The sequence below is a fragment of the Silurus aristotelis genome (assembly GCF_946808225.1).
Source record: "Silurus aristotelis genome assembly, chromosome: 9".
NCBI lineage: Eukaryota > Metazoa > Chordata > Actinopteri > Siluriformes > Siluridae > Silurus > Silurus aristotelis.
In genome coordinates this window covers 1,502,967-1,575,055 of record NC_139582.1, presented here as the reverse complement: position 1 = coordinate 1,575,055, position 72,089 = coordinate 1,502,967, and the positions used below count along the sequence as shown (strand labels likewise).

The window sequence follows — 72,089 nt, the reverse complement described above, 5'->3', positions numbered from 1 at the left end:
GTGCTAATGGGCCTTTCTGCACCTCAATGAATGCACTGACCTCATTACAAGCCCTGTTTAGACCTCGCTCACAAACGGCGCGCAGGACAACAAGGAAGACGGCGAGGGATGGTGTTTGTCAGGGAGTGATAAAAGCAAGATAGCGAGCCTCGGCAGCACGACTTCATAAATAACAAAGACAACACAATGCATTTCATGTAGTCTCTTGTAGTAACAGTGCAGATACTGTAGTAGACGTCTGTTGGATACACGATATGAACAACAGTTACACCTGACTTCTCCAAACTGCACAAGGTGGAAGATCTTCTGCTATAAAGCTCTAAACCTTTTTGAACACTTTTGGGATCAGTACCTGAATTTAACACTCTTGTGAATGAATAAACACAAATCTTTACAAAATCCAGTGGAACATCTTTCCAGAAGAGCGAAGGTTATTGGGAACTAAATGTGGAATGGGATGTTCAAAAAACAGGAACATTTTCACTCTTCTTCTATTCACATCTGTCCTTATTCGATCTATATATCAAAGACACCATGTCATTGAGCAGTTTGTAGTTTTAAGAGCCATTTTAAGCAATTCATATTTAAATCATTGGCACCTTTTTTCCAGCCGACCTGACCCCTATCGTCTTCCATACATTTGCCTTCTAAATTGTCTGTTATAAATGATGGAAAGTCAAGAGCCTCTTGTTTGGGGAACATGGCTGCCGGAAAAAATGCCAATGTAATCATGAGCTGTACTACATCGCCATGTTGCTCCTGAGACAGAACTTCTTAAGCAGGTACCTCCTGCATCTATTACATCTCCTTCCTTCTGGCAGGCGATTAAAACAAGTGATCAGGTGATTTTAACGAGTGATTAAAACATGAACTGTCAGACTCCAAAGTAGCTTTTTCTCAGCAGCAATTAAGATTCTAAACACCCTCCCATAACCACAAACATGGAGATTGGAGATCACTTCTTTGTGATCCAGTTCATCTCAGAGCAGTTCAGCAGGATTGAGGTGCGGTGACTGGGCAGGTCGTTCCCTGATAGATAAACACTCCAGACGACTGTTTGCTCTCTAAATAACACTTACAGAGTTCGGACGTATTCGTCGCTTCGGCTCATCGTCTTGTACCGTGAAGTCGCTTCCAATGAGCCGAAGTCTAGACGGAACTGCATGGTGATGAAGTCTGGAATGGGAGCCATGTTGGTTCACTTTCACTTTCTGGAATAAGTCTTCAAAACAACCCCAAACCATTAAACCTCCACCTCCATGTGTAACAGTAGGGGTGAGGGAGTCTGATCACATCTTCTCTCCTGTTCTCCAGCTTACACATGTACTGATGTAAGAGGCCAAAACTTTCTTCCACTCATTCACTGTCCAGTTCCTCTGTTTCTGCCTTTGTTTTTTGGGTAGAAACAAAAGGAACATGCTGAAAAAACGCTAAAAGTTTTTACAGCCACACAGAGGACAGAAGAGTGGCTTTAACTTGAAATAAAAAGCCTAACAAGTCGTAAACACCAGAGACAAAAAGCCAATGCTGACTGCTCTTCCCTCAGCCCACCCCATGCTAATTAAAGCACTCTGATGGAATATCTATCAGCTTGTCACCGAGAGAGCTTCTCTTAATCTGCTCCAAAACTTCACGGCTTACAGAGCACAGCTAATTAACCACACGCCAAAACAGGAATACATTTCAATATTGATTCCTCTGCCTCCCCGGTGCATCGAGTATGATTATGAATATTTTAGAGCTTTAGAATAAGAGAGAGAGAGAGAGAGAGAGAGAGAGAGAGAGAGAGAGAGAGAGAGAGAGAGAGAGAGAGAGAGAGAGAGAAGGAGAGAGAGCGTCCTCCACGTCCTAATGACCCCGGCCTCTTTCAGCAAAAAGCGCCTTCATGTTTTGAAGATAGTCGATAAGGCAGGAGCGCAGTCAGCAACATTAAGGCTCACACAGACGCCACGGGACCGTAGCGAGAGAAAAAAAATTAATAACGCGTGCCTAACAATCCATCCTGCGGTTTAGTGGGGCGCTGGGCCACACTACTTGAAATGCGGAGTTGTAATGAACATGTACACGAGACGAATTCTGAACACGAAGCCCTCCGTCCATTTCAGCTACGCAGCATCAACAACAAGTTCATAATTCAAGTGCTGAAGACATGCTAGTGTTCCTTTAGGTCAATTTTTAAAAAAATTTTTAAATCTCGAGATGCCAAAAAATTTTATTTTGTCAGATTTTTTTTTTTAATGGGACATATTTTATTTAATTAAAAAAATATATATTTATTATATTGTTATTTATTTCATTGTTTCAATTTTTTTATTTCATTCATTAGAATCAATAATCAGTCTAGTTTTGTCTTTTCTTAATTGTATAATTTTTTATGTGATTATAATAATTTTTCCATTTCATTTAATGTTGTTTTATTTTATTGTTTTATTTTATTTTACGCAATTTTTTATATTTATTTTATTTTGTTTTGTTAAGAGTGACTTTTTTTAAGTAGACCTTTAATTTTTTCTTTTTTTTTATTACATTTTATTTGATTACATTTAATTATTTTCTTAATATGACCTTTTTCTCTTCTTTCTCTTCTTTTAAGTTTTGTCAAAAGTGACTTTTTTCTAAATCAGACATTTTATTTTCCTCTTCTTTTTTCAATTTCATAAATTGTTTTCTAAAATTCTTTTTTAATTCAGACATTTCATTTTATTATATACATTTTTTTTTTACCCACAAATGCATTTTTTGCCTTATAATTCAGATAAATTTTTTTTATTTTAACTTTATTATCTTCTAGATAAATCGTTTTTTTTTTTTCACCAATGAACACCTTAGACCACAAGGATGAAAAATATTTTTTTCTTTCTCTTTTTCTCACAACCTCTCTATTTGGGTGCTTGTCCTTCCTTTCATAGTGTCTTTTCTGCGCCGTGGCTGAGCCGCCCTCCCTGAGCACCGAGACGGCATATGGTGCTGTCTATCTGTGAATACGCCACCAGAACAGCGTGACAGTCTCACAGAGAGAAAGAGAGAAAGAGAGAGGGGGGGGGGGCATAACCATGTGATAAGCAGGAGTAAGAGATGAAAGCTTGGTGAAAAAGTATGACCGGCAGATGCCAAGCTGAGAATACAGAGAAAGGGATCATGAACAGAAAAGGAGGATAAAGAAGGGATGCAGGGAGGAGGGAAGGTGAGCTGATTTCAGACAGGAAGTGTAACTTTCTCAGACCATGTCACATAACCAGCTCCTAGATCATCATCATCATCATCATCATCATCATCATCATCATCCTCACCACCCAGCATCATCACCCAGTGAACATGGAGGAACTGAATCAGGAGCCTTCTGGACCTAAATTAAATCAGAACCTCTGGCCCGTCAGATTGAAAATAAAATCTTTCGAGCACACCATCTGAAAGCGTCTCTGTCATGTTGTGAGGCATAAAAAAAACCCTGAACCATTCCCCTGAAAAATAAACGAACAAATAAGCAAATAAACAAAAAAGAATGAGGCCCAGCGTTTATGCAGCGACCTGCTAGCTGTGGTTCCGATTAGGAAGGGAAGGTCTTGATTGTCTCTCTGCTCACTCATTTCCGCAGCCTTTGGAGAGCACTGAAAGGAAACCGAGTGGATCAATAACTCATTAGAGAGAGAGAGAGAGAGAGAGAGAGAGAGAGAGAGAGAGAGAGAGAGAGAGCGCATCAGCAGACACCAGGCATGTGATGAGAACTCAGTCTGCTGAGGCAGAAGATATAGACTGGAGAGAGATTGATGGAATATACAGAACCCTCACATTCACAAACTTCTGGATTGTAATGAAGCAAAAGCAATTGTGTTGATTTTAGTATAAAAACATGATCTAAAACTTCTAGATCATAATATACTAAATGGAAGTCTAAAATAGCTGGGCTGCTATAAATAATATATACAGTGACTGTGAAACGTTTGGAGAGACCTGGTCTTTTGGTTTCTAAGACAAACGAATGTTCCACACAAGAATCCAAATGGGAGATTTTTGTGTCTACCAGAAGAACTTGAAGGAAAAGGGGAGAAGATGTGATCAGACTCCCTCACCCCCACAGTCACACATGGAGGTGGAAGCTTGAGGGTTTGGGGTTGTTTTAAAGCAGGGAAGCTTCCAGAATGTGAAAATAATCCTGAACCAACATGGCTTCCATTCCATACCTCAACACAATGCAGTTCTAAAGCGAAACGTACGTCGAAGCTCAGGAAGCAACAGTCGTCTGGAGTGTTTATCTGTAACCTGCTCAGTCACTGCACCCAAATCTTATTGAACTGCTTTTGGCGAGTTTTACAAGAGGTGTGTAAAGTTGTTCTTCATGCTAAGAGAGGATTCTTCAATGAGAATGAAGTGGAACATCTGGACATTTATAGATTAGTTTTTTCAAAGGGAATCTTTAAAGCGTTACATTACAGAGTTTGTTTTGTAACAAAGTACATTTGTTTCATTACTGTCCAGCTCTGCTCTGGAGCTGTTTCAGAGAGTAAATGATGATTAGAAATGATTTGATCACCTCCTGAGTTTCTTCAGTGGTCTGAATTGTTTAATTCTATATAGAGCCTGTGCGTGTTCTGTCACGTGACGAAAGAACAAACAACTCGGTCAAAAGATGAACAGATTATTTGTGTTTCATGTAAAGAACCCATTGCTAATGATTCCATGTTACAAATAACGAATCTTCACATGTACGGGCTCTGCAAATAAACAAATCATTCGGTTCAATAGTAAATGATTAATTTCTGTTCCTCACTATTTATCCTTGGTTTTTTTCCCCTTTTTGTGGAATATTATAAAAAAAATTATTGACGTGTAATGGGGAATTTGGCGTCTGAAAAACTCAGATTTCTGTTTGTTAATTTTCGCTGAACGAGACTAAAAGATCCGAGAGTTGATGCAGAAAGCGAAAACAGGTTTTTCTTCAAGATGCGCAACCGTTTTTTCTTTCCTTAGGCTCGATCGGCGCTCTTCGGCCGATCGCTTCCTCTGATTAACACGTCACATCTGTTCCCTGATTGATTCCCGAATTCTGCTTGGCTCTGTTGTGAAATCCTGGGAGATTATCACATCACATTGCACCTGCTAAGCACGATTTGTCGCTGATTTCAAACCAGACTGCATCAGCTGAATGCCAGAACGGAGTTGCATATGTGGCTCACGCACTGCCGTCCCAGCGGGCACGGGGTCTGCGCATCGATACCCTCCACATGGCTGCCCGTCTGTGGCACCACCGTCTGGCCAATTTCCTGCTTAACTGCCCTGGTTAGAGGGCTAATTTCTGACCCTGCCAGCAGTTTGCTGGCACTGTTAGCTAACCCATAGCTGGAAACAGTGGATCATGATTTCAGAAGGAAAAAAAATTTATAACAAATGATCTGTTTAAAGCTTTAAATAGTCATATCTTTATACCGGATATTAAACGGGAAGTGGGCGGTGACTTAAGCAGGCCTGTTAGGTAGAAAATCTAGCATAGCTTTATAGCTTTAGCATTCGAGAATAATTGGACTCAACTACACTGCATGCATGTTTTCAGTTTTTAGTTTTTAAACTAATAACACACTAAGACGTATACTAGCATGATAACTAGCACACACACACACACACACACACACACACACACACACACACACACACACACACACACACACACACACACTTTTAACCATCAAAGATTTTTTTGGGACACACAATATTTATGAATTACCATCTTCCATGCCTGTACCTTCATATACATTGAGAATGTCCATGAATAACTCTGTGCATGCCACCTATACAGGGAAGCCCCGCATATCAGAGGGTAAAAGAAGGGTCTCTTGCAAAGTTTAACAAGTCCAGCATCGCTAGCATATGCTCCTAAACAGCTAGCGTCTGGATCCCTCGCTGGTTTCCTAGCAGCCGTGCCTTGATGATCCGCTTATTCCCCTGCCAACACACATATGCTCGGGACACAAAGCAGTTGGACATGGCCGTGGGCTAAAGTGGGTCAGCCCACCACAGATGGAGCCAAACCCCAGTGGGTCATCATCAGCTAAACACAAAAATAACACCAACATCACCAAGCTGCTGCCTGTTTGAACCTTCACACATAAGCATCTGCTCTGCTCTCTTTCCTTCCTTACTCACTTACTTCCACAGGAAAAAAAAAACCAGATAGACATATACAAGCACATTAAAGAGAAAAAAAATCCAATCTGGGTCACGCAGAAGCTGAAAGCGAAACATCGCCAGGCTCCCAAATTAAAACAGATGTCTGGATCGCTTAAATAATGCCCATGATGCGCCTTTGTCAGATGCTATTCCCGATACTGATGTAGCTGCTCCACTTAGAGATAAACAAACCAAGTAATTCACAAGGGCTATGCTTTATTCAAAAGTTCTCCACCATCTCTGGCTCTCCTGAGGCTTTCGCACTTTGGCAACATTTAAAGAACATGACAGGATTATCCGAAGGAAAAAAAAAGACAAGTATCCGTTTTTCCCCCCGAGGCATAAGAAGAGTTGTAACGATCCTCAGAAACTATGGTGTCTGCAAAAGATAGGATGCTTTTTCCTGTATGCACGCTCTCCTGGAATCTCTAATATTTGGATGAGCAGCATTGCCGATGAGGTAGAAAGAAATCTCCATTACATTCAGCGCTTTTTGCACCAGGCCTGGAGGACACGACCCCTGATAAAGATATCTCCACAACCGTAATGGCCTTGTTCCATTCCAAATCATGTTAAAACAGGAATGTGAATCCTCTGCTCTGTTTCTACCACATTTCAGCACCAAAAACTAGACACGAATGTTCAAATCTCCAGCTTCTCCATTCATTCCGGGTTCGTCGCCGCGCCGCTTTTCCGTTCGCATCAGTATTCACGGCACGAGTCTGACACGTGTTTCCTACACCCCTGCGTTTCTTGGAAAGAAGTCAAGTTTGCAGCTGCAGCACCAAATAATTCATAGCCCCCTCTCCACTCCATCCGCCCCTCCGCCCGCACCTGGGAGGAGCTACAGGTAGTTGATGAAGTGGCAGTGCCAAGCATCCCAACTGGTGAAGACAATGCGCAGCTGGCAGGAGTCAGCTCGGCCAGATGCCACCATCACTACCACTACCACCGTGCCATGTGTTCCAAACAGGGCAAAAAGGGTGAGGAGGGAGGCAGGGGGGGGTTTCTTTCATGCTAGGCGTGCCAAAAAATTCTGATCCGGTGCCAACCCGATGTGTTCTGGCATGCCGTTTATTTCCATGGTGTTATATATAAAAAGACGTATCTCCGATCGTTCCCTTTGTTTCGGTGTTGTTCCTATAATCCTTTGCCAAACTACTGGAGAAGTTGGCATCTGTCGTGTTACCTAGCGATAGATCGCCTAGGCTTAGGACGCAGCGGAGACCCGTCAGGTACCGGTGGATCCGTCGCCCTGGCTGGTCCGCTTCCCATCACATAGTCGCCTTTCGGGTTTCTGCATTCCTTGAGCCTCGAGCCAAAAAGAGCATGTCCGAAGTCCCGTGAGCGCGAGTGTGAACAGTGTCACAGAGACTTGGTCACCTTCCAGATAGTCCTCAGGAAATACAAGGATCGTTGTCGCCAAGGTTCGGCTGGATGGCACGGTGTTATCACCGTACCCGTGATTAAAGCGCTTTCTAGTGGGCATTCTCTCTTCTTTGTGCGAGAACGGACTGCTCGGTGACGACGCGACTCCTCAAACTGGAGGGGAGATACTGAGACAAAGCTTCCAGTTTCCAGGAACATGCCATCCTCGTTTGTGACGGAGGGGTTTAGGGAAGGGAAAACTTTTTGAACGAGTGCCATCTCTGCGCAGTCCTTATCAGAGGCCCGCGACTGCCAGCTGGTGGCTGAATGTGCCCGTGCTGTGAGCCTCTGCCAAAAGCACAAGGCTTCGCACCGAGGCTGGCTAACAACAGCCTGTTGGCATAACACGTTTAGGTGCCAATCCAACAATTTAACTGTGCCGTCTGGACACCTACATATGTCTACTCTTGCCTTATTTGCTTTCGAGTATGTAGTAATAACAGAAATAACTAATTAACCATCATATAATGTATATACGTCTTGTTTATACTTTGGTTCCTTTTCTAAGATACACCACCCTCTAATATCCATCTCTCATGCCAATAAATAACACTCTTATTCCTCACCACCAGAAGGTTTAATTCTAGGGTTAGGGTTCACTCTAGAACTGACACGTTACTACTTTGCAGTAAAAAAAAAAAAGCAACAAACAAAATGTGGCAATAGAAACAAAACACACACACACACACACACACACACACACACAGATACAAAAAAACACTACAGCTACACTACATGATCAGCCTATGCTGGTCACAACAGACACCCTGAGCACAAGGTCTTTCGTTTAGTCCATTTATAGCAGCTACTACAGCAACTAAAGTGATAGGAAAGTGGTAGTGGTAGTTCAGTGGTAGGGTAGTGGTAGGGTAGTGGTACTTTAGTGGTAGGGTGGTGGTAGTTTAGTGGTAGGGTAGTGGTATTTCAGTGTTAGGATAGTGGTAGTTCAGTGGTAGGGTAGTGGTACTTTAGTGGTAGGGTGGTGGTAGTTTATTGGTATTGTAGTGGTAGTTCAGTTTTAGGATAGTGGTAGTTTAAGTCAAGTCAAGTCAAGTTTATTTAGCTTTTCACAACAGACATTGTCTCAAAGCAGCTTTACACAAATCAACAGTGAAGGTGAATGGTGTGCATTTATCCCTGATGAGCAGCCGTGGCGACTGTGGCAAGGAAAAACCTTGAGAGGAACCAGACTCAAAAGGGGAACCCATCCTCATTTGGGTGACATCAAGAGTTTGATCATAAATCTTTCAACAATACAGAACACTGGAGAGCGAGAACTAACATGAGTACTGGAGTATAAGATTATGTTATAAGTGATGTTCTTTCTACAGTCTTATACAGTCTTTATGGTTAGTAGCTCCTAGTTTTATAAGCTCAGCATTTGTGATCATCACAGATTCAGCATCAGCTTCTCCATGCCAGAGCCTGTAAACACTCCAGGAGGTCCAATGTCAAACTCCACACATGTAGCGGGATCCAAATGGCACTGGTACGTCTCTAGATGGTTCGAGATGTTTGCGAGTTCGGCATCTACTTCTTCAAAGGTCCGTAATCATCACGAGGTGGGAGGTGACTCACGAGGTGGGAGGTGACTGGGGTAGTGGTAGGGAAGTGGTACTTTAGTGGTAGGGTGGTGGTAGTTTAGTGGTAGGGTAGTGGTAATTCAGTGTTAGGGTAGTGGTAGTTCAGTGGTAGGGTAGTGGCACTTTAGTGGTAGGGTGGTGGTACTTTAGTGGTAGGGTGGTAGTAGTTGAGTGGTAGGGTAGTGGCACTTTAGTGGTAGGGTGGTGGTACTTTAGTGGAAGTTCAGTGGTAGGGTAGTGGTACTTTAGTGGTAGGGTGGTGGTAGTTTAGTGGTAGGGTAGTGGTAGTTCAGTGGTAGGGTAGTGGTAGTTCAGTGGTAGGGTAGTGGTACTTTAGTGGTAGGGTGGTGGTAGTTTAGTGGTAGGGTAGTGGTAGTTCAGTGGTAGGGTAGTGGTAGTTCAGTGGTAGGGTAGTGGTACTTTAGTGGTAGGGTGGTGGTAGTTTAGTGGTAGGGTAGTGGTAGTTCAGTGGTAGTTCAGTGGTAGGGTGGTGGCACTTTAGTGGTAGGGTGGTGGTAGTTTAATGGTAGGGTAGTGGTAGTTCAGTGGTAGGGTAGTGGTACTTTAGTGGTAGGGTGGTGGTAGTTTAGTGGTAGGGTAGTGGTAGTTTGGTGGTTGGGTAGTGGTAGTTCAGTGGTAGGGTAGTGGTACTTTAGTGGTAGGGTGGTGGTAGTTTAATGGTAGGGTAGTGGGAGTTCGGTGGTAGGGTAGTGGTAGTTCAGTGGTAGGGTAGTGGTACTTTAGTGGTAGGGTGGTGGTAGTTTAGTGGTAGGGTAGTGGTAGTTTAGTGGAAGGGTAGTGGTAGTTATAGGCAGCTGGTGGACAGTAATGAAGTAAATGTCATTTGTTGCTGTACTTAAGTAGTTTTTTCACGTATCTGTACTTTACTTTTCTATTTGTGGAGATTTTTACTGTAACTTCACAAGATTTTAAACATCAAATATTTTACTTTTTACTACATTCACTGAAATCAGTCGTTCACAAGGTTTTGTGCTCATGATGATTATAATAGAAATCAGTGTTTGAGTCATCAATATTATTCTATTAATAGATCAGTGTGCTGAGAGTCACATTCGAGTCTTTACACATAAACTGAGTTTATTAAATAGAAAGTCTTGTGATAAAATTTATAATAGGCAAATTATAGTTATAATAAATCAGTACTTTGGATACTTAAGTACATTTGAAGGCAAAAACTTTTGTACTTTTACTCAAGTGAAAGATTAAAGGGACACTTTTACTTGTACTCTACAAAGATTTTACAGAGTGGATCTCTACTTTAACTCAAATACATGGTTGGAGTACTTCGTCCACCACTGGTGATAGTAAAGCAGTAGTTCAGTGGTAGTGGTAGTGAAGTGGTTAAGTCACTGGACGTCTGATGGAAGGTTGTTAGTTCTCAGATCCACCAGGCTGCCACTTCGGGCGTTTACACCCAGACTGTTAACAGTTTCTTCCCTCAAGCCAACAGGCTCCTCAATACACAAAACTGAACTGTACCACACATGCTCACACACTCTCACTCAACTGTGTGATACTGAACTGTTACAAACTCACACTCACACTCCAACACTCTATACAATTAATACGCATCCATGTCCCACATCACAACTGTTTACATGCTGTTTTTGCACCTACTCGACTGCTGCTGTTGCTGTGTATATGTTTACAAGTACACTCTTGTTTTTAGCTCTCATTTTTGCACATTGTACGGTAAAACATAATGTACAGTAGGGTCTGCACTAATTTTGTGTATTTTGTGTATCTATCCTACACTGTTTTGTTTTGTTTGTCTGCACTAGGGTGCACATGATGCACTTAATCCAGCTAGGACAATTTACTTTAGTTCTTAGCTCTGAGTTCTGTTATGTAGCTTTATGTTGTGTTAAGTAGCTTTATGTTGTGGTTTGTAGCATTGTGTTGTGTTATGTAGCTCTGTAGCTTTATGTTGTGTTATGTAGCATTGTGTTGTGTTATGTAGCTCTGTGTTCTGTTATGTAGCTTTATGTTGTGTTATGTAGCACCAGGGTGTGGGAGAAATGTCTCATTTCACGGTGTACTACGTCAGCTATACATGGTTAGAATGACAATAAAAGCTTCTTGACTTGACATTGAAACCAATAACTGCTCAGTTTTATAAATGAAACAGCTGTAGGTTATTAAAGATAAGGGCCCCTGTTTAATGATTTATTATTTTTATATTTTTTTCAATAATTATTACATAAATTAACTACATTGATTTATTAAAAGTAAAAAAATAAAACTATCTTGAATATAATGTCAAAAATGTAGTATGATGGACTAATTATTAATAAAGTCTCTAACAGGACTCTCAGGCACTGCTTAAACCGTGGATTGAAAAAGAAAAATATGCGCATGCGCAGATGGCTTTTTCTGTTCGAATACACGTAGTTAACATAATCCCGTGTCTATTAAAAACTTGCGAATTTTACGGTTTACGGTACACGCACGTGGCTTACAACTTTACACTTCAGTCAGGGAAACGTCATTAAAAAACACAAAAACGAATAGAATTACGTGTAAACAGCTAATTATGTATATCTGTATGCGAAAGTTCTTCCCGGTATCGGTTTCCACACGGACCATTAAAGTGTTGTACACGGTAGTCAATGCCTTTTTACTAAGAGCAGGTCAGTATAGTTTTTTCAAAATATCCGATTCTTTAGACAATTCTTCGTTTTTGAGATCTGAAGGCGAATTCGAGGTAAAATTGTGTATCACTCATGACGTTTAAAATTTTGTGGGAAAAAGGAGGAACGAATTCTCAGCAATATTTTTATACGGAGTTTATTTCTGAGGTGTTACATATAAAAGGTCCGTGTGTGATTTATTTCCTCTCCTTCGTTTCTCATTCAACTGTTTGGAAATTAGACATAAACAATGTGCTCTTATAGACTTAATAAAATGCATAATTTGAGAGGGTGAGGGTTGTGTTAATAAAGGAACACTCTAAAATATTTATAATAATTGGTTAGAATTGAGCTTTATAACAATGATTAATAATCCAGTGTTTCATTCTTCTTCTTTTTCTTTTTTTTTTTACAGCTATTTAATTAATATTGTAATAAAAGATGGACCTCGTATAGTAATTCTTAAAATCAAACTCTCCATCATGCTGTGTGTTTCCACGTTGTCCCTCTGGAGATCCTTGCAGAAAAGTTTATTGTGCAAACCCAGTAAATGTTCAGTTCACTGGGTGCTGGCGAACGCCGCAGTCCGAAGAGCCTTGACGTTGTCTGGTCCCAGAACGTCGAGGGGAAATGGCATGCCAGTTTTCAGCAAAGCTTTGGCTTATGAAGATAAAGTGGCAATAATAGACGAGAGCAGGAGCCACAATTACAGCTGTCTTTACCACAGCAGTAGAGGTTTAGCAGCACAGATACAGCAAGCATTAACCTGCCACTCAGGAGATCTACAGGGCAAGCGCGTTTCCTTTCTGTGTGCCAATGACGCGTCCTACACGGTGGCTCAGTGGGCCACGTGGATGTGCGGCGCCACAGCCGTTCCCCTCTACAGGAAGTACCCGGCGTCTGAGCTTGAGTATGTGATCTCAGACTCTCAGAGCTCGCTGGTGCTGGCTGGTGAGCCTTATTTTGTCACGATGGAGACTTCAGCGCAAAAACTCGGGCTGCCGTGTCTGCGTCTGCCTCCGACTGCCAGTCTGGATGCACTGCATACATCAGAGCCACACTGCCAGTTCGATGAGGAGGTGATTTCTGATTGGGCAGAGAGACCGGCTATGATTATTTACACCAGTGGAACGACAGGACGACCAAAAGGAGTCCTGCACACACACAGCAGCCTGCAGGCCACGGTAAGGGACTGGTAGATTTTTAAACAAACTGAGCAGATGCACGCAAGTCAACTCAAAAAGAGTTAGACTTTTAAATCAGATTTATATTAAATGTTTTTATACTCAAATATCTGTGATGTGTTCTGAGATTCTGGACATTATCTGTTTTCTTTTAAGTTTATTAGCATTTAGCATTCAGACGCGCTTGTCCAGTGCGACACATTTATCTCATAAAACTCAACAGGTATGAGGGTTAAGGGGTATGTTCTGGGGCCCAGGAGTGGCACATGGGTGTGGCTGGGTTTTAAACTCATGGCCTACAGATACAAAGTCCAATGTTGCCCCTTCCCTTCACTCACCACTTTTTCAATAACATTCGACATCATATCGAAACAACTGCAGATACTCGGCTCAGTCTATTTAGCAGTCTGTGAGACGGCGAACTCGCTGGCGTTGATGGTTTAATTAATGATGAACTGTTATATTTGAATTAATTTGATCAGACAGTACAGATGAGGAGGAGAAAACTGGACAAAGGAAACCCTGCTGCGTCACTCTCATTAGGGAAGTGCTAGCTCAGTGGGTAAGATTTTGAATTTCTGACCAACAGGCAACCAAGCTGCCACTGCCTTTAACCAAGGTCTCTAACCCTTCACTTCTTAAGTTAATTGTAAATTGTTCAGTCTGGTTGGCGGTCTGGTTACTTAATCAGAATACTTTATTGATCTCGTGGTGAAATTGTTTGGTTGCAGATTTTTACAAAATGTAAGTAAAGATTCATGTAACAAAAAAACAAAAACAAAAAATGTTAATAAATATATGTATTAAGTTGTATATTAATAAAAATTAACTTTATAGCAGAAGTGAAAACATGGCAGAAAAGTCAGACTACATTAATAGTTTATAAAAAGTAATTTGACATGTGACTTATTTTTATTATTGCACATAATTGGCCAAGATATGAACAATATAATAAGTTGGCGACCCCTAACGGGAGAAGCCGAAAAGAAAGTTTTTAATGAAGCTAAAGCAAAATGGGTTACATCCCAGTCTTCCATCTCTACCAGTAGGAAATCCAATGGCATTGTGGGTAACTGTTGAATGAAATGAGAAACTGTAAAAAAAATAAATAAAAATAAAGGAAATTAAGGAGCTTATTTGTATCCAATAATAACTGTGTCTTTTCATGTAGTAGCTTTCAACGTACAGATAAAGGAAGCTTATAGATACCAGTTTAACATCCCAAAAAATGCTATGATTTATACATGATGCATTTGTTTTATACAAACCAAAATCTGAGATTCTGTGTTTTTAAAACATTGTCATACAAACCGCTTTAAAGATAAAAAATAAATTCCAAAAATCCCACTTTAGGCCACTCCCACTTCAGTTATCTAGCCGAAAAACATGAGAACAATAAGGCTTCAAGGAGTTGAGTAGTTTTAACTTTTTGACTTTTGTATTGTGTTTTTGTGGATAACTTATGACTTAATAGGTGTGTGTGTTGTAATTAAAAAAACTTTGAGTCCGATATCAAGCATGAGATTTGCACAATGCAAGATTTACCCTGTAGCTCTAGTGCCAAGTGCAGTGCTTGTGAAAGGTGTGGAAACTGAGTGTTTTATGGTTTCTGAGAGACAGATGCATGTTCCTTTTGTTTCTTTGCAACAAACTCAGTAATGTAACAAATAAATAGCTAGACTTTATTTCTATTGAAAAATCCTCCCTTAGCATGAAGAACAGCTTTACATACTTTCAGCACCTGGACAGTTCATTTCTCAAAACATTCTGCTGAAACACTTCACTGTGCCTCTTGTAAAACTCACCAAAGATGTTCTTCACTAGTTGGAGATTTTCTTGTTCGTCTCAGAGCAGTTCAGGATTTAGATGCAGTGACTGGGCAGGTTGTTGCATGATAGATAAACACCCCAGATGATTGTTTGCTCTCTAAGTAAGGCTAAGGCTGTTCTAATGAGCTGCAGTCCAGAAGGAATTGCATGGTGTTGAAGTAGAAATGGGAGCCCTGTTGGTTCACTTTCAATTTACGGAACCTTCCCTGCTCCAAAACAACCCCAAATCATTAAGCTTCCCCCTTTATGTGTAACTGTGGGGGGTAAGACAGTCTGATCACATCATTTCTAAATTATCACTTAGATATTGCTGTTAATACCTATTTTACCAGCCTCTCTCTCTCTCTCTCTCTCTCTCTCTCTCTCTCTCTCTCTCTCTCTCTCTCTCTCACACTCTCTCCCTATCTCTCTCTCTCTCTCTCTCTCTCTCTCTCTCTCTCTCTCTCTCTCTCTCTCGCACTCTCTCCCTTTCTCTCTCTTTCTCTCTCTTTCTCTCCCTCTCTCTCTCTCTCTCTCTCTCTCTCTCTCTCTCGCACTCTCTCCCTTTCTCTCTCTCTCTCTCTCTCTCTCTCTCTCTCTCTCTCTCTCGCATTCTCTCTTTCTCTCTCTCTCTCTCTCTCTCTCTCTCTCTCTCTCTCTCTCTCTCTCTCTCATTCTCTCTCTTTCTCTTTCTTTCTCTCATGAAGTCAGTAAAATAATGGGTTAATTCTTTTTCTCTTTGGGCATTATATGAGTCGCTGTCCTTGGTGCTGAATCATGTCCCAGTCAGGAACAGCTCTCATTGTGAGCATCTTGACTGGACCTTTGGCTGAGCGGGATTTAAACTCTATTTCAGCGTAATTGTGGCCGATCGAGACATGCATTCCTTATATTTATTACTTTTTTAAAGAGAGAGTTTTCCACCACATGGTCATTTCCTGTATGGTTTTGCGTTTGAAGTTATTACAGAGAAATTGTGCAGTTGAACTTTGAGGGTTTTAAACATTGAGTCTGACATCAGCTTGCTGCATGACATCAGACTGCATGACTGCTGTCTGCATGACATGTATCATTGTGGACCTTCCCGATGGTCATCGGTGTCTCTGTATCACTTGTTTATCAGCCCTTGGGCATGTTTAGGACACGCAGGCCACATTGTATCCGCACCGTTTCCACCCGCTGACCCACTTCACTGCATGTTGAGTGAAAAGAACTGGCAGGTCACATCTGAAATGCTTCACATTCTGGGTGAACTAACCTTCACTTTTATGCAAAGAAAACATCTTTTAAATATCTCGTTCCCCTGCCGTTCCTTTCACTTTTAAAAAGCATAATACTTACTTAATTCGATTTAGTTTAAATAGACCTCTTTCTGCAGGAGACGGTTCCACAAAGACTTCACGTCTGACCAGGATGAAGGCCATAATGAGGCAGGAAATAGGAGGACATTTAATAATACAGTCACCTAAAGATCTGCTCTTTTTTTCCTCAGGTTCAGGCTCTGGTGAACGAATGGGCTTGGAGCAAAGATGATGTGATTCTTCACACACTTCCCCTCCATCATGTGCATGGCATCGTAAATAAGCTCATGTGCCCGCTGTGGGTTGGGGCCACCTGCATCATGCTGCCTGACTTCAGCCCTCAGAAGGTAGTGTACCATATAATACTGTTTAGAAAACACTGCTCTGTATTGTTATTGTGCCTGTACCCTGTGAGATACCTGAGAGTCTTTCGTGAACGCTCAATGTTTTCTTAAAGTCTCAGTATAAAAGTATGAAGACAGTAGACTAAGATGGCGGCACATACACATCACGAGGCTCAGCGTCTCTCCAGACCGCAAACAGAGACGAGGAAAACGTGGAGGACTTCTGGCTAAGCTAAAACAAGACCCACATGGACCAGCACTTCCAAGTTTTTTCTCGCTAATGTTCGGTCCCTGGCGAACAAACTGAGCTCAGGATTTGGACCCTCAGAAACTTGGCTCAACATCGGCATCCCAAATATCGTGCTGGATCTAGAGGGGCGCACTATTTTCAGGGCTGATAGAGAAGCAGCATGCACGGGTAAAAACAGAGGAGGAGGCTTATGCGTTTATGTAAACAAAACATGGTGCACTGTCTCTGTCACCGTCTCTTCCCACTACTCTGCTGATCTTGAATACCTGATCATTAAATGCAGACCCTTTTATTTACCATGTGAGTTCACATGCGTTGTTGTGATAGCAGTGTATGTCCCCCCGAATGCTAAGGCTAGCTCAGCCATGGAAGATCTAAGCTCTGCTATCAACAAACTGCAGACAGTGCATTCTGATGGAGCCTTTATCATCGCTGGAACACTGCAATTTGAAATCTGTTCTGCCAAGATTCCGACAGCATGTGTCCTGTTTCACTAGAGGACACAAAACCATGGATATACAAGTGTGGCTGATGCTTACAGAGTCACACCTCTCCCCCACCTCGGACAATCGGACCATCTCTCATGGTTCCTGTTACCCAAGTACTCACCAGTCATCAAAGGTGTGAGACCTGCAATCAGTCTGGCTGGATGGGGTTGATGCCGCTCTTCAGCAGCAGTTCTAACACGCAGACTGGAGTGAATTAGCTGCAAAGGCCACCACTGACTCGGTCACCAACATCAACACCTACACCAACTCTGTTCTTGATCACATCAACAGGTGTGTGGATCGGGCGACCACACAAAAGAACATCATAGTGTTCCAAATCAGAAGCCCTGGATGAACCGAGAAGTCGGCCTTCTGCTCAAAGCACGCAACACAGCCTTCAGGTCTGGAGACTGGGAGGACTACAGCGTCGGGAATCTGCAAAGCCAAACATGCATACAAACAGCAGACACCATCGCTGGCCTCAACCCACCCGGCGGGGCACCACCAACCAGTTATGCTTCACTCCCCGACAAGCTCGAACTCTTCTACGCTCGTATTGAAAAGGGGAACATGGAGCACATGGTCAAGGCAGAGCCATTACCAGGTAAGCAGTCACTCAAACTATCCACCTTTTGAAGTGTGTGCTACCCTGAGCAGGGTCAGTATACAGAAATGCCATTTTCCTGGCCGTGTACTCAGAGCTGTGCGGAGCAGCTGGCTGAGGTCTTCACAGACATTCTCAATCTGTCCACCATCACCTCCTCCAGAGGAGTCCACATCTCTGAGGATCTCACCTGGTCTCTGAACTCTTCTATCCTGATCAGAAAGGCACAATTAATTATATATTTCTATTCGATTGTGATTTATTTATGTTTGTTTGTTTATAATTTCTTTGTTTGCTTGTACTTTACTCTGTATTCTGTTGTGAGAAGTTGTGATCTTTTCTTGCATCGCATTTATCATGTGCTGTGATGATGCAGGGGTGTGTGTGTGTGTGTGTGTGTGTGTGTGTGTGTGTGTGTGTGTGTGTGTGTGTGTGTGTGTGTGTGTGTGTGTGTGTGTGTGTGTGTGTTCGGCTTTATCGGGAAGTTGTCACAGGGCCACACTAATTGTAGCCACGTTGCCGCTCTGCCATCGCTGTAGGAGTCATGGACGGAAGAGCAGGAGCTGACAGGGTGTGTGTGTGTGTGTGTGCGCACACAAGAGAACAAGACCAGACTGTCACAGCGAAGCGTCTGAGTTGCGGGTGATGGATTGCCTCGTGCGGCTTTGTATCCGAACGCGGCCGGCTCGCGAGCGGATCAATCGATTCCTGACGTTGAAGGATGATTCGGTGGCTCTGGAAGAGGACGAGGTTTAAAGGTCTTGCAGATTTTAATGGGAGTCAAGGTGCTGCGCGACAGCAAAGGGTGGGGAGGACACTGTCAAAACAACAGTGTCACCTTCACGCCAAAGAAGTCCACCTTCAACTCACTGACACGACCTCACGTGTGTGTGTGTGTGTGTGTGTGGGGCAAAGACGATGAAGTTTCAGTTTTCTGGAGAGAAAAAAAAAAATCAGGGCATTTGTTTTTTTTTGTTTTTTTTTCACAACACGGAGCTCTGGAAATTTTTAATGAAGCGGAAAAATCGATACTCGCAGCGCTTTTGTTTTTCTGAGCCGTTTGTCTGATTAGGATGCAATTTTGCTTCTTGCTCGAGTGGAAAACAGACAGAGATTTAAGGATGAGTGGGTTCATGGGCCCCTGCTCAGTAAAGGAGTGTATAGTCTTTTATAGATTTTCAAAAGCACACTATATACACAGATTTTATATAATAATTTTATAATGAAAATGTGTAAGTAATAATAAGATATATTAAGAAATAAACAGATGAAAATAAGGTGCTCAGAGGAAGTGTGGAAGAGGGTGATGAAAACTACAATAAATTTTGCAGCGTTCATGACTATTTATTGTGCAATAAAAAAAAAATTATATTTTTTTAACGTCTTATTTCATATTTAGTCTCCACTTCTTGTTATAAGAAGTTCCACTCTTCTGGGAAGATGTTCCACTAGATGTTGTGGAGGTTTGTGCTCAATTAGAGAAAGGGGTGTTAAAGTCTTGTACTGATGTAGGTGAGTTAAGGAGTCCTGGGGTACAGTCAGTGTTCACAATCATCATGTTCAATATCTCTATAGCAGGAGCTCTTCCACTCTGTGTCTCTACCAGAATGTGTATGCTGGAGAACAGGAGAGAAGATGTGATCAGACTCCCTCACCCCCATAGTCAAACATGAAGGTGGAAGTTTAATGATTTGGGCTTGATTTGGAGCAGGGAAGGTTCCAGAAAGTGAACCAACATTGCTTCCATCCCATAATGCAATACAATGTGATTCCTCCTGGACTGCTCTATGAAAAAGAGTTATTCAGCAAACAGTTATCTGGATTGTTTATCTGTCAGGAAACAACCTGCTCAGTCACCACACCTAAATCCTACTGAACTGCTCTGGGATGAACAAGAAAATCTCAAACTAGTGAAGAACATCTTTGCTGAGTTTTTTTTTTTTTTTTTTTTTTTTAAAGAGGCACAACACAGTATTTAAGCTGAATGTTTGGAGAACTGTCCAGGTGCTGAAAGTGTGTAAAGCTGTTCTTCATGCTGAGGGAGGATTTCTCAATGAAAGTAAAGTCTGGATTTTTATAGATTTGTTTGGTGAAATTATATCCTTATATGTAAACTTGACCGAATTTGTTGTATAGAAACAAAAGGAACCTTGTGCTTTTTCCAGCATGTAAGTTTGTCAGTGTGACAGTTTGATGATTGTGTGTGTAGTAAAATAATTGATGGTGGTCTCTAATTCGGGGTGTTTTCTAGGCTTAGGAAGCTCCTGAATGCACATTGTTATGTTACTGAATAATGTAGACAATCAGGAAATCTATTAAACCTGAGGGAGGGAAAGAGACAAAGACGAGAGGAGAGGAGAATTTTGAATCAGTTACAGCTAATAAATTGTGTGTGTGTGTGTGTGTGTGTGTGTGTGTGTGGAGAGGGGGGTTTAGGGGGGTGAGAGAGAGAAAGAGTGATAAGAGAGCGGAGGCATTGAAGCAGGAAATAATGAAATGGAGAGCTTGAGGAGGAGGGAAGGCTGGAAGAAGGCAGTCTCCTTGGGGGAGCGATGGGGGGAGAAGAGGAGGAGGAGGAGAATCTGTCGTTCACCTTCAATTAATTCACACTTTTCTCCCACAGCGGTGTGGAGGTGCAGCCAGCCGTGCAGCCGTACTCTGTGACTAACTGTGTGTGTGTGTAAGTGAGTGTGTGAACAATTGTGTGAGACAGTGTGTGATGTTGGAGTTTGTGTGGGGGGAGTGTGAGTGAATGAGTGTGTGTAAGTAAGTAAGAGTGTTTGAATGATTGTGTGTGTAAATGAGTGTCTCAGTGTAAGTGAGTGTGAGTGAGTGATTGTGTGAATGCGTATGTATAAACGAGTGAGCGTGTGAATGTGTGTGAGTGAGTGAGTGTGAATAACTAACTCCCTCTCTCTTTATTTCTCCCTCTCCCCTCCTCTCCCCCTCTCTTTCCCTCTGAGTGAGTGTGAATAAGTGAGTGAGTGTGAATAACCAACTTCCTCTCTCTTTCTCTCCTTCTCTTTATTTTTCCCTCTCCCCTGCTCTGTTCCTCTATCTCTGAGTAAATTTATGAGAGTGTGTGTGACTAAGTGTAAATGTGTGAGTGAGTGAGTGAGTGAGTGAGTGAGTGAGTGAGTGAGTGAGTGAGTGAGTGAGTGAGTGAGTGAGTGAGTGAGTGAGTGAGTGAGTGAGTGAGTGAGTGAGTGAGTGAGTGAGTGAGTGAGTGTGTGTTTGTGTGTGTGTGTGTGTGCGCGCGTGTGTGTGTGTGTGTAAATGCGTTTAAGTGTAAATGAGTGAGCGTATGTGAGTAAGAGTTAATCTGTGTGTGTGTGTGTGTGTGTGTGTGTGTGTGTGTGTGTGTGTGTGTGTGTGTGTGAGAGATTGAGTGAGTGAGTGAGTGTGAGTGTGAATGAGTGAGTGTGTGTAAATGCGTATGAGTGTGTGTAAATGAGTGTGTGTGTGTGTGTGTATGAGTGAGTGTGAATAACTAACTCCCTCTCTCCCCCTCTCTATTTCTCTCTCTCTCTCCACTGCTCTTTTCTTCCCTCTCTTTCTCTCTCTCATGCTCCCCCTCTCTAACTCTATTTCTCCCTCTTTCCTGCTCTCTCACTCCCCCTTTTTCCCTCTTTATTTTTTCCTCTCCCCCTTATCCCTCTCTTTTCTCTCTCTCTCTCTCTCTCTCTCTCTCTCTCTCTCTCTCTCTCTCTCTTGCTGTTTCTCTCTCTCTCTCTCTCTCTCTCTCTTGCTGTTTTTCTCTCTCTCTCTCTCTCTCTCTCTCTCTCTCTCTCTCTCTTTCTCTCAGGTATGGGAGAGGTTGTTGAGTTCTCAGTCTCCTGTGGTATCCGTGTTCATGGCTGTTCCCACCATCTATTATAAACTGATCCAGTACTATGAGCAGCACTTCACACATCCACATGTTCAGGACTTCATCCGAGCTGTGTGTAAAGAGCGGATCCGGTAACGCCAACCTCCACACACACACACACACACACACACACACACACACACACACACACACACACACACGTGTAACGGTCAGAAAGCGTGTCTGCTTGGGGAAACAGAAACGATATCTAAGTTAAATTGGTGAATAATGAAGTCAATGTAGCGACAATGTGATTTTAGTTTACGTGTATGCTAGCTTTAACATACCGCTTTAAAGCTAGTGTAGCCTTATTTAGTTTTTATCCTGTTAGTGTCGCTACGTGACAGTACTAGTGATAATGCTGCTTCTAGAAATAGAAAATTTCTCTGGATGACTTCTGCTGAATTAAATTAAAGTTTAGAGCATTATTTTCTAATATAATAATTTTTTATGTTAATTGCTACACTCACTTATGCATATGATTGGAATCTAACAAATAATTGGGCTACATTAATAACTAGAGGTCGACCGATAGTGGATTTTACTGATACCAATACATTCATAACACTCCATGTAAAATAGTACTTTATAAAAAATAAATATGCAAAATTAAATTAATATTAATATATTCATGAATTTATATAATTAATAAATATAAAACAGCGCTCTCCGCGCAGCGCACCATCTCACTTGTAAAAACAAACAGCATGTGCAGACAGTGATTCGCCTCTAGAGGCCGCTCTCGTAATGACAGCAGACGGGAAGCTGGAAAAACTATCGGTATGGATTAATCAACTATTAATAACTATGATACGAGTGAAACATATGTTTAAAATTACATTTTTCAATATATATCTCTGGCATTGTTCACATGGTTAAGGGCCTTGCTCGAGGGCCCAAGAGTTGCAGCTTGGTGATACTGGTCTCAAACTCATGACCTTCTGATCAGTAACCCAGAGCCTTTACCACTGAGCTCCCTGGGTGACACTTTTTACAAGGTCTATAAATGTTCTTGATTCATGATGTCATAAGCACCTTTAGCAGTTTTAATAATTAGCTTCCGAACCGCCATCAAACCACATTAATATTCGCTCTCAGCGGGTCAAAGAGCTTCAATCAGAACACCACCATAATGATTTTTATTCCAACTCGTTTTGAAGTAAGATCCATTTCCGTATTGTCTGAAATGATTACTTTGCTAAAAATGACGTTTTTTTTTTCCAACCAAAGACTAAAATCAATATGAAAGTTGATGATGCAGTCAAACAGTCTGAGTGATGATTATTTGGTATAAAGATTTGTCCTCGGTGCAGCTGCAGCTCAGACGCTGCTCTTTTCCTCTCCGTTTATTTTAATCTTGAAGTAAAGCTCAGGATTTGAGACTTAAACCTGGGATTTGATCTTGAAAGTATCACCAGTTGTGCAGTTTATATGATTCTACTTCTATAATAATATTGCTACTGATAGGAAACCTGCACATAATCTAAACATAAGAATCAAAGTAAAATCTATTAATATTGTTATGGATAAGAGTTGATGAACACGAGCGTAAGATTAGTGTGTGCTTCCTTTTTAACACCCCTTCAACATTTAGTTTCCATTTGCTGGTATAAGAGGCTCCACTTCACATTCAGACATAAGGGTGTTAAAGTCAGGGAGCAAGTAAAGTAGGTGAGAAGGTGAGGAAGCCTGGGGTGCAGTCAGCGTTCACATTTATCCCGAAGGTGTTCACTAGTGTTGGAGCTCTACAGCAGGAGATCTTCCACATCTTCCAACCCATGCTCTATAGATCTTCATGGAACTGGCTTTGTGCACAGAGGCATTGTCATGCTAAAATATTTTTGGGTCTCCATGTTCTTGAGAAGGGAAGATTCAATCCTACCTCATCCAGTGGATTGTCTGGAAAATGGGGCGGTAGCTTAGAGGTTATGGCATTGGACTTTGGATCTGAAGGTCATGAGATCGAATCCCAGCGACAACAAGCCGCCACTCATGGACCCCTGAGCATGGCCCTGAGCATTTAACCCTGTAACTGCTTAGTTGTATAAATGAGATGAATGTAAGTAGCTGTGAATAAGGGCACCTGCCAAATGCCGTAAATGTAAAGTCGGGTGTCCCAATACTTTTGGGCCTGTAGTGTATTTTTGTAAAGACAAGTTTTTGAGCTCAGTGAGAAGCTGTGACGCAAGCGGTCAGAACAGCACGAGGTGCACAGCTCCAGATGTACACAAGACGACGTCTCTTATCACACTGAATTATGAAGGTCGGTGCTCCCTGTGACTGTGCTTGCAGCCTTGTGCTGCCTTCTGTTGGCGTGTTACAAAACTACGGTCGTCTGGAAACATTTTAATACCACCCCGTACTGCTAATAATAATGAAAATCAATATAACATTATATTAATTGTATTATTGTTCTTCTGATAATTTATTTCTTTATTTTTTTTATCATAAATTATAATCAGTTTATTATTGTTCATGTTCCTATTATTGTATAATAATTAAGGGCGCACCTTCTGAGAGTTTTATTAGGTATGAAATTACCTATAATATTTATTATAGTGCTCAGTCACTGGAGACTCCCATCCAATAGAAAGCTTTCGTTCCCGAACGCGTACAAACTCGACTCTCCTTAACGCCGATTCTGTTCGCAGGTTGATGGTGTCTGGTTCGGCCGCTCTCCCTCGGCCCGTCCTGGAGCGTTGGAAAGAGATCACAGGTCACGTCCTCCTGGAGCGCTACGGCATGACCGAGATCGGAATGGCGCTGTCCAACCCGCTGAACGGCCCGCGGGTCCCTGGTAATCACTGTAGGGAGAAATCACCTAAATATAACATAACACACTAAACACAGTCATATATTATCATGACCAGAAGTGTTGGGACACCCGACTTCTCCACCCTTACCACAAAGTTGGAGCCTGAATCTAGTGGAACATTATCTCAGAAATGTGGGGGTTATTATAAGAGCAAATGTTGAAAAAAAATCCCCCACCAAAGTACATACCAACCTAATGTTCATGTGTCTAATAAACCTTCAGCTTCATTAGTCAGTGGAAAAAATCAGAAGAATCAAAGAAAACAACTTCATTTGCGTTTAATTGTTCTGTTGTTCGTCTAGACTCGTTCCTAGTGTATCAATCAGAACTCCTTTATTAACTCGTATTGCTATAACTGGATCTTGTTTTGTTTCTCTAATGCTGGTTTTTGACAAGTGCGGTCTACAAATAACAGTAATTCCTCAAGGGTTGATTGTACGCCGCGCATCGCCGCGTCGTCGTGCGTCAAACTCCCGTTTCTAAGTTCTTTGTCTGACTTGCTTTGGTCTTTTGGTACCAAACAAACGAGACACGTGGTTCTTTTGAAATACGTTTGACTCTGACAAAGACGTGACAGCCAGAAGAACAGAACGCTTCTCAAAAGGCTTCTGGGATGCTCCAGGACGCTTTTCCTCACTGATGAAGATCAAGAATCGGCTTCGTCTTTCTTTTGCTCGTTCTACGCTCGTCGCGATCAAACAGGGTGAGCGTGTCGCGTGGAGCCTAGCCAGCTGGAGCGTCCTTGTTTTTTACTTTCCTTCTTGTCATCGCTTATGTTGCTTGTCGACAGAAAGCTGATGTTTATTCTCCACAGTGGTAATTATTAGGAACGGTTCGTTCCCTCCACCTCCATGCGAACATCTCTGCGTTAAATAGGTTACTTCTCTCATGCTAATCTGGTGGCATCTAAAAATATACGATCATCATGCACCATGTGTATGATTCACACACCGTATTGGGACACTTGACTTTCCACCCATATGTGGTTCTTCCTCAAACTGTTCCAACAAAATTGGACACACACAATTGTATAGGATGAAATTTTCTCTTCACTTGAATTAGGAGACCCAAAACCTGTTCCAGCATGTCAGTGCCCCTGAGCCCCAAGATCTTCTGCCATAGACTGAAAAAACCCCAGGCCTTCTCACCTCACCTACATCAGTGAACATATTGTGCTCAAAGTTGATGTTAGTAGCAGGAAAAATGGGCGTAACGATTTGAGCGAGTTTGATAAATAGAGACGTCTAGACGACTGGGTCAGAACATCTATAAAAATGCAGATTTTGTGGTCTGGTGGTGTGCAGTGGTCAGAATCTATCAAAAGTTCTCCAAGAAAGGAACAGTGGTGAAGCGGGGACAGGGTCGTGGGGGACGAGGATCGTTGATGCACGTGAGGAGTGAAGGCTGGTCCGTGTGGTTCCGATCCAACAGACGAGCTCCTGTAGCTCAAACTGCTGAAGAAGTTCTTGTTGTTGATGATCGATGGGTCACGACTGTTTTAGCAGCAAAAATGGACCAACACAATATTAGGCAGATGTGTGTATATAAAATACATGTATATAATGTATGATGCGTGTGTGTGTGTGTGTGTGTGTGTGTGTGTGTGTGTGTGTGTGTGTGTGTGTGTGTGTGTGTGTGTGTGTGTGTGTGTGTGTGTGTGTGTGTGTGTGTGTGTGTGTGTGTGTGTGTGTGTGTGTGTTAAAAATGTATCTAGAAATCCATCATATCAGTATTCCAGCACTTCCTGCCTGTGATAGTAACAGGAATAACAGGAACATGTTTTTAAATATAAAAAGTAATCTCAGTTACAGGGTTATTTAGCGATTATCTTTGGCTCGTATTAACCCGCTCGTTCGTCTGTTTTTCCTTACTTTATTTCTTTTTCATTGCTGTGTTTTTCTCTCTCTCGCTCTTTCCCTCCCCCCTTTCCTGCCCTTTACACCCCATGGGCATCTCTGACTGGAGGAGAGTATATGGGGCTTTGAATAATACATGATGTGTTTTATTAAGAGACGTGTGCATACACACACACACACACACACACACACACACATGCCTATACTCAAGCTATACAGACACGGAATAAAGGATACAACAATGTGATTATACAATTATAAATCTCAATAACAGTTTATTATACCCACACATTCCATTTCTCCAACACTGATCAACTCCAGGAGCAGGAAGTTCAGATGTGAATAGTGGATTGTGATTGGCTGAAAGGAGTTCAGGTGTGAATAGTGAATTATGATTGGGTGGAAGGAGTTCAGATGTGAATAGTGGATTGTGATTGGCTGGAAGGAGTTCAGGTGTGAATAGTGAATTATGATTGGGTGGAAGGAGTTCAGGTGTGAATAGTGAATTATGATTGGGTGGAAGGAGTTCAGGTGTGAATAGTGAATTATGATTGGGTGGAAGGAGTTCAGGTGTGAATAGTGGATTGTGATTGGCTGGAAGGAGTTCAGGTGTGAATAGTGGATTGTGATTGGCTGGAAGGAGTTCAGGTGTGAATAGTGGATTGTGATTGGCTGGAAGGAGTTCAGGTGTGAATAGTGGATTGTGATTGGCTGGAAGGAGTTCAGGTGTGAATAGTGGATTGTGATTGGCTGGAAGGAGTTCAGGTGTGAATAGTGGATTGTGATTGGCTGGAAGGAGTTCAGGTGTGAATAGTGGATTGTGATTGGCTGGAAGGAGTTCAGGTGTGAATAGTGGATTGTGATTGGCTGGAAGGAGTTCAGGTGTGAGTTTAGAGCGTTGAACATGCAGTTTGCATTTGTCAGCTGAATCTAATCTAATACGCTGCTTGTAAACACCTGTAACCATGGTTCCATCCAGTTCCAGTTCCATCCAGAGTGAAACAGAGATTGTAGACGTTTCCTTATGATCTCAGTGAGGTGCAAGACATTTCAGTTCTGGATGAAGATCTTGCTCTGAGTGCATTAAATACAACACTCCCTGAGAATAAGCTGAGGGTGTGAGATTGTGTGCAGCGTGTAGCTCTGAAGGGATTCGGAGAAACTCGAGGAAATAAAAGCCGACTGCTCTTTTTAAATCATCATCACAACCGGGACTCTGAGGATGAGGGAGGATGAGGACATGGTGTCGGCCGTGATTCCCCCCCCCCCCCCCAAAAAAAAACCAAAAACCCACATCATTCAGAGAAAGAGAGAAAAAGAGCGAGAGAGAGACTTGGTTAGATGGCATCATAAACATGAAATCCAGGGTTAGGTGAGCGTAATGCACGATCTGGAGGTAAAGAACTTCCCGAAGTGAAGCGGAGAGCATTATAATGGTGTAAGGTCTCACACCTGGCCGTGGATGATCACTTTATACCAGCATTTCCAGGAGTTCAAGCTCTTCTTGATGTTTGCAGAGCAAAACTGACCGAATGAATAAAAAAAACCGCATAATTTTTATTAAGCTTTTGATATCCACCTCGTACATCTATAATTCTGTTGCTCCGAATCGCAGACACTAATAAAAAAGTGGCAGACGATTACATATATGTACATTACTAATTTGTTTGAGAGAGAGTTTAGATGTTTGTGGAGTAGGGGTGGAGCTCAAGAACTGTGTCTTATCAAAAAACAGAGCTAGGACTAGCCTTGTTTCTGACAGTTCCTCGACCTCAGTGCCATCAGTCTTCTTATTGATCGTAACTAGAGATGTGTTCAAAAGCAACAAACTGTTGGTTTAATGGAAAACATTGTTTCTTCCTGACCTGTGGCCACGTATTTACTGGATTGAAGGATGAATGATGGAATGATGTAAACTCCAGCAGCTTTTCCGATGCTGTGCGATAGGATTCACCCTATTATGGTGCAGTTTGATCAGATTTCGATTGGATTCAACTCATTACTATTAATTTGGAGAAATCTGATGCTCTGCAGTTCAGTAGGGTGCTGATTGTTCACTTTTATTTCTTTGGATCAGACAAACAGCAAATCATCAATTTACTTAAGTGCCTTCTGACTTCTAACTTATGGCTCTTTCTCACACACACCTTTTATAGTGCAACAAAAAAAAAAGAAAAAAGCTGAAATAAAACCAGACGCTCTTTCCCTGTTGTGTCTGGAGGAAGTTACAGCTCTGCCTCTGCCATGTTAATCTGTATTCTATGTGACTCTCAGGACACGCCTCCGTCTCTGTAGTGTTGCGATGCGTCATATTCACGTCGTAGCAGCAGCGGCGCTGAGAGAACGCGCTCGAGATACAGTTTAGTGACGAGAAATCAATCTACATAGAGGATATTATTCACAAATTATTGTTCACTTTCTAAATAACACAATTTTAGTGCATCTGCTAATAATTATATAGAAATTAATTGCTTTTTACTGACAAAAATATGTTAAAAACAATGCATCACGATACAAATGCCAACTTGCACCTGAATTTGGGGGTCTGTCTGTCTGTCTGTCTGTCTGTCTGTCTGTCTGTCTGTCTGTCTGTCTGTCTGTCTGTCTGTCTGTGTATAAACACTTGTTGTGTCTGTTGTGGTTATCTTGTGTTTTGTCTCTATTTTGTAGTAAGTGTGTGTGTGTGTGTGTGTGTGTGTGTGTGTGTGCGCGTGCGTGCGTGCGCACACAGGTGCAGTCGGCTCTCCACTCCCAGGTGTCGAAGTACGAATCGTCATGACAAACAAGAGCAACACCAGCATCGCCGTGGGCAACAGCAAGCACACACAGGTACTTCATTAACTCCCTTTCCCATAATGCACTTCACTATCCACACCACCTCCGACTGACTGTGTGTGTGTGTGTGTGTGTGTGTGTGTGTGTGTGTGTGTGTAGGTAAAGCCCGGGCTGGAAGGGCGGGAGGGTGAGCTGCAGGTTCGAGGCTCTTGTGTGTTTCAGGAGTACTGGAATAAACCACAGCAGACCGAGGAGAACTTTACACCAGACGGCTGGTTTAAAACTGGTACAAACACACACACACACACACATACACACACACGGGCGCGCGCGCACACACAAAATAATCATGTATTGAATCGGTAATAAACCTTTTCAGGTTGCAAAATGTGTTTACAGAAACACAAATGAGCTGTTGGGTTCAGAAATATTGGCACCCCTCCAAATCTCTCCATTATTCTGCTGTTTCCTTCATATGAAACTGTGTGTAGAATATGCTGAATAAGAAGCCAGTTTTTCAAGATAATTCATCATTTTTGGATCTTTTACCCGTATGCTTTGAAGTCCTGGGTTTTAGTCAGCGGCCATCGCACTCTTCATTTAAAAGCTCCGTGTTTTTTTTCTGATGATGGTGGTGATGTTGATTGTGACCTACATGTAGGAAGCCTCATATTTGGGCAAAACCTTTGATAACATTTTTGATTTATTTAAATACATAAATTTAAAAATGTAAAAAATATTTTATTATTTTAATATAATATAATAATGTTATAAAAGGGTTTTGCATTCGACTGTAAGTGAAGAAAACATGATAGTGAGGAGGGTGAACCAGCACAGAGGAGTGTGTGTGTGTGTGTGTGTGTGTGTGTGTGTGTGTGTGTGTGTGTGTGTGTGTGTGTGTGTGTGTGTGTGTGTGTAATTGGCTGAGGGGCTGTGAGGACAGAGCCGCAGTGTGTATGCGCTGCTGTCACACTCCATTACACACAGCCACACTGTAATGAGTCACAGTGCAATCAGCTCCCTCCAGACCGTGTGTGTGTGTGTGTGTGTGTGTGTGTGTGTGTGTGTGTGTGTGTGTGTGTGTGTGTGTGTGTGTGTGTGTGTGCATGCTTTATGCCAGTTTCATCCTCCAGTCAAAACAGAGTCTTGTGCATGTTAGTGTTAAAACCACAGGGAAAAAAACACAGAGTGAGTGTGAACGTTGAGGTTCTCCATACTGCCTCCTGATCTCCGTGTGCTCCGTGTCCTCCGTGTGCTCCGTGTCCTCCCTGTCCTCCGTTGTGCTCCGTGTGCTCCGACTCTCCGCAGGTCGAACTCGACGTGTTTAATGGTGCAAAACATTCCATGTTTCTGAGGCTCGTTTCTGTCGAAGCTGCTGATTACAGGCTCAGACTGATGATTAAGTCAGCTACTGTGTGGCGCACAAGTGACTAATATTACAGCCTGCCTGCCTGCTCATGTATTACACTGATGCTCCAGTAGACTTCTGATCATTTATATGTATATATATATATATCTATAATATATATCTGCTTTCAACACCTTTTATTTGACTGAAAAAAAACTAATATTTAATAGAATAGTTTGAGGCAGAAAAACATGCCGGTTTTGTGCCTTTGAGGTGAAACTCCTTCCCCTCATATATTTATATATATTTACATAACACACACACACACACACACACACACACACACACACACACACACAGTCCAACCCCGATAATTCCTGGTTTGGAAAATTTGTGGGTTTTCATTTGAAACCTAAATAACAGCAAGTTGCGGATTATTTTAAAATTCTCGGGAATCCACACGTACTACAACATCCAGACAGTAAAGCATTACAAGAGTCTAATCTAGAAAAAAAAACGAACCAGTTTAGCTGTAATACTGGTTTTAACACTCAGGACTTGTTCATTACTGTTATTTACTCCAAATGCGTGTTTTTTTTTTTTTTTTTTTTTTATAGTTTTTTGTTTATAGTTAAAATTCTTTGTCCGATTTTAATTCAGAAGATATAATCGTTTAAATTAAGAGGACGTCTCTTGTTTAGTAGCTCTGGTTTTAAGATCTTTTTTAATTTTTTTCAATTTAAATTTAACAAGCTAGTCTTAAATTAATTACACTAAATCGACTGCTTGCAATTTAACGTGCCCTGGCAGATCATTTGACTTGTTTCTAGTCTGTATTTTTTTTATATCATGCGTTTATTTCGTATATTTCGACACTGATTTTTTGCAGTTTAACGGTGTGAAAAGAAAAGGAATTTCCCTCCCTCTCCCCACTGAGTAGCGATGCTCTAATAACACGACTGGCTCCAACGGTTTCATCGAGTTTGATTGCAGTGATTCTGTATAGGGATTTTAATTCTCACCGAGTTTTCCATATCGCTCTCCTCCTCCTCGTCGTCACTTCTCTTCACCTGTCACCTGTCTGTGCAGTCTGAAATATAATATAACACCATCTTTCTGCAAATCTGCTCTCATTTTTTCACTTTTTTATTTCTGCCTTGAATCCTATTGTGTGTGTGTGTGTGTGTGTGTGTGTGTGTGCAGTTAATCAAATAGAAAAATGTGTCATGATTATTCTTCATGCAAATTATTATTATTATTATTATTATTATTTGTTCCTACAGTACAATACCGTTTTCTCAGAGCGAGAAAAGAAAAAAGAGAGAGATGTAGTGGAACAGACAGTTGGAATACACGGATGAAAACGAGAGGAGAGAGAGAAATGGGATCAATAACACGACTCTGTCTTTAATGGTGTGCGGAAGGCCACCGGCTCTGACTGGCATCTCGATAGACGATCTGTCACTCCGTCGCACGCTCACTTTTCGTCACACTCGTTCGTTATCATCGATTTTCCATGTGCTCTTTAGTGTCATCCCGTCTCTCTCTGTCTCTTTTTTTTTTTTTCTTGCTCAACGTTTCCACATGCTTCCCTTTCTTCTTGTCGTTCAGTGCCGGGTTTGAAGTCGGTGTGTATGTTGCTATGAAGAAATATTTACCCTTTACCTTTTTTTCCCACATATTTGTCACAAATGATCAATAAGATCAAGTGAAACTTAATATTGCACAAATATAACCAGAGTAAATACAGTTTACAAACTGAAGTTCAAAAAGCATGTAGTTGCGTAAATGTAGATCCTCCAGTAAAATATTCCTCCAGTAAACTTCATCATTTAAACTTTCACTTGTGTAAAAGTACAGAAATATTTACCTCCAAAAGTACTTAAGAATCCAAAGTATTATGATTTCGAGTCTGGAGTTTCTTCATTATTTCTTCCTCTCTAAATGTTCTGCTTGATGTTGAACTGTATGTTGGTGATGGCACGGAGGGGTCAGGTGTCAGGAGCTGGTGAGGGTCATATGAGAAGGTCCAGCTCTTCTGGACGTCCTCAAGTGTTCGCTTAAAAAGTAAAAAATCAGTGTTGCTCAGCAGAAAGTCTCTAAGGATGTTGATGGGAGAAAATCCAATATTAGATTTTAGAAACCTTTTGACCAGTGAAGCAGTGCAATAAATATATATAGAGTGGATGTGAAACATGGAAATGCAACCAAAAAATAAATAAATGATAGAAAGTTCTGTGGAGTCGAAATGGGACATTTGTGTCTCCACCAGAAGAATTTGTGTAAGCTGGAGAAAAGGAGAGATGATGTGATCAGACTCCCTCACCCCCACACTTGCACATGGAGGTAAAAGATTAATTGTTTGGAGAAAGTGAAAGGAATCCTGAACCAACACGGCTCCAATTCCATACTTTAACACCATCTTGACTGCGGCTCATTGGAAGCGACTTCATAATACAACACGAGCGGAAGCGACGAAAATGTCCGAACGCTGTGAGCGTTTTTTTAAAGAGCAAACAGTCGTCTGGCATGGAACAACCTGCCCAGTCACCGCACCTCAATCCTACTGATCTGCTCTGAGATGAACCAGAAAATCTCCAACTAGTGAAGAACATCTTTGATGAGTTTTACAAGAGACACGGTGAAGTATTTCAGCTGAATGATTGGAGAACTGTCCAGGTGCTGAAATTGTGTAAAGCTGTTCTTCATGCTAAGGGAGGATTTTATAATGCGAATAAAATCCTTGTGGATGAATGAGCTCGAAATTCCATAGAATCTAGTGGAACATCTTCCCAGAAGAGTGGAGGTTTTTCAGTAAATGGAGTGGGAAATAAAGAAGCACATAGCTATCTTACACACCGGTGTCTACAAACCTTTGTGTGTATATAGTAACATGATGTACAATAATTGATCTTTGATAACTGATCTATAATTTATTAATCAACAGTCGTAATAAGAATAAAATCTTTTCTACACAAATGGAATTTCAAGATGTTTTTTGATTGAATATATGTAGTTTTTCACTACGATTAAAAGAGAAACACTCTACAGCTCTACATCAGGTGTCGTATGACTTAGAGAAAACCTTTTAGGCAGGATAAAAAAATTAATGTAAAAAAAGATTTTTGGTGTACAGGTTTTTAGCTTTTATTAGAGTTTTTTACCATGTGGAGTCTGAGCTTCGAGTCGAGGAAAAAAATTCATTATTTATTATTGATTGTCTGGAACTATTTATACAGAGGAAAAAAAAAAAAACTAAAAAAAGAGAAAGAGCTCATGGGTAAAGAAAAGAGGAAGAGAATCTTTCCCGGAATGAATAACGCACCGGGAAACAATACATAAATAAATAAATATATAAATATATAAGTAAAGGGAGGGGAGGGGGAGGGGACGTAGAGGAAAAGCATTAGCAATTTTCCAAATGCTGCTCGCGCATACTTATGAATAATAGAGGCACGCTAAAAGTTGGCCGTGCTCGACCAAGCACTGCCTGGGGAGCACGCATTAGACCGAGGGCTCATAAATAACCGCTGTGGATGAAGCGAAGAGCTGAGGAGCGATGAGGAGGTGGAGGAGGAGGAGGAGGAGGAGGAGGTGAGGGAGGAGGGAAGGATGTTAACTAGCTGCTCCACCACTCCTCTCTGGTTTCCGAGCGGAGGTCAGACAGTGGCATTGGGGAATCAACGGAGACAGATGGGCTCAGATTATTGACCGTAGTGTGTGTCCTGTTCTTCTGCTTACTCTGGATTTTTCAGCAGTAGTAGGGGTGGTAGTAGGGGTGGTAGTAGGGGTGGTAGTAGGGGTGGTAGTAGGGGCAGTATGGTCCCAGTGGGGAAGTGTGGAGATTTTTACATACATGCTGCTCATGTGGTGTCAAACAAAAGACCACAAACCACAGTTTAAAGGAAAGAAGATTAACAGACATAATAGCACAGAAAAGATCACATGGTCAGACATACGATTGTAAAGCAGTAGATTTACGTTATTTATCAGGTGACTCTTCGCTTCCTATGAGTTTACAGAGAATCAGAGGTTCTTCTTTTCTCCAAGAGAAACAGTCGGAAAAATGACCGGCTGGAGTATGTAGTTTTTCTGCTTGTTTGTTTGTTTGTTTGTTTTTTTCAGCAATTACACTTTTCTGTGCTAAAATCCTGGACGTAATCCATTGTTTTCTTTAATTAGTTGCAATTACAGCAAATCTTGTGCATTCTGAGGGTGACATCGTTACCGTTGTGGTTTGTACACTGGGGTTGCCAGATTAGGACGTTTCCCGTTTCTTTGTAGACTGAAGGAATAAATGGTGCATTGTTTGTCCAGCATGATAATTCCCCTGTGCACAACTTCAGCTCCATAAAGATCTGCTTTACATGGGTTGGAAAGATGTGGAAGATCTTCTGCTTTAGAGCTCCAACTCTTTCGAACGTCTTTGGAATAAACGTGAACGCTGCACCCCAGACCTCCTCAACTCACCTACAGTATATCAGTACCTAACTTGGTCATTTTAGTGTGTTTGGGGTCATTATTTCAGTGCGTTTGGAAAGTATTCACAGTTTTCACTTTTTCCACATTTTGTTATGTTACAGCTTTACTCCAAAATGGATTGAATTCTTTATTTTTCTCAAAAGCCCATAATGACAATGTAAAAGAAGTTTGTTTGAAATCTTTGCAAATTTATTATAAATAAAAAATGAAAGAAAATCACACGTACAAAGTTTTTAATACTTGAAGCTTTTTTGGCACCAATTACAGTCGCAAGTCTTTGTGAGTTTGAAGCTACAAGCTTGACACCTATTTTTGGCAGTTTCTCTCATTCTTCTTTGCAGAACCTCTCAAGATCCATCAGGCTGAATGGGGAGCGTCGGGTCAGGTTCAAGTCTGGCTTTTGGCTGGGCCACTCGAGGACCTTCACAGAGTCCTGTAGTCATTCTTTTGTTATCTGGTCTGTGTGCTTAAAGCTGAAACATAACAAAATACGGAAAAACTGAAGTGCTGTGAATACTTTACAGATGAACTATAACTGTGTGTGTGTGTGTGTGTGTGTGTGTGTGTGTGTGTGTGTGTGTGTGTGTGTGTGTGTGTGTGTGTGTGTGTGTGTGTGTGTGTGTGTGTGAGATTAAATATAATAAATTATATTTTTCATGAAGCTGTCCATGCCCACAAAAAAGGTTGTAGATCATAAAACACTGCTGGGCAATAAAATAAAAATTGGATCTGAATTTATAGATTCATGTATCTGTCCGAGCTCCTCAGATGCTCCTTCATTAATCTACTCTGAGATCAAGGCCCAACCTCTGAACTCCACACTGATTCAATAAATGCAATATAAATTAGACATTAAAGCCAAAAAAAGGAAAAGCTGGATGAATCCTGGGGGAAAAAACGAAACATTTCAGAAGGTACTTTTACTTCTAATGAACAGCTGATATTAAATGAAGTATAAAATTGTTTAAATGAAGTTTCAGTTCCACTGTAGCCTCACTACGTCTGTGGTCCAACAGTGAGTTCCAATCTCAGAACATCTTGCTGTGTGGAATCACTTCTAATAAAACAAGTTCACAGCTTTCTACAGAGTTCTTTTGAGGAACATCCAGTTTCCAAAATGTTCTCCAAGTTCCTGTGTGGTGGAAGGAGAATCTTTGTCATTTTTTTTGTAATCTTCATCCTTTCAGCCGTTTCAGCTTTTCTCCTCTTCTTCTTCTTCTTCTTCTCTAGTTTCTTCGTTTGTTCATGCATTAAAATGAAAGTTTCTCCAGGATGGACTACATTAGCTTCATTTGGGTGACATAAAATCTAATTGTAGAATGTAAGAAACCGCTTGTGTGAGTTCTCTTCTTTCCATGTGACCAATGAATCTACCTAAAGCTCCTTTTTCTGAGGAGGATTACCTCTCCCCTGGGGCACCTATAATCAAGGCAATATCTCCATTCACCCTCATTTTTCCGGATGGTTGCTACTCCACCTTTCTTTCCCCTCCACAACCCCTCCATCTGCCCCATTCACCTTCGGCATCGCTTTTTAGATCGAAAGCGGTAACTGGTTTTCCGCGATTGAGTGATTTCAGGCGTGAAGGCAGGTAACGCCGACACCTGGATGATCCTGGGTTTATTCGCTCCATAACAGAAACCCATGCATTATTGAGTGTTATTTCGGCTCGGGTAATTAAGAGCAGAACGCTCAGCTGGGGGACGAGCGAGCACTTCACGATGGATGGACTGTAGTGGTTTTATTGACTCGAATCAAATCACACTTCCCCTTGGGTATACTCTGAGTCCACGGGCCTCCTCTCCATCTTCTCCATCCTGTCCATCCTGCCGCCTCTGCTCCAGGGCACGTGACGGAGGAAAGCCAAGCAGGAGCACTTTACTCTGGATGAAGGGATTGATTGGGTCGCTTTATCCTGGCTCTGAAAGAAAGCTACTCTGCTAGCGTAGAAAAGTTTCAGTGAAAGGCTGTGTGTGTGTGTGTGTGTGTGTGTGTGTGTGTGTGTGTGTGTGTGTGTGTGTGTGTGTGTGTGTGTGTGTGTGTATTGGATTGTTGTATAATTGTGTACACATGTAGCTACTGAAAATTATCTTTGCTTTGTTTTGAGCACACAAATACAAATATTATACACACACACACACACACACACACACACACACACACACACACCTATACACACTGACATACATATACATGCATAGCAAAAATATGTATAAACACAAACTAAGATTTACATATATACACACAAAAACATATACATTCACCCTGAAAAACATCTGACACGTATATGAGTGCACACACACACACACACACACACACACACACGTGCAAATATTTATTAGTAAAACCAAACTCAACATAATGTGTGAAGACAAAAGGTAAAAGTTTTAAAGTAATGAGGGTGTTTTAAAATTACGTAAAACATCAGGACACCAAACTGAACTTTTGCTGTGTTTCCACACGGACGGTTTTAATTGCCGGATGTGCGCATCATGGAGGATTTTGGTGCTCGAATTTGAGACTCTGCGCATCAGTGTTTAGTAATTAAAAATATATATATTTTTAAATGATTGCTCACTTTGTAAATAATAAAAGTTTAGCACATCTACTACTAATAATATCGAAATAAATTCACGTGATGCAAATATGTAACAAACGATAAATCGATTATATCACATCAAGTTTTAAGCACTTACCCATATACACATGTTCTCACGCACATACATACACACTCACTCTCACACACACACTTATACACACGCACACACACCTAGAAGAAAAATCCTGAACACCTCGACTACATGACCGACTCCCAGTACACTTTACTTTTCCTGTTTGTTATTGTTTTTTGCGTATGGAGGTGGACGGCTCTTGGCTCGTGTTGAGTTCGCACGTAGAGGTTTAGTGGGATTAACGGCTTGCAGCCCCGCCCCCGTGCCACTTTGCCCACCCACACCTTCTCAGTGAATGAATGATTATTACAGTGTGAAAGGTTCAGCGTTTCTCCCTGACGCTCAGCTGCTGTGCTCTGAAAGTTACCGGAGATCTCTTTACCTCAGCTGTGATTAGACCCTGATGAAGGAACGACTGTTTATACTTTTTTCTGCCCAAAAGTATTAGGACACCCGACATTTTGCTTATATGTGCTTATAGGATTGTGCAAAATGTCATTTTCTTATCACCTGGACAATTAGGAGATCCAAACCTGCTTAATCGTGAAAATGCAAATGTCCACAAAGCCAGCTCCATGAAGATCTACTGCTATCGAGCTCTGACTGCACCCCAGGCCTTCTCACTTCCTCCTCTACTTAACTTGTGGCTGAATGAGCACAAATCTCCACAGCATCTAGTGGAACATCATCCCAGAGGAGTAAATATAATTATAACAGCAAATGTGGAATGAGATGTTCAAAAAGAAGCACAGTCCAATCTTATGGTGAAGTATCCACAATGCTTTGTTCAGATCATTAAGATTTTATAATGAAGAAAAAAAAATCAGACCGTAACAAATCACCCCACTGTTTCTGTCCAAAATTATCATCTGATCTGGAATCCTGGAGCTGAAATTCTGATGTGAGATCAGGCATCCAGAGGTGAAATCCGATCTCCATGTTTCTCAGCAAGCATGGTGCAGATAAAAACCACGCTTATTAACACAGAGCCTCATGTCTTTGCATGTTATCAGACAAGTTAGATCCGTCTTTCAGAGCTCTTTCATATAATGTATTAATTAGAAACTCCAAAAAAAAAATCAAGCGACAAAAAGAGAGCAAAAGTTCTGGAAGATCAATCTGATCAGAGCTGCTGATTTCAGTCCGTCACGTCTTCATCCTCATTAGCTCCTCCAGCGAGTCGCCTGCGCCTGAGCGCCGCTATTAATATTCATGTGTGCGTGTGCGTGTGTGTGTGTGTGTGTGTGTGTGTGTGTGTGTGTGTGTGTGTGTGCGCGTGTGTTCTTCACGCGCTTTACTACTTCTTCAGAGGGATCAATCAGCATCATCTTCATTTATCTAGACAAGATAAGCTAATTTTAAGCTCTGCTCATGTTTTGTTTGTGTGTGTGTGTGTGTGTGTGTGTGTGTGTGTGTGTGTGTGTGTGTGTGTGTGTTATTACTTCATACTTCTTTAATGTGATGTTGGGATTTAGAAAAACGTCACATGAATCACAACTTCTTTCATGATGTTGCTCTGGACTCCTAGGTCTCGTAATTGTCTCAGTCCACACTCTGACCTGCTATGTGTTGAATAAGGCCGATGGTTTGAAACACAGCCGCATGGAACTGTTCATAACGTTAGTTTGTGTGTAGCGTGTATTTATACTCTAGTAAATATAATCCGTAAATTGGGACACGCTTGTGTTGCCTGTGTGACGTTAAGGCGCGTGGATTAGACTATGTATGTAAAATAGTAAAATATATAATATGTTACTAAAAAGAATGTAAAATAGTACTTCTAATAATAGTATTTTATTACACACAAATAAAGTACTGAATCATGATGTGCTAAATAAAATAAATACATGAATTATATTAATAATGCTAAAAAAAATGAAGCATTCAGACTGAACCAAGAAAATTAATAAAACACTTCAAATAAATAAAAACAGTTATGAATCAAAAAGACACTTCTAATAAACAGCATGTAGCATCAGTGATTCACCTCTAGAGGCCGCTCTCGTACTGTGTAACGCGACCCGGAAAAACTATTGCGATGGATTTTTGCAGATAGTTCCAGCAATTAAATATCGGTGCTGATAATTCTGCAAAATGACGACTCGGACGACCTCTAAATTTGAACACATCCACATTTACACGGGCTGATGATAGACAGCAGTGTGAAGTAGTGCTTATTAGAGGTCAACCGATAGTATCGATACCGATAGCTAAGTTGGATTTTACTTGTTGATAACTGATTAATCAAACAAACATAACACTACATGTAAAACAGTACTGACTCAAGAACATGTGCCAAATAAAATAAATACGAATATATGAATTAAATTAATATTGAGATAAATAAAAGGCATATGAAAATCTAAACAAAAAGTAACAGTCAATAAATAACACATCCAAAATGAATAAAAAAAAAAACTTCACTTCACTTAAACGGCACATAATGGCAGTAAATCGCCTCTAGAGGCCGCTCTCATACTGTATAACGCAACACGGAAAAAACTTGTTATAGATGTTTGCTCATAGTTCCAGCAATCAAATTGGCAATCTCATGAAAATGTGCTAAGTAAAATAAATATGAAGATATTCATTACTAAATAATAGCATGAAAAATCTAATATAGCGCTCTCTGTGCAGCACGGCGTCTCACGATTTAAAACGAACAGCACGTGGTGTCAGCGATCCGCCTCTAGGGGCAGAAGACCTTCTCAGCCGCTTCAGCACTGGACACATGAAAAAAAAAAATTGGGGTTTTTTTGCAGATAACTGATAATTCCAGAAATCAACGATTAATCGGCAAAACCGATTAATTGGTCGATCTCTAGTGCTGTGTATTGAGATGGAAAACTTCTGTCACCTTTATCAGTATGTGATATCATGCTCTTGATTTTTAAAATGTATGGTATGGTGAGGAGGGTGACATTTGCTACACCGTTATTGGATATTTGCACTCATGAAGGAGTGTATATTGCTGAGGGGAAATGATTTGGGTTGTCTGTATGTGCCCTTACAGAGAGGATGCTGTCATTCTCTTTCTTTCTCTTTCACACACACTCCAGTGGGATTGTAACACCTAGAAGAACAGCATAGCGGCTTGTCAGAGCGATGTGTGTGTGCACTGATGTGGAAGAGTGCTGGACGTAGAACATGGCCTCTGTCACACTGCCCTTTTCCGGAGCTGTCAACTCATCCACTTTCTGAGCTCGCAGCAAAATGGTGTGTGTTTTTGTTTGTATGCGTGTCAGCACATACCCTGAGCGTTCATACCCGGAGTGTGTGTGTGTTTGTGTGTGTGTGTGTGTCATGAATTGCATCATTGCATGATCACCTCACTCGTAATTTACTCTTTAGTATTCTATCCGCTTTCCATAATATTCCATGCACACTTCAGTATGTCACTGTGCTTTAGTATTCTATATTATTTAATCTGTGGGTTTCTACCCAGTTTCTTTTATAATACAGTGTCATATTATAACATTTGATTCATTGATTTATTTGATTCATTTCGAACGAGTCATCTCAAAGAGCGATTTTCTACACGACGCGTGTGAGCAAAGCTTCGCAAAATCTCTGTAGGTTATGTCCAGGAAAGAGAATTGAGTAGTTCAGCTCTCCACTCTTCTGGTTTCACAGGTCCTCTAGTCCGACTCACATTTTTTTGCCATAGACGCTATGTAGTGATTCATATATAAATGATTTGAACTATAGTAAAGGTTGGTGTATGTTGACGTGTTGGTGATCTGCTTATTGAATATGTAACACTTTATATCAAAGGAACGTAGTAATGAACGGCTCAAAAAAAGTCAATAATTTTGATGAACGAGATTCAAAGAACCACCGTAATTTCCGGACTATAAAGCGCACCCATATATAAGCCGCACCCACTGAATTTTACAAATATTTTTATTTTTTTACATCAATAAGCCGCACCTGTCTATAAGCCGTCTACACTAATGAACTTTACACAGGCTTTAATGAAAGACAGTGTCTGTTACACGGTGTAACGGGTGAAATATGTTGTGCTTCCTTTAAGAGCAGAGCGGCATTTTGGGAATAGCCTCCACCTCATTCTTCTGGTATTACTGCATGTGTGCAAGACCGAGGAATATGTCCTTATTATTTTCTGATGCTCATTTCTAAGTTTCTTTGACTAACCCGTAACGTGGTTGCCAAGAAAAATTAAAAAGCACGAGTTTTGGAAACCTGTCTGTGCTTATATGATTTGTGTTGTAACTGGAGTTAGCGAGCTCTCCCTTCACCCAGACTCGACGCGTTACAACGGCTTGTATCTAAACAGTAGCCCACCAAGTAAGTCATTGTTCACTGTCTTCCTTCTTCCTTTCACAACTATTTCTCTCGGGAGTTTATCTTTTGGCATCGTCGTGCGTTTAAAAAAAACTTTTTTTCTCCCGAAGCCGTGCAGCTCAGAACACAGGTGAGGTGCGTTTTTTCGTTTCCGTTCGGAAATTTCACTGGTCTAATGTTATGGGGTTCCGTTTTTTGGCTTGAAGTTTGTGAAACCGGGAAAAACCCAGGAAAAATTCATAAGTTAGCAGCTTCGTTGTTTAAGCCGCGGGGTTCAAAATGTAGGAAAAATTAGCGGCTTATAGTCCGAAAAATACGGTAAGTCAATAAAATGATCTCATCACTAATGAGCAGAACTGCTGTGTTACAACTTTTTCTGGAAGGTTGGATATTAGCCTGTATTTGGACAGCTGACAGGGGTCGAGGTCAGGGTTTTTTTTGTTATGGGGGTTGATAACTGCCAGTTACGATTTAGGTAGATATCCAGTGCAAAACCAGTACAGCCTAAAGAGAATACTGAGCAACACAAGAACTTCGAGGATATATTAAACTTGAATTAATATCAGCAGTCTGCTACAATGTGCTCAGGACCACGGGTTGTGTTTAATCACTGCACACATCAACAATGATGGAACTGTAATGAATAGACATTTGGTGTAGAGGATAAGGGTGGGTTCCCTTTTAAGTCTGGTTCCTCTCGAGGAACCAATAAGAACATTTCGGATTATATTACACACCCAATATACCTGGCATTTTTCCTTTTGAATTCAGCGCCGTGAACCAGATGGCGTTAAAACCCCTATGTGTTTGTTGCAGTGTGCGATCTGAAACCTTCGGCTGCATGCGTCGCGTTGAACTTTAGGTCTGTTGTGTGCTGTTGTGAGTTCCAGCGCTTTCTACGTCTGACAGCTTTTCTTTAAACACATCAGAGCGGCGGGAGGCGAAGAAAACAGGGCCACATGTGCAATAAGGCTTCTTATCATTTTAATTAGGAAAGTTGTTGGAGCGTATCGCCTTCCACCATAACAACAGCACACACACACACACACACTCACACACACACACACTCATAATCACTGCCTGCGTGTAACACAAGTCCCATCAGCCTCCTTTCCACTAATCATAGCCGAGTCTCCATCTCACCTCCTGCCCCTCACCACCACCACCACCACCACACACGCAGTGTCAGAACCTCAAAAAAGGCGCCTGACCTGCAGGTTGAAAACTTCCTGTGACCTTTGATTCCTCCACAGAGCCATTATGGATCTTTTTATAGGCTGAACAGCCTCCTAAATGCATGGCCACACACACACACACACACACACACACACACACACACACACACACACACACACACACACACATACATTTAGCCATCTTATCTTTGCCCCCATGTAAAACAGGCTTTCGTTCCCCCATTCCATTTCCATTAGAAGAGAATTAGGAGAGTGTGACTGAATGATGTCATGCCTCGTTTGGGTGTGGTATTGAAATTGGGGGAGGGGGGGGGGGGTGTCACATTCTCTTCTCGCCCATTTCTTTACTTCATCCTCCTTCTTTTTTTTTTTTTTTTTTACACCCTGTCTCAGTTTATAGTTTTTTCTGTCGGTTTGAAGATGCTTCCTTTGTCTTGTATTCTCTCCCTTTTTTTTTCTCTCTTTCTTTCTCATTGTCTCTCTTTCTCACCTCCCTGCTTTCTGTTTTGTTTCATTCTTACTCCATTAGTTCTGTCTAATCTCTCGATTAGGTCTCTCTCTCTCTCTCTCTCTCTCTCTCTCTCTCTCTCTCTCTCTCTCTCTCTCTCTCTCTCTCTCTCTCTCTCTCTTTTAGAGACACATAACCCCAGATATACCAGTCATTCAGAAATAACAACTATAATAATAATATACTATAATTACGGTTGTCAAATTTAAGACGTCAATAACACGTTAACGTTAATTAATTTTAACGCCATTAGTTTTATTAACGCGCGATTAACGCAGCTCGCGTTTCTGTCGGACGTTTTTATAAAAAAATTTCGAAAAAAAAGAAAGTGCCGAAATTAAAACCTTCAATGCAACACACAGTTTTTTTTTTCACCACATCCTTTCTTTACTAAAAACCCACCGGAAAATTCTTTTTAATCATTAAACATTTGTTTTACTGCTGCACCGAGTCTCAAAAGCCGAGGACCAAAATCCGGCAATTAAAATCGTCCGTGTGGAAACATAGCAAAAAGTTCTGTGTCCTGATGGTTTACTTTATTTAAAACACCAAAATTACTTTAAAACATTTACAAGAATATTTTGTCTTCATGCTCTACGTTGAGTTCGGTTTCACTGATAATAAACTTACATTTGCATTAAAACATCAATATTTATACATGTTCATGTTGATAAAAACTTCAAAAGTATTATTTAAAGTTTTAAAACTAATAAAAATATACTGATTGGGGATTATTTGGTTTATTTTGGTGAAGAATTTGGATTAAATGTGGTTCTATTGGGTGCCTTAAGTGAGGAAGTGCAGCTCAGACTGTGGGTGTCGCCCCGTCTCCATGGGCAGACTGAGTCCACTCTCTCCCTCGCTCTCATTTCTTCCCAGAATATCTCTCTCTCTCTCTCTCTCTCTCTCTCTCTCTCTCTCTCTCTCTCTCTCTGACACTATTTTCACCTCTCTGTTCTGTCTCATTTTCTCTCAATTAGTTCTGTCCTTCCCTCTCACTCTCTCTTTCGTCTGTCCTTTTCTCCATCTCTCTTTTCTTCAACTCACTTTCTTTTTCTTCCTGTCTCCATCTGTCCCTGCTTCTCTTTTTCTCTCCTTCATTCGATCTCTCTTTCTATCTCTTGTCTACCTTTTACCCTTTCTACCATTCTGCCTCCTTTCCCCATTTTGCCCATCTTACTCTCTCTATCTTTCTCTTCCTCCATCACCAATTTTTCACCCCTTTTTCCATTTTCTTATCTTCCTATCCAATGCCATGTCTGCTCTGTTTTCTCTTTCTCTGTCGTCCTCCTTCGTGTCTCCCTCGACTCTGCTACTGCCTCTGGTTTTTTTTGTTTGCTTTCTTTTTGCTTGATCTCTCTTTTTACACACACACACACACACACACACACACACACACACACACAGACTCCAACACCCCCCCCCCCCCTCCACGAGCCTATCAGAGAGAAGCAGTGGTGTGTGAAGAAATTCCCAATATCTAAATTTACACACTGTATCAATCTTGTTTAATAGACTGGAAAGCTTATTGCTGCACGCCGAGCGGCGAGAGGGCCGGCCGTGATAAATCGCGTCGGCGCAGCGACAGCCGCCGTGATGTATAATGAAATATTTATGATTTATCCCGGCTAATAAACTGAAATGAAGAGCATGATGTATGGGAACAGATGGGCCCTCTATTGACGCCGGGCTTCTCAGCGGAGAAGGAAGAGGGAACTGGTTGGGGGGGGGGGGGGGGGTATTCAGGAAGAAAAGAAGGAGGGGGAGAGAGAGGGACAGTTTATCGAATATAACCCAGGGGTCTCGCAGAAGATAAAAAGAGATGGAGCAATATAAAGGAGGGGAAGAAATACAGGGTTCACGATACGATATGTTGCGATACTGAGATCTCTTTCATGTTTTAGGATTAAAATGTAATTTTAATGAACACCACCATATGCAAACCTCGGCAAATATATATATATTATTATTTTGTTTTTTTTTGTTTTTTTAAACCAGAACACGCACAAATCCAGATTAATTAGAAAATGTTTTTCGTCTGAAAACGCTCACGTCCCTGTATTGCACGTGTCCAAAATTAACACGTTTCGACCTGCGCCATTTCTGCCTGCCGTTTTTTTAATTATTATTTCCTGGCCCTTAAAAAAACGTCACGGCAATGACTAAAAATGCGTCATGGTTTGCACAGTCCACACTGCGACACACAAAACGCCGTTTTATCCAATTTGAGAGACCGTTTTCAAAAAGCTACGTTTTCGTTGACTGACGATGCCATCGAAATCTTGACATCTAAAACGACCCTGCAAACCCGAACGCCCTTCACCCACTCATACCATGAAACCTGTGCCAGCTATTCCCCGTATCACTCCTCAGTACCAAGTGTTTGTGTTTCTCATTGTACATGTTAATTTCAACATTTTTAAACGTATAAGACTAATATGAAGTGGGATTAATGATGATAAATTGTATTATTAATATTATTAGTAGTATTTGGTTAGTACACGATGCATGATCTGAGCACTAACTATTGTTTTACATCAAAAAATCTAAAAAAAAATCTAAAAAAAAATCTAAAAAAAAAATTACGGTGATACCCGTAATCGTTTTTTTTTTTTTACAGCAGCGCCGCTAGGAAACAGGTGGATAATAACGCTAACGTTAGCGCTGTGCCCTTATGCTAGTACGTCCTGTCGCTGTTTAAGTTCAGAGATAAGAAGACGGCTATCTGTCTCGCAGTCTAAATATAGATATTGAGTTTTTGAGAATCGATACAGTATCGGCAAACAAAATATCGTCATACTCGTGTGTATCGATATTTTCTTACACCCCTACGTTGCCCGTGGTCGATGCCACACAGGTAAAACTCTGAAACGCCACTACCGTGTTACAGAGTCACATGATTTACACTCATGGACTGAAAAACCATAGCTGGGAAAAAGGCCACCAGCTGAGAGAGATAAGAAGGCGTGGCCTATCGGCCTGTCAATCACAGTTTAATAGGCGTGGCCTCGGGACACATTCATATAGTATACATACAATGAATCATTAATTATGTATCATAGCACAAACCCTTAACCACATAGCTGCTCAGTGAGATATATGTGAGCTCCTCCAACACCCAGTGTCTCATCGGGTGTGTCCAATGAAATCAAAGTCAAAGCCTGATATCCTTCGGAAAATCTGATATTCCAGAACATAATTATTTTTTTCGCTGTTTGAAGTGGACACCCATAGGGGGCAGGTCTGATTTTCCAAAGTTCTCACACACACACACACACACACACACACACACACACACACACACACAACACACACAACACACATACTCACACTCCACTATAGCTGGAGCCTGCTGCTTATAATGATCATGATCTCCAGCACCTCTCTATCACTCCATCCCTTTCTTTCCTTTACTCCTGCATCCTTTCATCCTTCTTCCTTTCCCTCTCTTTACTTTCTTCATTGCTCTGTCCCCATGTGAGTCCCCTCATCAGCCTTTGTGTGCCCTTTTCTTACCAGGATTTCAGTTTCAGATTAAAGTAGAAACAAATGCAAAAATCTATATTATGTTTCTGGAGCGATTTCAGTCCGGGCGGTTTCCTTTTTAAAATTGTTCTTGGTGTAAATTTACCAGCAATTCTTCATTTTTTTTTTTCAGCACAGATTTGATTATTATATTTGCATAATTAATATGCGAATGCAGAATTTTCTGTAGGCTGTTCTTCAAATGTCATCTGTTCCTCAAATCCCGAGTTTTGAAAATGAGATAGTTGTAGGTCGATCTGGATAAGAGCATCTGCTAAATTCTGTAAATGTAAAATGGCTTCTTTACTTTCTAAACAGAGCTCTCATAACTTTTGGATACCACCATGTACCTTTAATATTTAATACCTATTATAAGACATGGGCCCTAGGTCCCCTGGTGGTCTAGTGGTTAAGACGCAGCGCTCTCACCGCTGCGACCCGGGTTCGATTCCCGGTCAGGGAACCATCCCCAGCCACTCTAAGTGCCGGTCCCAAGCCCGGATAAATTGGGGAGGGTTGCGTTAGGAAGGGCATCCAGCGTAAAACGTGCCAAATCAAACGTGCGGAGGATCCGCTGTGGCGACCCCTAACGGGAGAAGCCGAAAAGAAAGTTTTTTATAAGACATGGGCCCTAAAGATGATAGCTTGCTCCAGGGGGCGCTGCCATGCCAGCGGTCCGCTCCTAGCTTCCTAACATAATTGGGAAATGCGAAGAAAGAATTTGACTGTTCTGTAATGAACATGTCACAAGAATAAAGCATCTTTCTTTTCTTTTCTTTTCTATCAGGCTCTGGACCTGTTCTAGACTTCCTCTTAGCCTAAACATTTTTTACGTGGAGTTTCTTGACCTTTTTTTTTTTATTATTATTATTATAGTAAGGTGATTTCGATGGGGTGTGTACTGTATGTAAAACAATATCATTTCTCTGGATCCAGACGGATCCTAAGTTTCTTGGGTCTTAGTCACCAGGTTTCCCCAGTCTTGATCCTAGAGGTTTGTGGAGCAGAAGCTTTACATATTTCATTCAGATAGTAAACAGAATTGATTGTGATATAGAGTTTAGGTAGAGAGGTTTCGTGTCTCATGTTTTAAGTCTCATATCATTCTTTCTCTTTCCCACACACACACACACACACACACACACACACACACACACACACACACACACACACACACACACACATATACACACACACACACACACACACACACACACACACACACACACACACACACACGCACACAGAGCAATCCTCTGTACTGTGAAAAGAGAGGAAATAGGTGTTACACTTTCTTTCGTTAGTGTGTGATGGGTTTTCTGCTGCCTGAGTTCCTCTTTTTTTTTTTTTTTTTTAATAACCAACCTTACAATGGTGTGTGTGTGTGTGTGTGTGTGTGTGTGTGTGTGTGTGTGTGTGTGTGTGTGTGTGTGTGTGAGAGAGAATAATTAAGGAGTTTCCAGCTGACCAGCTCTGTATGATCTCGACTGGTTCAGGATTTTCTACAGATCTCATTAAAGTCACCTCAAAAGGATTTCCTTCATATTGATCTCTATAGAAGTATTGGGTGGGTGTGTGTGTGTGTGTGTGTGTGTGTGTGTGTGTGTGTGTGTGTGTGTGTGTGTGTGTGTGTGTGTGTGTTACGTAGGTGTGGGTGTGTGCATATTGACGTTTTGTCTGCTTCAGAAGTATTGGATTGGTACTGTGATTAAAAAGACGATTTCTCAAAATGACTTTGATTGATTAATACATTGTGTGTGTGTGTGTGTGTGTGTGTGTGTGTGTGTGTGTGTGTGTGTGTGTGTGTGTGTGTGTGTGTGTGTGTGTGTGTATCAATATCATGATCTATAGTCACATATTTCAGCTGTAATGTAATTACTGTAATGTAATGTTTTATTGACACACTTGTACATCCTGGTATTTTATTTAAACTTCTTCGTGGTAGTAATAGTATTAGTGGTGTAACTAGTATTAGTAGTGTTACTAGTATTAGTGGTACTAATAGTATTGGTAGTAGTATTAATGGTAAAATTGGTAATAGTAGTAGGTATTAGTACTGGTGGTAGTAGTTGTGTTATTAACATTAGTGTTAGTAGTAGTACTGGTATTGGTGATAGTAGTTGTGGTATTACTTGTGGTAGTAGAATTAGTAGTATTGTAGTAGTATTAGTGGTAATGTTACTAGTATTCATAGTAATACTCGATAGTTTTGGTTGTAGTGGTACTGCAGTAGTAGTGGTTTTAATTATTGTTGTAGTAATATTAGTGGTAGTGGTTCTAGTATTTGTAGTAGTACTGGTATTAATTATTGTACTAGTCACATTGGTAGTAGTAGTTTTATTTGTATTAATTATAATAGTAGTGCAAGTAGTATTGGTAGTACTAGTATTTATTATTTTAGTAGTATGGGTAGTTGTGTTTGCTGTTGTAGTAGTAGTGTTGGTAGTATTAGTAATAAAAGTAGGTACTAGAAGTAGTAGTATTGGTGTTAATGTTACTAGTATTTGTAGAAATAGTATTAGTATTAATAGTGGTACTTGGAGTAGTATTACTGATATTATTGTACTCGTAGTATTAGCAGTAGTAGTACTATTGGTATTAATTATAGTAGTAGTATTGGTAGTAGTAGTCGTAGTATTGGTGGTAGAGATAGTACTGGTTTTATTGGCAATATTAGTATTGGTGGTAGAGATAGTACTGGTTTTATTGGCAGTATTTGTATTGGCGGTAGAGATAGTACTGGTTTTATTGGCAATATTAGTATTGGTGGTAGAGATAGTACTGGTTTTATTGGCAGTATTAGTATTGGTGGTAGAGATAGTACTGGTTTTATTGGCAATATTAGTATTGGTGGTAGAGATAGTACTGGTTATATTGGCAGTATTAGTATTGGTGGTAGAGATAGTACTGGTTTTATTGGCAGTATTAGTATTGGTGGTAGAGATAGTACTGGTTTTATTGGCAGTATTAGTATTGGTGGTAGAGATAGTACTGGTTTTATTGGCAGTATTTGTATTGGCGGTAGAGATAGTACTGGTTTTATTGGCAGTATTTGTATTGGCGGTAGAGATAGTACTGGTTTTATTGGCAGTATTAGTATTGGTAGTAGAGATAGTACTGGTTTTATTGGCAGTATTAGTATTGGTGGTAGAGATAGTACTGGTTTTATTGGCAGTATTAGTATTGGTGTTAGAGATAGTACTGGTTTTATTGGCAGTATTAGTATTGGTGGTAGAGATAGTACTGGTTTTATTGGCAATATTAGTATTGGTGGTAGAGATAGTACTGGTTTTATTGGCAGTATTAGTATTGGTGGTAGAGATAGTACTGGTTTTATTGGCAGTATTTGTATTGGCGGTAGAGATAGTACTGGTTTTATTGGCAGTATTTGTATTGGCGGTAGAGATAGTACTGGTTTTATTGGCAGTATTAGTATTGGTAGTAGAGATAGTACTGGTTTTATTGGCAGTATTAGTATTGGTGGTAGAGATAGTACTGGTTTTATTGGCAGTATTAGTATTGGTGTTAGAGATAGTACTGGTTTTATTGGCAGTATTAGTATTGGTGGTAGAGATAGTACTGGTTTTATTGGCAATATTAGTATTGGTGGTAGAGATAGTACTGGTTTTATTGGCAGTATTAGTATTGGTGGTAGAGATAGTACTGGTTATATTGGCAGTATTTGTATTGGTGGTAGAGATAGTACTGGTTTTATTGGCAATATTAGTATTGGTGGTAGAGATAGTACTGGTTTTATTGGCAGTATTAGTATTGGTGGTAGAGATAGTACTGGTTTTATTGGCAGTATTAGTATTGGTGGTAGAGATAGTACTGGTTTTATTGGCAGTATTTGTATTGGCGGTAGAGATAGTACTGGTTTTATTGGCAGTATTAGTATTGGTAGTAGAGATAGTACTGGTTTTATTGGCAGTATTTGTATTGGCGGTAGGGATAGTACTGGTTTTATTGGCAGTATTAGTATTGGTGGTAGAGATAGTACTGGTTTTATTGGCAGTATTAGTATTGGTGGTAGAGATAGTACTGGTTTTATTGGCAGTATTTGTATTGGTGGTAGAGATAGTACTGGTTTTATTGGCAGTATTTGTATTGGCGGTAGAGATAGTACTGGTTTTATTGGCAGTATTTGTATTGGTGGTAGAGATAGTACTGGTTTTATTGGCAATATTAGTATTGGTGGTAGAGATAGTACTGGTTATATTGGCAGTATTTGTATTGGTGGTAGAGATAGTACTGGTTTTATTGGCAATATTAGTATTGGTGGTAGAGATAGTACTGGTTTTATTGGCAGTATTAGTATTGGTGGTAGAGATAGTACTGGTTTTATTGGCAGTATTTGTATTGGTGGTAGAGATAGTACTGGTTATATTAGCAGTATTAGTATTGGTGGTAGATATAGTACTGGTTTTATTGGCAATATTAGTATTGGTGGTAGAGATAGTACTGGTTTTATTGGCAGTATTAGTATTGGTGGTAGAGATAGTACTGGTTTTATTGGCAGTATTTGTATTGGTGGTAGAGATAGTACTGGTTTTATTGGCAGTATTTGTATTGGTGGTAGAGATAGTACTGGTTTTATTGGCAATATTAGTATTGGTGGTAGAGATAGTACTGGTTTTATTGGCAGTATTAGTATTGGTGGTAGAGATAGTACTGGTTATATTGGCAATATGAGTATTGGTGGTAGAGATAGTACTGGTTTTATTGGCCGTATTAGTATTGGTGGTAGAGATAGTACTGGTTTTATTGGCAGTATTAGTATTGGTGGTAGAGATAGTACTGGTTTTATTGGCAGTATTAGTATTGGTGGTAGAGATAGTACTGGTTATATTGGCAGTATTTGTATTGGTGGTAGAGATAGTACTGGTTTTATTGGCAGTATTTGTATTGGCGGTAGAGATAGTACTGGTTTTATTGGCAGTATTTGTATTGGTGGTAGAGATAGTACTGGTTTTATTGGCAATATTAGTATTGGTGGTAGAGATAGTACTGGTTTTATTGGCAGTATTAGTATTGGTGGTAGAGATAGTACTGGTTTTATTGGCAGTATTTGTATTGGTGGTAGAGATAGTACTGGTTTTATTGGCAATATTAGTATTGGTGGTAGATATAGTACTGGTTTTATTGGCAGTATTAGTATTGGTGGTAGATATAGTACTGGTTTTATTGGCAGTATTAGTATTGGTGGTAGAGATAGTACTGGTTTTATTGGCAGTAGTAGTATTGGTGGTAGAAATAGTACTGGTTTTATTGGCAGTAGTAGTATTGTATTAGTATCATCCAGTTCCTGTAGCTTGTGTTTTGCGTGTATCCTGGACGATGTTAATAAAAAGTATTGTTTCGTTTCAGGAGACACTGCGATCTACAAAGACGGGGTCTACTGGATCATGGGACGAACTTCTGTAGACATCATAAAGAGCGGAGGCTACAAGATCAGTGCTCTGGATGTGGAGCGCCACCTGCTGGCTCACCCTGACATCGACGGTACGAGACTTTGGAAAAATAGCCGCAACGTGATGGAACCATAAACAAAATAAACAGCAAAGTATATAAAGAAGTTAATGACAGAATTAATGAAGGTGTTCAAGCTGGTTCTTTCTGTTGGTTAGATGTGGCTGTAATCGGGGCACCGGACTCCACCTGGGGGCAGAAGGTTGTAGCTGTTGTGCAGATGAAGGATGGGAAGATGATTGATCTTTCTGAGCTGAAAGCCTGGGCCAGGTAACTACTTACTGAACCACATCTTCCAAAGTTTATAAACTAACATCATCTTTCTTATTCATCTCACTTCCCTACTATACACCCGTCCCAAACCCGTGAGTAAGAAGTCTAGTATGTGCTTTCTCCTGGTCACATGAAGCTACACGATACATCAGTTTGAGTTGCTGCTCAGGCCCTCTTCTGCATTCTTTCTAGATTTTCTTTCACTTGGAGGAGATTAGAGCCGATTTTGCTCAGGATTCAAACTCACGAGATTCAATCTCCAAACAATGTAATAATTAAAATAAGATGAAAAGAAAAACTCTCAAAGAAGAAGAGATGCTTGTATCAATACTCTGTGAAGATCTTTATCCAGAGTGATGTTTATCTGCCATGACTGAGTAACAAAACATTGTACGTAACTATTATAATAATTCAGTAGCTGAACTAGCACCATCTACTGGTCAAATCCATATTGCACTAACATTCCACTTTATTTCACCTCAAGTCTGCTGTTTTTTTGGTAATGTTTTCACCCCACTGCAATATATATATATATAATTGATATTACTTTAAGTGGGAATGCATTGGGAGCTCTGCTGAATTCTGGATCAGTTAATTTGGGCAACTTGGCATTCAAAGCTGCCAGGGGCAAAATGCAGTTGAGATGATGATTAGAATGAACAAGCACCTGAGTGATCTGCTGATAGAAGTTCTCCTAAAGTTCTCCTAATAGAAGATTCTGCATTATGAGCGAAGGAGATTTAGTTCCAGATTCAGTCTGAAGTTATCTGAGGGTTTGCTGTGACACAGTTTATCTGAGTACCTTCACCTCTGATCTTCAGTATTATAGCACACAAGTTCTTCTTCTTGAGAAGTTCTTGTAGGCATTTGTTAACTTTTCTTTCTCATGCTCCAAATACTCAATCTCAATCTGTCAGCTGATGAAACACGGCCATGATGAAATGTGTTTATTTCAACGTATAACAGCGCCGAGTTAAAACAGCGTGCGGAGTGTGTTTGGAGTTGTGAGTGTGTGTGTGTGTGTGTGTGCTGAGGTGCGCAAGCTTGCGTCAGTGTGTGGAACGTGTTGAATCATGCAGCAGGCTGACGGTCCCTCCGGGCCACTGCCAAATCGATGTGGATGTTCAAGAACACAGCTTTTTGAGCGAGTACACTTTTTTTCCTCACACACATCCGCAGCTCCTCGTGTGTATCTGAGCAGCTGTGTGCTGGTGGAGTCGGCCAGCCATGAATAAAGAGATGCAACCAAAATGGCTCTCTGCTCACAAACCCTGCATAGGGCAGGAGACACTGGAGATATTCTTCATATAGAGTCCATCATTTCATCACGTAGCGAGGCCTGACTTTTCCCCCCGGCTCTTTCTCCCCTTTTTTCTTTCTTTTCTATTTTTTTTTTTTTTTTTTTTGTAACTTCTGTTTTTACCAATACCATATGATTTTTGTATATATATATATATATATATATATTAGGGAGATTAATGCAGTTTGCATTTCTGTTTGACCTTTTTATTAAAATATAAATAAATAAATATAAGCCGACAAACGTACCACACGTTTATTCACGACGTCCTTTTTTTTACCCAGTTATAAAATTTTTTTTATAAACTACTGAAAAATTGTTTTTAATTGCTAAACATTTGTTTTACTGCTGCGCCGAGACCAAAATTGAGCACCAAAATCCGCCATGATGCACAGATCCGGCAATTAAAACCGTCCGTGTGGAAACAACGGTTCCGTTTGGTGTCCTGATGATTTACGTAATTTAAAACACCATAATTACTTTAAAACATTAAAACACTATACATATATATAGATTTCATATCTTATTTATATACATAATGTAGATAGATAGATAGATAGATAGATAGATAGATAGATAGATAGATAGATAGATAGATAGATAGATAGAGAATAAAAATATATATTTATTTCCTCTATATTTTCTATCGCCCTCTTTATTCCTTTCTTTTTATTTCTCTTTCACTCTCTTTAATATATTTTATTTTTATATGTATTTATATATTATGTATTATATGTATGTATACATATTTCTTCCTCTATCTCTTGTATCTCCTTCTTTCTTTCACTTTCTCTCTCTCTCTCTCTCTCTCTCTCTCTCTCTCTCTCTCTCTCTCTCTCTCTCTCTCTCTCTCTCTCTCTCTCTCTCTCTATGCATCATTTATCATTCTGGCATTCGAATTTCCAAGCAGCCCTGTACAGTGCAGGCCATGGCTGCAGTTTGTCGGTTCTGTGTGTGTGTGTGTGTGTGTGTGTGTGTGTGTGTGTGTGTGTGTGTGTGTGTGTGTGTATATATATACACTTGTTGTTTGCTTGTGTGTATACGTTTGAGAAGCTGTGGTGTTGACCTGTCCTTGCTCCTTCCAGCATAGCCTGAGGAACTGCATCACACACACACACACACACACACACACACACACACACACACACACACACACACCTACCTCAGTGAGCTTCTCTTACTGCTTTCTGGGTTTCTGCAGCTCCATACAACCAGTTTATGGAGCTAAAAACGAGACATTCAGTAGACATAAATTTGATCACAATTCAGTGTGAGACTCAGGGCGATACAGAGAGATACCATGAGACATGAGATACATGTACTGAGATTCAGTGAGATGCACTCAGATACAAGATACACAGTATCTAGACAGTGAAATACATTAAGGTAAATTCAGATACACCTAGAGAAACTGAGATACAGTGAGACACACTGAGATACACTAAGATGCACTGAGACACTGATACAGACACAATGAGACGCACTGACATACACTAAGTCTCAGTGAGATATACTGAGATACAAACACACAGAGACACACTGAGATACAGTGAGAGTTTGTTTCTAATACACATCTGGATGATTTTCATTCCACCCTTTCTCACAACACCCCTAGCCCACACACAGACACACACACACACACACACACACACACACACACACACATACAACATACTGTACATTTATTTTGTAGTTGCTAAAAGTCACTTTCCAACATCTGCTTGAAATGTCTTCATTATTGTAACAAAGCTGGTGTGCAGATGCTTTTACACACACACACACAGTCCATGTGAGTGATTTACACATAAAAAACTGCATTATACATTTTATTTTATTGTTTTCTTTCTTTGCCCACATGAACACACACAATGCACTTTCCTCAGTGCCCCAGCACCAGCTGTCATTTCTTATAGTTGTCAGTTTTTATATGGTATTTTTAACAGAGAAACAAGATATGATGAGCCCCCAACACACACACACACACACACACACACACACACACACACACACACACACAACACACACACGTAGGTATACGAGCAGACGCGTATACACACACACACACACACGTACAGTACAGACCAAAAGTTTGGACACACCTTCTCATTCAAAGAGTTTTCTTTATTTTCATGACTATGTAAATTGTAGAGTCACACTGTAGGCATCAAGGGCTATTTGACCAAGAAGGAGAGTGATGGGGTGCTGCACCAGATGACCTGGCCTCCACAGTCACCGGACCTGAACCCAATCGAGATGGTTTAGGGGTGAGCTGGAGCGCAGAGTGAAGGCAAAAGGGCCAACAAGTGCCAAGCATCTCTCGGGGAACTCCTTCAAGACTGTTGGAAGACCATTTCAGGTGACTACCTCTTGAAGCTCATCAAGAGAATATCAAGAGTGTGCAAAGCAGTAATCAAAGCAAAAGGTGGCTACTTTGAAGAACCTACAATATGACATTTTTCAGTTGTTTCACACTTTTTTGTTATGTATATAATTCCATATATAATTCCACATGTGTTCATTCATAGTTTTGATGCCTTCAGTGTGAATCTACAATTTTCATAGTCATGAAAATAAAGAAAACTCTTTAAATGAGAAGGTGTGTCCAAACTTTTGGTCTGTACTGTATATATACGAGCAGACCCGTATACACACACACACACACACACACACACACACACACACACACACACACACACACACACACACACATACACACATGTATATGAACAGAGTCACACATAAATACAAGCAAACACACACACAAACAACTTAAGAAGAAGAAAGCACACAGCGAGAGTAAGGTGTGAAAGGTAAATTGATTGTGTGTGTGTGTGTGTGTGTGTGTGTGTGTGTGTGTGTGTGTGTGTGTGTGTGTGTGTGTGTGTGTGTGTGTGGAGAGCAGACGAGCAGCTTAGGATAAGATGTTTAAAAAAAGAGAAACTCGAAACCCGAGGACTTTCCATAACAATGTTTCATGCCTCCACAAAGTCTACACATTTAATTAACTGGCGTTCAGCTCGGGGGATTTTATTAGTATTTTTTTGTTATTTTCTTTTCATGCAAATTTTATTGTTTATTGAATTAATTGAATTGTACGTGTCTGGAAGCGATCTGAAACTCAGCACGCAAAAAAAGCTGCGTGTAAAGATACAGAGGATGAGCTGAAAATACACACTTTCACATCCGTTTTAGGCAGATAAGCTGCTGTTCACCTACACTGATGTCTGTCTGTCTGTCTATCGGCCTGTCTATTGGTCTGTCTGTCTGGCTGTCTGTCTGTCTATCGATCGGCCTGTCTGTCTGTCTGCCTAGCTGTCTGTCTGTCTCTCTGTCTGCCTTTCTGTCTATCAGTCTGTCTATCTTTGTCTGTTTGTCTTTCTATATATCAGCCTCTGTCTGTTTGCTTGTTTGATGTTTTTTCCTGTCTGTCTGTCTGTCTGTCTGTCTGTCTGTCTGTCTGTCTGTCTGTCTGTCTGTCTGTCTGTCTGTCTTGCACGACAGACTTACCCATTTTTCTGGCTGTCGACCTGTCTGTTTGCCTCTTTTTTGTCTGTCTGCCTTTTTGTTTCTCTGTTTGCCTGTCTGTCTGTATTTTTGTCTGTCTGTCTGCCTGTCTGTTTATTTATTAATTTGTTATTATAGTTACTATAACGAGTTTTGCAATTTTTTTTATTTGATTTTTTTTTTTTTATCCTTTAGAGAGCACATGGCCCCGTACACCATCCCAACCGGGCTGATTGTGGTAGAGGACATGCCAAGGAACCAGATGGGGAAAGTGAATAAGAAAGACCTCCTTCGTCAGTTCTTTCCCCACTGACAGTCTTCTCCACTCCTCTTTTCTCCTCCTTTTCTTTGGGGTCAGTGCTGAGGGTTTGTATTGAACAGTGAAACCTGGTCTGGCTAATGAAGTCTAATAATCTGTTCATGAAGAACACCACCAGCAGACTGGAGTGAATCTCCACGTTTACCTTTATCTCTGATGATCAGAGGGAACAGTGTTCACGTGCTCACGTCACCTCGGCTTCATTCAGGATACATTTATTTTGGGTAAAAAAAAAGAGTCATTTCATTGTGTGTGTGTGTGTGTGTGTGTGTGTGTGTGTGTGTGTGTGTGTGTGTGTGTGTGTGTGTGTGTGTGTGTGTGTGTGTGTGGTCATGTGCGGGGGTTCCTGAAATGCTTTGTTCGGTAATTATTGTGATATTGTCAATAGGTTTATAATAGACTTAAAGGAAAATCACAAACGTGGATCAACAACATAACAAACAATTCCATATTTGTCTTCATGTGTTCACCATCCCAGAATGCTTTGCTGCGCTCGGGAAAACTGTGAGTGACCTGAAAGATGCCGTGTTCCAGGAAAGCAAATATGTTTTTTATATGCTCGATATGAAAAAAGGAGAGGTTTTGCACAGTAATGGTTATATTGAGTTTAAAAGTAAAATAATGTGAAGATTATTGGAAGATTTTTAAATGTTTTTATTTATTATACAATATAGAATGAAGATCTGTATAGATGTAACACATGGTCGATCTATAATCTGTGTTTTAGGTGTGTTCAGGAATAAATTGTTCAATAAAAGACAACAAAACTGTACACGAGTTTAAAGGACTACTTAAAGCATCCCCATCTGTCCATCATTCATCTGATCATCAAAAACAAAGTTAATGTCAGGAAAAGCCGGAGAGATTTTATATAAATCATTTTGATGGATATATTTATATTAAAGATGAGGGTTTATAGCTTTAATTATGCACTGGTGGACAGTAACAAAGTAAACATAATTCATATCTGTATTTTACTGAAGTGTTTCCATTTGGGGAGATTTTTACTGTAACGTCACTACAAATATTTGACTTTTTACTACATTTAGTGAAATCAGTCGTTCTTTTTATTAATGAGGATAAAAGCGTAACTGGTGAAACACGCAGCGAGTCACCAATCAGGATCGAGCGCACGCTCTGTTTTACACGTGTTCTGATCGCCGCTTGTATCTACTGATCACCAACATACAGTTCAGCATCAGTTCAACATCAAGCAGAACATTTAGAGAGGAATAAATGATGAAGAAACTCCAGACTCGAACTCACCACCACACACTCATTCTCACCTCATTTACATGATTTTTTTTAAATAGTAGAAAAGAAGTGATCATTATAATATTATAATATAATGATCATTCATGATCATTATAATAATCAATCAGTGTTTGAGTCATTAATATCATTCTATTAATAGATCAGTGTGCTGAGAGTCACATTCGAGTCTTTACACAGAAACTGAGTTTATTAAGTGAAGAGTCTTGTGATAAAAATGATAATAGGAACATTATAGTATAAATCACTACTTTGGATACTTAAGTACATTTGTTTAAAGGGACAATTTTATTGGAAATATATTTACCAAGTGGATCTTTTCTGTAACTCAACTACATGTTTTGTGTACTTAATCCACCACTGTGTACTTTTGCACTGTCCACTGAAGGACACGGCTGTTCTGGACATCTCCAGGGCCTTTTCGAGAAAAAAAAACAACAACTTCAGTTCAGTGTTTGTCTTTCCCTTGAGATGTACAAGCAGCCTGTAGGGTTTGTTTTTCAGGTCAGATTTGTGTGTGTGTGTGTGTGTGTGTGTGTGTGTGTGTGTGTGCGTGTGCGTGTGCGCGCGCGCGCGCGATTGTCCATTCTGACATTGCCTAAAGATTTTACGCTCCCATGAGGAACCTTCATTTTCTTACTTAAAAAGGCCTAACTTCATCCTTAAACTGGATGAAATGAAGGTTAGGCTTGTTACCTACAATAAAATGAAAAGTCAATATCGCAATAAAATTGTGGGTTGGTGTATCATTTTGTAGAATCCTGTTGACTGTAAAAGCTCTCGAGTTTCGTTCTCTTGGACCGTACAGTGTTACGCTTCGGGTTGTAATAAGTCACCTCAGCTTGTAGATGATGAGACGATTGGCAGCCCAGTATGGCACCAGAGACATGAAGTGGCACTTGTAAGATGAAGTCAGGGACAGACAGATTAAGAGGAGAAAGCAGGCATACAGAAGACAGTGAAGCATACAGTGGTTTGTTTTTTTTCTCTTCCTATTTCTGTGTGTCTCTTTCTCCTGGCTGCAGTCACCAGAGAGCTGATTAAGAGACTAGGACTATCGATTTCTGTGTGGTGTAAAATGCCTAGGTGTGCTGAGGCATGGAAGCTTCTCGGCAAGTTTGGGCAGGCAGGTAGTCGTTCCTGAGAACCTCCACTTGTCCATAAACTTCACTCCGTCCCCTAAACTTAGTTTTGAACTTCCATGTGACTTCCAGAACCTGCATTTCACCCTTCATCTATCCACAAAGTTGTACACCATCCTGCTTCCAGACCAATTTATAACCCTTGGCTTCTCACCATACCTATCATCAGATCTGCACCAGAGCTGCACCTGCAAACATGTATGCCTGCAAATCTCCATCTTCTGCACAAAACCTGCCCTCAGGTGGTAGCTCAGTCGTTAAGGTCGGAGTTCAAGCCCTAGTTTCGTAAAGCTGCCACTCTTGGGGCCCTTGAGCAAAGCCCTTAACCCTCTGTGCTCCAGGGAAGCTTCATAATGACTGACCCTGTGCTCTTCAGCTTCCTAACATCACCGCAATATGCAAAGAAACTATGCTGTAATGTACATGTGACAAGCCCCTACACCTTTACCTTCAAAACTACCCCGAATGTTCATTTTAACCTGAAATCTGGGGCATTCCTGAAGTCAAAAACCCTCTCCCCTACCTTCTCCACCATGCCAAACCCCCAAACACCTGCCTCCAATCCTGTACATACAACAATGTATCTCAATCTAAATTCCTTCCAAACATGCCATCAAACTTCTTAAACACCACCTGCCCCATCCAACACCTGCCCCGACTTCCCCAGTTCTTTACCCCTAAACCTACCACCATTTCTCCATTTGGGCAAAGTTTGGGAACGTTGTGCAACTCGACGGTGATGACAGTATTTGTATGTGTTTGTATTTGTGTGCGCATGTGAGTGAGTTTTATTCCCCAGGGCTCTGAGATGATGGAGTGTGTGCAGCATCAGTCAGACACTCTTGGCATAAACACACCCACCCACACACACACACATACACACGCACACACTTCCTCGCCTGCCTGAACTACTGAAGCGTGTGAATCTGTCTGCAGATGGGCGCTTATTGGGCCCCAGGGTACTGTAGAAAGAAGGGCAAGTGCTATACTGGACTTGTCCAACACACACACACAAACACACACACACACACACACACACACACACACACACACACACACAATATAAAAATATATAACAAAACCCAACAGCGTTCTGCAGCTGATTTGCTGTGACTGTTGACATGCGCTTGAGTTGAGAACGTGGCTGTGTGTTATTAATGCAGCAGTGTGTTGGCTGAGCAATCAGTGTTTTAACTCCACACTCCTGTTCAAGGTGCCCCTCAACTCCCTTACACCCCCCAGCCCACACACACACACACACACACACACACACAGTCCCTTGTAGAGTTCCTCCATTTCAGTTCCATGTCACATGAAAGCGACTGCCTCGGAGTGATCCGGCGTGCGGTTGATATCGGCGTCGCTTTGAACTTCTGAAGTGAATGTGTGACGTGAAGACAAGGCAGGAGCAATGGAATGGAATGGAACAGTAGTTAAGGACGAACAGAGAGAAGAAGGAATGGCCTCAGAACACAAAGTGAACACACACTCATGCAATTACAGAGCACAGAAAAACTGTAAAAGCAAAATGCTGTAGCTTGAGGGACTCGGACTCGGAGAGTGTGATGTGACAGCTCTCAGTGCCTTAGAGGCGACAACTCGCCTTCCAGCTCAAACACACTCTCCTTTTTTTAACTCCATTATACGTTATTCACTCTTTTGTTTGCTCTTTTTTTGTTTTGTTAATTCAACATTAAAAAGTATCAAGACGCCAGACTTCTTCAGTCATGTGGTTCCTCTTCAGGAATGTGATGAGATTTTCCCTTCACTCGGACAGCTATAGGAGCACCAAACTTGTTCCAGCTTGACAATGCTCCTGTGCACAAAGCCAGCTCCATGAAGATATGGGTTGGAGTGGAAGATTGGTCACCTTTGGGATGAATGTATGGGAGAACGTTTTTCACAAAATCTAGTAGAACATCATCTCAGAAGAGTGGAGGTTATTCTAACAGGAACTTGAATTTAAATGTGGAATGGGATGTTCAAAAAGAAGCACATAGCAATATAACGGTCAGGTGTCTACAAACTTTTGTGGCTATAGTGTATATGGTAAACATTTTACACCCAAACTGTTGCTACAAAGTTGGAATGAGACATTTGTCTAGAATGTCTAGCATTGTAGTTTCCCTTCCCTGGAACTGCAGTGGTCCAACCTTGTGCCCAAAGCGAGTTCCATTAAGACTTGGAGTGGAGAGCACAGAGCCCTGACCTTCTCAACCCCACTGAACACTTTTAGTTTGACCCAGAACATTTACTGAGTGCCGGGTCCTCTTGCCAGAACCCACAATGTTCTTGTAAATAAAGTAAAGTAAGTAAAGTGCTTTTTCCTTGTCACAGGTACGCTACAGGACAGTGAATTCTTCTTTGCTGGGGTCAGAGCGCAAGATCAGCCATGATATATTGTAGCACCCCTGGAGCACAGAGGGTTAAGGGACTTGCTCAAGGGTCCACCAGTGGCTGCTTGGCAATACCAGGGCTTGAACCCTTGGACACTTCTGTGCAGGTTTGGGCAGAAGATGGAGATTTGCAAATATACACTATGGTAAATCTTCGCCTGCTGTTTTTTAGTTTACAGGTGCAGATCTAATTTGAAGAGGTGAAGATCTGAGGACATGATTAGAAGTGAGGGAAATGTTATAAAGTGGTTGGAGAAACTTTGTGGACAGATGAAGAGTGGAATGCAAGTTCTGTAAGTCACATGGAAGTTAAAAACTGAGATCAGGTGGCAGAGGGAATTTTTTTGGAAAAGTGGAGGTTTTGAGGAACCTTGCTAGAGGACCCTACAGTGTCAGCTAGAAGATAGTAGACCTAACCTTCCGATCAGTAACCCAGAGCTTTAACCACTGAGCTCCAACTGAATGAGCAGAAATGTTTATAGCTACACCCCAAAATTTCTTCTTCCCACAAAAATGGAGGACATTAGAAGAGTAAAGAGGGACTACAGCTAGAATAAGCAGGTAGGCTCAGATGTCCGTAAACTTTTGCCTAAAACCGAATTGTGATTTGTATGGATTAATAAACGTAAAAAAAAAAAAAAAAATACAATACATAATAGTTCCTCAATAGCAAGGTTTATTTATTGAAGGTATTTCTGGTACCTGTGATGCTGTCAGACGTGTATGTACGATCCATTATCCAAGTCCATAATGTGACATTTAACCAGTTCTAAAGGGAAATGTATATAAAAGCGTAGCATATCACATGCAGTTATTTATTGCCCTTTTATTTGTACGATCCTCTTGCGCTCATTTGCATGTCCCCTCTCATCCCTGTTGCTGCGATCACTGTGATCTATTTTTATTGATGAGCCAAAGCTATCGCACTAAACTCCTCACTGCCACGATGATCAATATTAAATTATCGTGTCCCGGCACTCATAACTCGGCGCGCTAGACAATAGACAGAGACAGGGTCAAGGGAGAATAAATAGCAGGCAGAGTGCCTAATGATCCATCATCCCAGACGAGCTCCGACACCCTGGAGCTTCACCCGCTGACAGCACCATTAATAAATACGGCTCAGAGCGCGATCGATCGCTCTGATGCACGATCACGGCCGCAAATACTATAAAACACTTGGCCATCTATCCAGAGAGGGTCGGCCCATCTACTGCACATACACACTCAAGTGGACCTTACACACTATGCTCTACATCAAATATACACCAAGCAGCCGTAACATTAACTGACTCGGTGAGGTCTGGACTCCACAAGACCACTGAAGGTTTATTGTGGTATCCGGCACCAAGATGTTAGCAGCAGATCCTTTTAAATCATGCATGTTGCTGTCTAAGGTGAAATCTCCATGGATTAGATTTGTTGTCCAGGACATCCCACAGATCAGATTGAGATATGAGAAAATCTGACGAAGGCCAAGTTAACTCAACTCAACAAAAGTCTGGAAAAAGTAAGTGTTATTAAAATGAAACAGTTGGAGAAACATTTTGCATCTAATGATGTTATTTGACAGCAGGTCAGTAAGATGATTGGGTATTAATAGTGTATTTTATGGAGGTATCTTATGAGAGTCTCTTAGAATAAAGATGGGCAAAGCTTCAGTAATCTGTGAAAGACAGATTGTGGAACAATTTCAAGTCAAGTCAAGTTTATTTCTATTGCGCTTTTCACAACAGACATTGTCTCAAAGCAGCTTTACACAAATCAACAGTTAAGGTGAATGGTGTGAATTTGTCCCTGATGAGCAGCATGGAGACTGTGGCAAGGAAAAACTCCCTTAGATGTTATGAGGAAGAAACCTTGAGAGGAACCAGACTCAAAAGGGGAACCCATCCTCATTTGGGTGACATCAAGAGTTTGATCATAAATTTCAGAATAACATCAAATTGCAAAACAGTTAAATATCTCATTCTTTACAGAACATAATATCATCAAAAGTTTCAGAGAATCTGTAGAAATCTTTGCACAATAGAGCAAGGGTGAGAATCAATATTGGACGCCTGGAGGTAGCAGAGCTGAAGATGATAAAATGTTCGTTTGGAGTTACGATGATGGACAGGATTAGAAATTAGTTTATTAGAAGGACAGCGCATGTAGGACGTTTTGGAGACAAGGTGAGGGAGGTGAGATTGAGATGGTTTGGACATGTGCAGAGGAGGGACATGGGTAATATCAGTAGGAGAATGCTGAGGATGGAGAAACCAATATGGTTGAACAAGACAATGCTAACTGCATACTGCATATATTACAATAGCATGACTTTGTAGTAGAAGAGTCCAGGTGCTGAACTGGGCATTAGGGAACACCTATGCCATAGAGGGGAGTAACTTGGTCTGTAACAGTGTTTTGGTTTCCCATCCGAACTTCATCCACAGCATCACACTGTGCTTGCTTTATTCCCATGGCTTATCCTGGTGCCTTCTCTTTCCCAGGTAAGCCATGCCAACACCTGGAAAACCTGATTCCAATGCACATGTGTCCATTGTTGGAGCTTTGGGTGGTCTACAAGGGTCAGCATGGACTCTCTGATGACTACAGCGTCACATGCTTCACCAACTCCACATGCAGCAAGCAGTGATTCTCTCTGTCTTCTGACTCCTTTCTATCAAAGCCAGGATGAAAATTTTTTCTTCATGGGCTCATGATCCTGTTGCTGGCTTACCAGTTTCCTTCCTTAAAGTGCTTTTGGTAGGTACTAATTACTGCATACCAAAAACAACCCACAAGAACTGATTTCTTGCTCTGGCCCAGATGTCTAGACATGACAGTCTGGCTCTGATCAAAGATGTTCAGATTCTTACTCTTGCCTATGTATCCTTCTTCCAACACATCAACTTCAAAAGTCAACTAGTCACTATAAATAGTACAATAATGAAATAATCCATGTTACTTCATTACCCTTTCAGCTGTGTTCATCTTAAACTAATCTTAAGGCTAACTGGTGTACAAGTATGTGAGAGATTTTTCACATTTATTAAACGATCTCTGATGTTAATCAGAGTCGCTCAGGTGATAGATGACATTGGTATTTGGTAAATGCTTTATACATTTTAATTTAGCAGACATTTGTGCCTGTCCAAGTCCTTTGGACCTGGTCAAATTAGCATCATTTAAGTGAAAGACATTCATTCATTCAATCTTCAGTAGGTTCTTTATTCTAGGCAGACTCGGAGTGGATGCAGAGTGGAACCCATCCAACTACTGGCATGTTTTTGGCAGGGTAAGGAGGAACTCGAGTCTGGTCCTAAAACAGATGTTTTTGTATTGATTTGAATTTGCCTTTTGGTTTTCTCAGTTTTGCTCATTGGGGTGATTAAAGATGGACTTCTTGGGTAACATTTTGCAAAATAATGTACGTGGTGTCTTTTTTTCTGCGTGTGCACATTTTGCAAAAGATAAATCCACATCATTTTTGAAGCCTAATCATTAGTGTAATGCATGAATGGAACCAACCAGTTGAAGCAGGTGATTCATCTCCAGGTCAGGATCTTACGATTTTCCTACAGGTGCTTGTTTAGTCTCAAAACTGGACTATTGCAACTCTCTGCTGGCAGGTCTTCTCCGGAACGCAATGCGTCAACTGCAATGATCCAAAATGTAGCTATGTGACACTTGCTCAACCTGCCAAAGTTCTCCCACACCAACCACTGCACCATACTTGCTCTGATCTTCTAGCATTGCTTGACTGGTCCCACTTTCTCTCAGGGGAAGAGGTAAGTATACATCTAGACTCTTCTTTGTTCTGGCAACGAGGTGGTGAAATGAACCTCTCCTAGATATCCAAACAGCTGAGTAAAGGGTGAAGACCTACCTCTTCCTGAAACACTAAAACTAACTTTAACTTATTTTTTCCTGTTTTTCTTTTTTTTCTTCTTTATGTTAAAAAAAAGGTGTGCTATAATTCTTGTCAACAGACTTTCAGGCTGATGGTATCCTAAGTGTGAAGTGAACCAGTGTTAATTTTTCATTGATAGAGACTTCAAAGAGCTTTTGTACATCGCTCTGGATCTTTAATGATTTCTGTTTAAGATTTTGACTTTCCATGACGCCTTTAAGCTAGAGTCTTGACTCGATCTTGTCTGGTCCTGGTCTTGGGCTTGACTTGGGGTTACGAAGGAAACTAAGGAACTCAAATGTATTCTATCCCAAGAATCACAAAAGAAGTCAGTAGCGAACTGTGAACTCTGGAGCTGTGAGGTGACAGCGATACCCCCTGCACCACCACCATGCTGCTTAGACTACAATATTGTCAGCCGATATAAAATATAGTTGAAAATAGAATGAAGAAATAACTTTTTTTTATCCACATTTGGCAAGTGCTCATTTGTACAACTGACCAGTTCAGGGCCTTGCTCAGGGGCCCCGTAGGCAGCTTGGTATCTCCGGGATTTGAACTCGCAGCATTCTGAGCAGAATTCCTCCTAACCACTGAGCTACCATCTCCCTGATAGTGTTTTAAAGATCATAATTTAAGGCTAATAGAGGTATTTATATGAAATATGAACACTGAAAGATGATTCGTATCGGCAAATGTAAAACCAGTGGGATGTAAATGGCTCCCGGATGGAGAAATCACCCCGTAAATGAGCCCTAAAGCTCTCACCCGTAAAAGCTGCATGCTGCGACCATATACTCCAATTTGTCGAGGACAGGTGTGCTGTTTCCCAGCCACATCTTTAAACCTGCTGTGCAGCAGCTGGACAGTTAGTTGAAACCTCACTACAGAGGCGTCCGTGTGTTCTGTATGTCTGTGTATCAGTTTAAAATGTAATATCGATATCTGTCTAGGTGTTCTTTAAGGGCAGGCGTGAATATAAAGAGTAAACGCAGTGTGATGTGCAGTAAGACATGCAGGAGAGTGTGGGAATCACCAGGACCTCGTCCCATCCTCAAGTCATATTGATTATTGATCTTCTCAACAACTGCTTATACTTATCTTCTTCATCTCTGACACACTCTTTCTCTTATTCAGTACTGGATCCTCAGACTTGGCTCAGCATGGAGCATAGTGTGTGTGTGTGAGTGTGTGTGTGTGTGTGTGTGTGTGTGTGTGTGTGTGTGTGTGTGTGTGTGTGTGTGTGTGTGTGTGTGTGTGTGTGTGTCAACACCTGTACATTGATCGCCGTAAGCATCCTTCATCCATTTTAACAGGGATTGATCGAGATACTCAGCATGTGTGCAACAGACACCATCAACTTGCTTCTGCATGACTCTATTGCAGAGATACATACACACACACACACACACACACACACACACACACAAACACACACACCTGCAGTGAGAACAAATAGAGCTGTTCTGTGTCTCTATACCGTCTGGACTTCAGCAATATAATGTTTTATTGTCGAAATTGTATTTTACAGCGTCAACAAAATATTTCTAAATATGGTTGGTTCCACAAGCTGTTCCCACAAAGTTGGAGGTACAGAATTATACAAGACGTCTTTGAATGAAGGAGCCTGAAATTCCTTTACTTGAACTAGGAGACCCAAACCTGTTCTAGCATGACAATACACCTGTGCACAAAGCCAGCACCATGAAGATCTGCTTTACTTGGGTTGGACGATGTGGAAGATCTCCTGCTATAGAGCTCGAAGCAATGAAGACGAAACGTTTAAACTAAACACAAGATGACTATTAAAATCAGGATCACACACACATGCGTATCAACAAGTATTTATTTAAATGAAGACTGTTTTGTAACACAGTAGTTACGATGCAAAAACAAAGCGAAATCATTACTTACTGCTTCTCAAAATACTTCAACTGATTGCAACATAAAACATTGTTGAACGTGTTTTTGTCTTTAATGAACACTGAAAGATTTTCTACATGAGAAACTGAAATTAAACTTCAGAACAACTTACTGTAATAAAAAAGCCATAAATACTTTATATAAAGAACAAAATTCCCATAAATAATAACCGTACTGAATGATGTTTGGAAACACTTCATACTGCAGACTCTTATAAATTGTTATTAGGTCGTAAATAAATGTGTTGGTGTCGACATAAAACATTTGGAATAAATTATAGTAATGAACAAGTCCTAAGTGTGATTATTGAGCATTTTTTACTGGGCAACTTTAAAACCAGTATTACATCTAAAATAAAGTCTTAAAAGATACAAAGCCTTAAATGACGTCTCTGATGGTCATGAAGCTCAATTTGCAGGTCAAATACTTTTAAAAATTTTTAGCTTTACAAAGTAAGAAAAAATAAAAATAAATAAATGCATCATTTTATTCCTAAAATAAAATCAATTCGATTTTTATGGCTAGAAATAAGATTGTAAGTCTTAACTAGAAGAAGAGTATTTGTGTGCTTATGGTGTCGTTCAGTGATCTTTATATTATTAACTCTACAGCACCAGCATATATAAAAACGTGTAAAAAAAAATATAGTACGCCGGCATAACGTGTGTTCGGTCATTTACACAGCCTCCGTCGTGTATCAGTGTGTTTCATTACTCATCCAACTTTCAACACACGTAATTACACCACTGACATTTCAACCAGAGTGTCTATGTTTCACACACACACACACACACACACACACACACACACACACACACACACACACACACACACACACACACACACACACACACAAAAGCCCATTTCCAGTACTAGAGTTAAAGCTAAAAAAAAGAACGAGATGAGGGGTGGAGAGGATCGATAAGAGGTAGCATGCATTCTAATGCCTCCTTAATGGGCTGGAGTATTAATTATTCAGCCAAGGCCATTTTAGCTGCTCATTAAAGTGGCAGCTGGGTGGAGAAATATGCGCCAATGTACGACATGTCCAGGGTCATTACCGAGCTTGCTGTCGCCACACACACCCACACTGTACACACACACACACACACACACTACGCCTTGAGATCATTTGTATCCTGCATCCTCTTTTCTCTGTATCTGTACGTGTATATGGGATCCGAGCTCTTTGAATGCACATCAGCCCATCATCGTGTTCCTCTCACTACCATCCATCAATCCTCAACTCATGTTTCATGCTGGAGAGTTAAAATTCCACCGCATGGCCGTGGTTGTTCCATGTGAATCCCTTTCCCTTGTGACATGATTCCTAATGACATCACGGCCTACTAAATGGCTATGACTTGATTTATCTTCTCCCCGTGTTACCACCATGCTGACACACACAAACACACACACCCACACTGCATCAGGATGCCGGTGGCAGGGAACATCTGTTGGAGGAAGCCCCTGCCATGCAGCGTTAGAATCGCACAGGCCTTGAAGGAGCAGTGCGGCCAAGCATTAAACAAGCTACGCTCTGTGTTTCTCTTATATACTGTACATACATATGTTGCTTAAGCACAAATTGACAACATTAATGTCACTGGATGTTTAAATAACACCCCTAATGAATAAATGCATTCTACATCAGAATGCTGTTCATTGACTTTAGCTCTGCATTCAATACAGTCCTCGCCACTTTACTAATCACTAAGCTCAGTGACCTGGGTATCTGCATCTCCTCTTGCAGATGGATTCTGTTCTTTCTCACTAACAGACCTCAATTTGTTAGGTTGGCCAACCAGGTATACACAAACCTCATTCTAAACACTGGCATCCCACAGGGCTGTGTTCTAAGCCCACTACTCTACTCCCTGTTCACCCACGACTGTGGTCCTCCGCATTACTTTAACATCTTCATCAAGTATGTAGATGACATCACCGTGATCGGCCAGATCAGCAACAACAACGAATCGGCCTACAGGGAAGAGTAGTACCTCCAGACTTCTTTCTGCCTTCTGCCTGCTAATATTCAGCTTCATAAACGAGTCTACGTCTGTGGTGTGTGAGAGACAGGAAATAATACACCAGTGGTAGATTAAAAAAGCTGCGCAATAAGAATAAAAAATATTGACGTTTCATTAAATAGATTAAAACTAAAGTCACGAGCCTGTTTTAAAATTGTAAGAAGTAGAAAGTATTTGTACTTCGTTACTTCCCACCTCTGATAAGTGCTCATCAAATAAAACTCAACCCCAGCAAAACAGACCTGCTGGTCATCCCAGACGATTCATCTCCAGGTCAGGATCTCAGAATAACTCTTCATGACTCTCTGCTCTTCCCTTCATCCACTGCTCATAAACTTGGAGAAACTATGGACTGTCCTTCTCTTCACATTTTGCAAAAGATTTTCTCTACAACATCTGAAGGATTCAACCATTTGTCCACACATGCTGCCCAGGTGCTTGTTCAGGCTCTTGTGATTTCGAGACTGGACCACTGCAGCTCTCTTCTGGCAGGTCTTCCTCTGAACGATATTCATCCACTGAAAATGATCCAAAACGCAGCAGCACGACTTGCCCAAGTTCTCCCACACCACCCCATTGCTGCTCCTCCACTGGCTTCCAGTATCTGCATGTATCAAATTCAAAACACTGATGTTTGCCTACAAGGCCAAAAATTGGCCAGTACCATCTTACCTTAGAGACCTCATCACACCACCACGCTGTCTGAGATCCTCAGCACTGCTCCACTGGTACCACCTTCTCTCAGAATGAGAGGTAAGTATACTTTAAGGCTCTTCTATGTTCTGGCACTAAGGTGGTGGAATGAACTTCCCTTAGATGTCCGAACAGCTGAGTCCCTGGCAATGATTGAAAACCTTCATCTTCCTGAAACACTTAAACTAACACTAGTGTAACACTAACACTATTGTATTTATATACAACCAGTATATACAAACACTAACCAGTGCTAAGATGGATTACAATTTGTTTAATGGAATTTTGGAAAAATAAAAACATGCAATCAGAGGACAAGATCCAGGGAAATGATAGCTGAGTAGTAAACACATTGGACTTCTGATTTGAAGGTCATGAATTCAAATCCCAACATCACTAAAGTAACACTGTTTGGCCCTTGAACAAGGCCCTTAACCCTCACATGCTCATAGTTGTAGGTATTCACTGCTAGAGACTCAAAGCACTTTTGTATGCCACTCTGGACACGGGCGTCTGCTAAATGCCACAGATGTAAATGAGATTATTGTACGACGGTCTGGATAAGGGTGTCTACCAAATGCCCCTTTTTCTTTACTATATTTTAAAGTAATAAAATAAAATATTTTACTTTTTACTACATTTACTGAAATCAGTCGTTCTTTTTATTAATGAGGATAAAAGCGTAACTGGTGAAACACGCAGCGAGTCACCAATCAGGAT

The 72,089-nt window shown here is 40.9% G+C and overlaps 1 protein-coding gene across 3 annotated transcripts; it reads left to right on the top strand.

The window, feature by feature from the left end:
- The first annotated feature begins 11,617 nt into the window (after nt 1–11,617).
- Nucleotides 11,618–58,787, top strand: acsf3 (acyl-CoA synthetase family member 3). Of its 3 annotated transcripts, none has more exons than XM_083550118.1 (10): nt 11,618–11,824; nt 12,240–13,008; nt 16,309–16,464; nt 21,609–21,763; nt 24,323–24,468; nt 29,074–29,171; nt 29,277–29,403; nt 52,521–52,655; nt 52,781–52,892; nt 57,895–58,787. In XM_083550118.1, the coding sequence occupies exons 2-10, from the start codon at nt 12,307–12,309 to the stop codon at nt 58,010–58,012; spliced, it is 1,749 nt and encodes a 582-aa protein (XP_083406244.1). In that variant the 5' UTR covers nt 11,618–11,824; nt 12,240–12,306; the 3' UTR covers nt 58,013–58,787. The 3 variants fall into 3 exon arrangements, with proteins under 3 accessions (XP_083406244.1, XP_083406245.1, XP_083406243.1); XM_083550119.1 differs by having other exon boundaries at nt 11,618–11,898; XM_083550117.1 differs by having other exon boundaries at nt 11,618–12,008.
- Nucleotides 58,788–72,089: the final 13,302 nt, after the last annotated feature.

Excerpts from the sequence above, each read along its gene's own strand:
- acsf3 (XM_083550118.1), top strand. The coding sequence starts at position 12,307 with ATGCTGTGTGTTTCCACGTTGTCCCTCTGGAGATCCTTGCAGAAAAGT. Across the intron at positions 16,465-21,608 it reads CTGACTTCAGCCCTCAGAAG|GTATGGGAGAGGTTGTTGAG; the intron begins GTAGTGTACCAT and ends TCTTTCTCTCAG. Across the intron at positions 29,404-52,520 it reads AGACGGCTGGTTTAAAACTG|GAGACACTGCGATCTACAAA; the intron begins GTACAAACACAC and ends GTTTCGTTTCAG.